The 72,089-nt window shown below is 42.9% G+C and overlaps 1 protein-coding gene and 1 pseudogene across 1 annotated transcript in view; both read left to right on the top strand.

Moving 5' to 3' along the window:
• The window catches only part of LOC141108410 (myosin-4-like), a gene marked incomplete at its 5' end in the record, with an annotated part of 13,304 nt that extends 1,673 nt beyond the window's left edge, over window positions 1-11,631 (top strand). Inside the window, 34 exon segments of the mRNA XM_073600002.1 lie at window positions 1-12; window positions 95-158; window positions 244-342; window positions 625-728; window positions 809-947; window positions 1,061-1,179; window positions 1,268-1,417; window positions 1,496-1,666; window positions 1,928-2,234; window positions 2,328-2,398; window positions 2,482-2,569; window positions 2,651-2,768; window positions 2,864-2,987; window positions 3,268-3,404; window positions 3,576-3,831; window positions 3,953-4,195; window positions 4,281-4,457; window positions 4,546-4,691; window positions 4,771-4,861; window positions 4,946-5,335; window positions 6,430-6,556; window positions 6,752-6,870; window positions 7,737-7,933; window positions 8,019-8,202; window positions 8,318-8,483; window positions 8,582-8,706; window positions 9,559-9,867; window positions 10,033-10,236; window positions 10,325-10,450; window positions 10,533-10,703; window positions 10,785-10,889; window positions 10,996-11,091; window positions 11,184-11,318; window positions 11,522-11,631. The exon segment at window positions 1-12 is cut by the window's left edge and continues 81 nt beyond it. Coding sequence (XP_073456103.1) covers window positions 1-12; window positions 95-158; window positions 244-342; window positions 625-728; window positions 809-947; window positions 1,061-1,179; window positions 1,268-1,417; window positions 1,496-1,666; window positions 1,928-2,234; window positions 2,328-2,398; window positions 2,482-2,569; window positions 2,651-2,768; window positions 2,864-2,987; window positions 3,268-3,404; window positions 3,576-3,831; window positions 3,953-4,195; window positions 4,281-4,457; window positions 4,546-4,691; window positions 4,771-4,861; window positions 4,946-5,335; window positions 6,430-6,556; window positions 6,752-6,870; window positions 7,737-7,933; window positions 8,019-8,202; window positions 8,318-8,483; window positions 8,582-8,706; window positions 9,559-9,867; window positions 10,033-10,236; window positions 10,325-10,450; window positions 10,533-10,703; window positions 10,785-10,889; window positions 10,996-11,091; window positions 11,184-11,318; window positions 11,522-11,542 — 5,091 coding nt within the window. The 3' untranslated portion in view covers window positions 11,543-11,631.
• A 15,052-nt stretch (window positions 11,632-26,683) lies between these two features.
• On the top strand, window positions 26,684-35,960 carry LOC141109012 (myosin-4-like; annotated as a pseudogene).
• The last annotated feature ends 36,129 nt before the right edge of the window (window positions 35,961-72,089 follow it).

The following is a 72,089-nucleotide window of genomic DNA, read 5'->3' as shown; positions in this document are numbered from 1 at the left end:
TCCTCCCGTTTTGTAAGTAATAACATTTATATTATTCTAATTAGGATTATTATTTTCTATTTTATACTATCAATATTGTTTTCGAAATCCCCAGGGTAAATTTATCAGAATCCACTTCGGAACCACAGGAAAACTATCTTCTGCAGATATCGAAACCTGTAAGACTTGCTGAAAACTTTTCATACATACTTCTTTTGACACTTATTTGTTCCTTCAGTAATAGCTGTAACCTTTTCTTTATAGACTTGCTAGAGAAGTCCAGAGTCACATTCCAGCTTTCAGCTGAAAGAAGCTACCACATCTTCTACCAGATCCTGACCAACAAGAAACCAGAACTGATTGGTAACTTCAATTAAACTTCCATATAAATCTTCTGCAAAAGTAGTAAGAATATAGAGAATAGTCATTTACTTTCAAATATATTTATGTTGTTAGAATATGAGCAGCTTAGTTATGTTTACTTTGATTAAATATATATTGTATTTGTTGTATGCTTACAAATATGTGTGTACATATTTGTATGCTGTACAAATAGCAAGTGAGTTTATCTGTGGCAATAATGGTGATAATTTAATATAAGTTATTAGAGAATGTCACTTTTATAATAATCTTCATATCTTTTAGAAATGCTTCTTCTGACAACAAACCCATACGACTACTCCTTCATCAGCCAGGGTGAGATTGCTGTCAAGAGTATCGATGACACGGAGGAATTGATGGCTACAGATGTAAGTAGCGTAACTGTAGGTTCTTTAGCAATAACCAGAGACAATTGTGCAAAACATGACACACATACATATATTTGCAGAGTGCCATTGACATCCTGGGCTTCTCCCCAGATGAAAAAAATGGCATCTACAAGTCGACTGGTGCTGTTATGCACCATGGTAACATGAGATTCAAGCAGAAACAAAGAGAGGAGCAGGCTGAGCCTGATGGCACAGAAGGTAAGTAAAAATATATTTATACTTAACAGGAAATTAAACAAAGGCACATAAACTCTGTACACGCTCTAGACAAGCTCTCTTTTTTATTAAAAATGTTACATATTATTTTCTAGTTGCCGATAAAATTGCCTACTTGATGGGACTGAATTCTGCTGACCTGCTAAAGGCTCTCTGCTATCCTAGGGTCAAAGTCGGCAATGAATTTGTCACTAAGGGACAAACTGTCCAACAGGTAATATGCTATATAGAATCATAGAGGTAAATGTTAAGGTTAGTTAGAATATTCTGGTAGGAAATTATTAATGTGTCATTTTTTATAGGTTTATAATGCCATTGGTGCCCTCACCAAATCTGTATATGAGAAGCTCTTCTTGTGGATGGTTGTCCGTATTAACCAACAGCTGGACACTAAACAGCCAAGACAGTACTTCATTGGTGTACTGGATATCGCTGGATTTGAGATATTTGATGTAAGTAGAACTTTAAAATTCTGCAGAAAACCTGGGATACATAGTATTAGTAGTAATATTATCTAAATTCTCACATAGTTCAACAGCTTGGAGCAACTTTGTATTAACTTCACTAATGAGAAGTTGCAGCAGTTCTTTAACCACCACATGTTTGTCCTGGAACAAGAGGAGTACAAAAAAGAAGGAATTGATTGGGAGTTCATTGACTTTGGTATGGATCTTGCAGCCTGTATTGAGCTTATTGAGAAGGTGCGTGCCAGTCTTTTGCATTCTTTCTTTTAAATTATTAGTAGATTTGAGATTTACACATATATATATATATATATATATATATATATATATATATATAATTTTCATTTCCTGGCCTGCCCTCACTTCAGAACAATTTTTCTAATGTGTACTGACGTGTGGCTGGCCAGAAAAAAAAAAAAAAAAAAAATATATATATATATATATATATATATATATATATATATATATATATATTTATTATTATTTGTTTCTTCACAGCCAATGGGCATTTTCTCAATCCTGGAGGAGGAGTGCATGTTCCCCAAGGCTACCGACACTTCCTTCAAGAATAAGCTCTATGATCAACATCTGGGCAAGTGTAAGAACTTTGAGAAGCCCAAGCCTGGTAAGGGAAAAGCGGAAGCTCACTTCTCTCTGGTGCATTATGCTGGCACTGTGGATTACAACATCAGTGGATGGCTTGACAAGAACAAGGACCCACTGAACGAGACTGTTGTTGGCCTTTACCAGAAGTCTTCAGTGAAGCTCCTGGCCCTACTTTACTCTTCATACTCAGCTACTGATAGTAAGTAATCCATTGAAAATATTATAATAATGTAACTCTTCACTTTTCACACATTCCATGGAATAAATTTAAACATTTAAATCTTTTTTTCAGGTGACTCTGGTGGAAAGGGTGGAAAGAAAAAGAAGGGTTCCTCCTTCCAGACTGTGTCTGCCCTGTTCAGAGTAATTAGTTTGAATGGCAAAAATGATACTGTTCTATAACATTTTTATGCAAACATAGTTACTATAAATGTAATGCTTTACAGGAAAATCTAAACAAGCTGATGACCAACCTGAGGAGCACTCACCCTCACTTTGTGCGTTGTCTGATCCCCAATGAGACAAAGACTCCAGGTAGGTGTTTTTTGTACTATAGGGCATAGAACAGTGTAGATTTTGTTCTGTTTTATAACAATGTGTGTCACCCTTCTCCAGGTACTATGGAGAACCATCTGATCATCCACCAGCTGAGGTGTAACGGTGTACTGGAAGGTATCAGAATCTGCAGAAAGGGCTTCCCCAGCAGAATCCTTTATGGTGACTTTAAACAACGGTAATGTTTTTGCTTTATCCTCCAGTTGCTAACTTTTTCAGCATTTTCACAAACTGATAAAAACTAATATTTGAATGGTGTTTGGCTGACTTCAGATACAAGATCCTGAATGCTAGCGCAATTCCAGAAGGACAATTCATTGACAGCAAAAAGGCTTCTGAAAAACTCCTTGGCTCAATTGACGTTGACCACACTCAGTACAAGTTTGGACATACTAAGGTATAAAATGGCTTTTTTTAAGTTAGTGCAGAAACACTGTGGGTTTTTAAAAGTGGTTTAATTAAGATTTGTTTTCTAGACTTGTGCACAACGGAAAATTTCGTTTAGTTTCGGTTCGTTGTCATTCATAAAATACATAATTTCGTTCTGTTATATTTGTTATGTTACGTTAATACGTTTTTGGATAATTCATTATTATTCGTAGAGTGACGAGATTCGTTATACTGAATCTCGAATCATGTAGAATTAATTCGTTATATGCGCTATATTTTCCCCACAGGTGTTCTTCAAAGCTGGTCTTCTGGGTACCCTGGAAGAAATGAGAGATGATAAGTTGGCCCAGCTGATCACTCGCACTCAAGCTCGTTGCAGAGGTTTCTTGATGAGAGTAGAATTTAAGAAGATGATAGAAAGAAGGTATTTATAACATTGCACTGTATTACACCTGGCCTCTGATCCAGGAATTAAACCACTACGTTTCCCAAAAACCTTGTAGTAGAATACTTTATTTTTATATTATACAAAATAAAGATAAGCTGATTGACTTGTATTCACATAACAATGACTATTATGCATTCTTTAAAATAGGGATGCAATCTTTGTCATCCAGTACAATGTCAGATCTTTTATGAATGTAAAGCACTGGCCATGGATGAAACTGTACTTTAAGATTAAGCCTCTTTTGAAGAGTGCTGAGACAGAGAAGGAGATGGCTAATATGAAAGAAGAATTTGAAAAGACCAAGGATGCACTTACTAAATCAGAAGCAAAGAGGAAAGTACTAGAAGAGAAGATGGTTGTCCTTCTGCAGGAGAAGAATGACCTCCAACTTCAAGTGCAGTCTGTAAGATGCTCTAAAAAAAACATGCACAGAATTGTTTTAAAAACTTTTTTTTGACATTAACCACATTACTTCCTTTTATCTGGGTTACTTACATTACTTATATTACATTCTATGCATGTAGGAAGGTGAGAGCTTAAATGATGCAGAGGAAAGGTGTGATGGTCTTATTAAGAACAAGATTCAACTGGAGGCCAAAGTCAAAGAGCTCAACGAAAGGCTTGAAGATGAGGAGGAAAGCAATGCAGAACTTACAGCCAAGAAGAGGAAATTGGAAGATGAATGCTCTGAACTCAAGAAGGACATTGATGACTTAGAGCTGACATTGGCCAAAGTTGAAAAAGAGAAACATGCAACAGAAAACAAGGTTAGACACATTATAATAGTCATGTAAATACCATGTTTCTAATCAGTATAGCAGAGGTTGTGTATCATTCTTCCACTTTTCATAGGTTAAAAACCTTACTGAAGAACTTAAATCTCTGGATGAGAGCATCTCTAAGCTCACCAAGGAGAAGAAAGCTCTTCAAGAGGCTCATCAACAAACTCTTGATGATCTGCAGGCAGAGGAGGACAAAGTTAGCTCACTCACTAAAGCAAAAACTAAGCTTGAACAGCAAGTGGATGATGTGAGCACTTTTAGTTTAATTTGTGCCTAATTTTTGCTCGATAACTGACCTGGTGACATATTCATAAAAATTTTTTTTACCCAATCAGCTGGAAGGTTCTTTGGAGCAAGAGAAGAAACTTCGTCTTGACCTTGAGAGAGCCAAGAGGAAGCTTGAAGGTGACTTGAAACTGTCTCAGGAAACACTCATGGATCTGGAAAATGAAAAACAACAAACTGAAGAAAAGCTCAAGAAGTTAGTAAGATTAAAACTTTTTAGAAACATATGTGCATTGAAAAGAAGTCTCTAACAACTACTAATTTTGCCACCATAGGAAGGACTTTGAAATAAGCCAGCTACAAGGAAGGATTGAAGATGAGCAATCCCTGGGATTTCAGCTGCAAAAAAAGATCAAGGAGCTACAAGTAAGTTTACAGAGGTAAAATGCAGCCATATTTGTTTTGATGATCAGTAAAGCTGTATATAATAACGGAATGTCCCTTTAAAAGGCCCGTATTGAAGAACTTGAGGAAGAGATAGAAGCTGAGCGTGCTGCTCGTGCCAAGGTTGAGAAACAGAGAGCTGACTTGTCTAGAGAACTTGAGGAGATCAGCGAGAGGCTTGAAGAAGCTGGTGGTGCCACTTCTGTTCAGATTGAACTGAACAAAAAACGTGAGGCTGAGTTCCAGAAACTGAGACGTGATCTGGAAGAGTCCACACTTCAGCATGAAGCTACCTCTGCAGCCCTGCGCAAGAAGCATGCTGACAGTGTAGCTGAACTTGGAGAACAGATCGACAATCTCCAGAGGGTTAAGCAGAAGCTGGAGAAGGAGAAGAGTGAACTGAAAATGGAAGTTGATGACCTTGCCAGTAACTTGGAGAATGTCTCCAAAGCAAAAGTAAGGCTAACTTCGATAATAAATGGAATATGTTTTAGAGTAATACTTATATGAGAGTGGTATGAACCTCTAAAACAAAAATGTTATATATTGCATTTTACCAATCCTTAAATGTGGTGATCTGGCCAGTAACACACATCCTGTCTTAGGGTGTCTCCACCTGGATGGAAGAGCAAAGGAGACATACTTGGACTGCAGCACTGACAATTTGGGGAGAGGGTAGTGTTAGATGCAAATGGACTTGACTAACAAATTAAAGTAATTGTAAAGCTTTGTTTATTTAAAAAAACAAAAACAAACATGTCATATTTACCTCCACTGTGCAGCTCGTTTTTCATAGAGTTGCCCCGAACACTGTCTTCTGGGGTCCCTCGGCGGCTCTCGCGGCTCCTCCCCACATCAGATAACCCCCTAGGAGAAGCGCTCTCCCAGGGGGTTACCTTGCGGGCGCGCTCCCAAGTCCATCATTCGGCGTCCATAGATGTCGAATGTATGACTCGGCCCCGCCCCCCGGGGCCCGCAACTTTGGATTTGATTGACAGCAGCGGGAGCCAATGGCTGCCCTGCTATCAATCTATCCAATCAAGAGCCGAGAACCCCGGGCAGAGGAAGAGTGCGTCCCCGCCGGCTGAAGTTCCAGGGCTCAGGTAAGTAAAATGGGGGGGGGGAGGGGCTGGGGGGCCAGTCACTGCCAGGTGTTTTTTTACCTTAATGCATAGGATGCATTAAGGTGAAAAAACACAAGGGTTTACAACCCCTTTAAAGCTGAACACTTGCTAGCTAAGCAGTTACAGCAACAATTTGTTTTTTCTTTTAGGATAAAGGTTTTACATAAATGAATAAATGCTGATCATTGTAAGCACTTCTGTCAGTGTTAAATGGTTTGTCTCAATACTCTTAACTGCCACTTTTTCCTGGACAGCTTGGTCTGTTAAAGTTGAAAAATAAAACATTTACTGGCGAAAATCAGATGAAAATAAAGAAACAAAATCCTTAAAAAAGAAACAAATGCAGCCACCGCAAATAAGTATCGGTAAGCTGCAATATAATAATTTTTGGTTTTTAAATTGATATTGTTACATTTGCTTTTGCAGGCCAACCTTGAGAAAGTGAATCGTGTTTTTGAGGATCAGCTCAGTGAACTCAAGACTAAAGATGATGAGCACATTCGTGTTATCAATGATTTGACTGCACAAAGAGCTCGCTTCCAGACCGAGAATGGTACATTTTTTTAATCAATGTCAATAATTGTTAACGAGTTTCAGTACATTTTATACAATAAAAATAGCAATATACTTTATTATAGGTGGTACACTATATGTATAAAATACTAATATTGCTTTGGCAGTTTTTGGTAATAAATTAAAAACCATTCCTTCATATAATTTGTTCTAAATAAATATTTTCTCTTATTAGGTGAATTTTCTCGACAATTAGAGGAGAAAGAAGCTCTGATTTCTCAGCTGACCAGAGGAAAACAAGGCTTTACTCAGCAAGTTGAGGAACTTAAGAGGCAGCTTGAGGAGGAAAACAAGGTACATGAAAAAGAGAGAAAAAGGCATATTCTTCTGTTTGTATTGGCATGATTCAAATTGATTCAAATTTTTTTTGCTTTTGCCTTGTTCCTGTAGTGAGAAAAAAAACTCTTATTAACCTTCATGATTGGGTCTGTTTTTCTCTGTAACTCTGGAGTTATTCCCCAGGCTGGTGATTCTAGTCCTGATGCTTTAAAGCCACCGAAAGAAAGGGGGAGTAACAATTAATAAAGAGGATGGGATGAATCTCTCATAAAATTGAAGGCTGTTTTCTTGCACCTGTTATTGCAAATATCACAAATAGTCGGTAAACTGCTGCCAATATTCCTCAAAAAATAACGTAGCTGATAGGCCTTCTTCACTGGGAATGAGGGACACCTATCAGCAAAAGTATGTAGGCATAGGACACACCCCTTGCCATGTCCACTTAAAGGAGAATTGTACAAAAAAAACAAGTTTGGTTAAACCAAAAAGTGCTTTTTTTTTACCATTACTATTCCTTTATATTGGCTTTTGGAATTTACAAATGCAGCAATTTAGAAATCAGATAAAAGGTTTAGCACTGGAAAACACTTTAGGATAGATAAAAGTGCATTTTATATACATCTATATAGATAAGACCAAAATGAGGGACAAATGAGGAGGACTGAGGGACAGAGGGACATTGCTCCAAATCAAGGACAGTCCCTCAAAATCAGGGACAGTTGGGAGCTATGGTATTTGCAGCATTTTTACAGATATCAAACATGATGGAAATGTGCTTGCATTCCAGAAAGGCATACTTTAATATACAGTAACTATAGGGTAGAAATTGTTTTACACTGATACCTTAGTGTTTTAATTTTATTGCTGAATATTGTTTACAGGCCAAAAATGCCCTTGCCCATGCCCTGCAATCATCCCGCCATGACTGCGACTTGCTCCGTGAGCAATTTGTAGAGGAACAGGAGGCAAAGGCTGAGCTTCAGAGGTCTCTCTCCAAGGCAAATGGTGAAGTTTCCCAATGGAGAACCAAGTATGAGACTGATGCCATCCAGCGCACAGAAGAACTGGAAGAAGCCAAGTATGCCAGTGAAAAAAAAATAATCAAGTCTAAAATGGAGAGGTGTGTGCAATACCTAACACCCTTTTTGATTATTTAAATACAGAAAGAAGCTTGCTCAACGTCTCCAGGAAGCCGAGGAACAAGTTGAGGCAGTGAACTCCAAATGTGGCTCCCTAGAAAAGACCAAACAGAGGCTTCAGGCTGAAGTTGAGGATCTGATGGTCGATGTAGAGAGAGCAAACAGTGCAGCTGCAGCTCTGGATAAGAAACAGAGGAACTTTGACAAGGTAATGTCAAGATACATACAGAGTAACAAAAGCTGATTTCATGCTAGTAAGGAAAAAACTGTACTTTGAGCCATCATCAACAGATATACAATAACTCTTTTCTGATCTTTTTCAGGTACTTGTTGAATGGAAACAGAAGTATGAAGAAGGCCAGGCTGAGCTAGAGTATGTTCAGAAGGAAGCTAGGGGACTAAGCACAGAAATCTTTAAGATGAAGAACGCTTATGAGGAGTCTTTAGAACACGTTGAAACCCTAAAACGTGAAAACAAGAATTTGCAGCGTAAGAATGAAATGAACCTTATGCATATGAATTGCATCACCTAGTGCAATACATGAGATTAAATATCAGTTACATGATACTGTTAAATTTGATTGCAGAGGAGATTTCAGATCTCACTGAACAGATTGGGGAATCAGTTAAATCAATTAATGAGCTTGAGAAGTCCAGGAAGCAAGTGGAGCAGGAAAAGAGCGACCTACAATCTGCTTTGGAAGAGGCTGAGGTATTACAGCATGTTAAACTAAACCAGTTGGTTAAAGAAGGTTTTACCCCCTTCCTGACCAGGCCATTTTTTTGCGATACTGCACAATTGCTGACAATTGCGAGTTCGTGTGACACTGTACCCAAATAAAATTTGTTTTCTTTTTTTCCCCACAAATAGAGCTTTCTTTTGGTGGTATTTGATCACCTCTGTGGTTTTTATTTTTTGCGCTATTAACAAAAAAAGACCAACAATTTTGAAAAAAAAAACAAACAATATTTTTTACTTTCTGCTATAAAACATATCCAATAAAAAAATGTAAAAAATCTAATTTTATCATCAATTTAGGCCAATTTGTATTCTGCTATATATTTTGATAAAAAAAAAATCCCAAAAAGCGTATATTGATTGGTTTGCTCAAAAGTTACAGCGTCTACAAACTATGGGATAGATTTATAGACTTTTTATTTGTTTTTTTGTTTTTACTAGTAATGGCTAGTAATGGTGGCGTTCAGCGATTTTTAGCAGGACTGCAACATTGCGGTGGACAAATCTGACACTAAGTGACACTTTTTGGGGACCAGTGATACCAGTACCGTGATCAGTGCTAAAAAAAATGCACTGACACTGTATAAATGACATTGGCAGGGAAGGGGTTAATATCAGGGGCAATCAAAGGGTTAACTGTGTTCCCTGGATGTGCTTTCTTACTGTGTAAGAGCCAACCATGAAAATCACGTACAGGTATGTGATTTTGAGCTTAAGGGTCTTCCTGCCGCACTAAATGTACGTGGGGCGGTCCTTAAGTGGTTAAAAAACAGCGTCTTTTTGTTAAAATTTGTCAAGCTTCTAATGTTTTTGGTTATTTGACAGGGATCTCTGGAGCATGAGGAAGCCAAGATTCTCCGCATCCAGCTTGAGCTGAATCAGGTGAAATCTGAGGTGGACAGGAAGATTGCAGAGAAAGAGGAGGAGATCGAGCAACTGAAGAGAAACAGCCAGAGAGTTATTGACACCATGCAGAGCACACTGGATTCTGAAATTAGAAGCAGGAATGATGCTTTGAGACTGAAGAAAAAGATGGAAGGAGACTTGAATGAGATGGAGATCCAGCTGAGCCATGCCAACCGCCAAGCTGCTGAGACTCAGAAACAACTTAGGAATGTGCAAGGTCAACTTAAGGTACTTTCTTCCTCTCCAATTGAACTATATCAGTTTACAAAAATGGTTATTTTTCTGCATCTGGAAACTTTGCTGGTTAAATTTTAAACTCTATTGCAACAGTTTTAATGACATCATTCACTTCAATATTACTATTTACTGTTTGTCTGTCTGTCTGTCCCAAAGGATGTCCAGCTTCATCTTGATGATTCCTTGAGGAGCCAGGAAAACCTGACAGAACAAGTGGCTGTAGTGGAGCGTAGGAATAACCTTCAACAGGCTGAAATTGAGGAAATTAGGGCTTCACTAGAACAGACAGAGAGATCTCGCAAGTTGGCTGAGCAGGAACTTTTGGATGCAAGTGAACGTGTTCAGCTTTTGCACACCCAGGTAAAAGGATAATGTTAGAAAAAGAGACAGGTAAAATATAAAATGGTCTGAAAGGAAAAAGGTCTATAATGTGCTGTCTTGTTTGCAGAACACAAGCCTCATCAACGCCAAAAAGAAGTTAGACAATGACATGAGCCAGCTGCAGAATGAAGTTGAGGAAGCTGTCCAAGTGGCCAGAAATGCTGAGGAGAAAGCCAAGAAAGCCATCACTGATGTGTGTATTCAACTCTCTCTCCATACAAATAATTTATCCAAGAAAGGAAATCTGATTTCAAAGTTTCTTCTCCTACTCAAAGGCTGCATTGATGGCAGAGGAGCTGAAGAAGGAGCAGGACACCAGTGCCCACTTAGAAAGAATGAAGAAGAACCTTGAACAGTCAGTGAAGGACCTGCAGCATCGATTGGATGAAGCAGAACAATTGGCTATGAAGGGTGGCAAGAAACAGATTCAGAAACTGGAGGCTAGGGTAAGCAATTTAATATAGCAGTTTTCTTTCTTAACTGTACTCCAAGAGTGATAACAAATCACATAAAAATTGTTCTTTCAGGTGCGTGAATTGGAGAACGAATTGGAAAATGAACAGAAACGTGGAACAGAGGCAATAAAGGGTGTCCGCAAGTATGAGAGGAGAGTGAAAGAACTGACCTATCAGGTAACTTAACAATGATTTATTTAATCTTTTGGCAAGCAGTACATTAAACTAAATCTTAAAAAATTATAAATGTTATAAACTATAAAATCAATCATTTAATTTCTAGACTGAGGAGGATAGGAAGAATATCGTGAGACTCCAGGATTTGGTAGACAAACTACAGTTGAAAGTAAAAGCCTACAAGAGACAGGCTGAGGAATCTGTAAGTCGGGGATAAAATCTCATTAATTTTCTATGTATATTAAAACCATACATGGAATTCTTGGCTAACAATTGGTCTATTTCCTTCTCCAGGAGGAACAAGCCAATGCTCACCTGTCCCGCTTCAAAAAGGTCCAGCATGAATTAGAAGAAGCTGAGGAGCGAGCTGACATTGCAGAGTCCCAGGTCAACAAATTCAGAGCAAAGAGTCGTGACATTGGTGGAAAGGTACAGACTACTAAATGTTCACTAATATTGCTTTAAGGGGGATAATATACTGTAGAATTAACAATTATTATATATTGTTTGGTAACCTGTTATGATTTTCAAAATCTAAATTTAAAATCAGAAAAAAAAAAACTCTAGTTCCATATTACATAAATTGATTTAGTTTGTCAGAGCATATTGTAAAACCTGTTTTTCTTTTACAGAAACCTGAGAGCGAAGAGTGAATAACTCTCTCCAATACCCACCAGAGGAGGAAGAAATTTGCAGAATGTGAATTTCTGCTTTCTCTAAAACTTGTCTCCTATATGTGTACAAATAAATAATTTTTAATCTTGTAACCATGGTGTTTAATCTAGATCTGATTCCCTTTTCTTTCATGCACCAGAGTAGTGGTTGTAAACTCACATTAGGGCCACACATAATTCTCGGTGTATGTAATGCTAAGGAGGTCTTCCATAGACCGCAGACATACTTATAGAGATACTGGTCAAAGACTGCAGAAATACAATAGGGCATGATGGCCAGACACTGCAGACATATTACAGGTAATGATGGTTACATGACTCTACAGCAGTGGACATCATAGCAGTACTGGAAACATACTGCAAAAGACAAACTGGCTGAGTTCACTGATATTGCTCCTTTTCAAATCAATGACTGCATTCCAAGGGCATCACATCATATATCAAAAGGCCGCATAGGGGCCTCCGGCCACAGGTTGGACATCCGGTCTTTAGATCACTATCCTTCAGCCAGTGATGGGACAAGATCATCCACTACCCATGGCAAAAATACCAATCAATGTCAGTGTAAATGCTCTCGATTGTCTTCTGCAGCTAGGGTCCCACTCCAAGCTGCCACCACGCTTGTCTCAGCCTCCCATCACCGCTTTGGTTTTGCCAGTTGGGTTTCATGTGGAATCAGAAGCATATAGTGATGTCACCTTTGGGCAATCCAAGGAGAACAATAATGCAGTGCACATAGAACTCTGCAGGGAGCAGTGAGTGTCACACTGTGCTAACAGATGGGGCTTAAAGGGGCATTACATATGCTTTTTTGCACACAGACTATAGGCATAGAGCTAAACCTTTTACTGAGCCTACCTTAAAGATCCACTCTATTAAAATGGTTTAGGGGTACATAACAACCAGCAACTGCTGAGACAACACTTTGGTTAAAAATGTGTAATAAAAATATAGCATAAATAGTGCGGGTGTCAGGAGTATATTATGTACAGCCCAGTGTACAGAATGCAGAACTTAGGAATGTGTAGTGTACACTCCATTGTACAGCACTCAGGAGTTCAGCAGTAGGGATGCAATACTTCATATTCCCATCGCACACTTTCCTGGATGAGCTCATGAAATATGGGTGCTGCAGCAACAACCAGCTGGATACTTATTCAAGTCAAAATGAAAATATTTGCCAGCACACCATGGAACGGCATAGATAGCGTCCAAATGTGTAATTTATTGCATGATCACAACACAAGGAGAGTGCGGGCAGCAGTAGGGATGAGCTCGATGTTCGGGCCAAACATAAGTTTGACTCGATATTGGTTTATTTGCCCGTTCGCCAAACAGCAAACCTTATTGGGCATTTGTAGGAAATTTGAGCGCTGTGGAACGCCACATAATGCACTGCGAGATTGCAGTGCATTGCTGTATGATGATTGGCCAAAGCATGCACCTTACATCTGATGAAAATGCAGAAGCATTGAAACGCGTCATCTGATACGCCCAACATCACTTCCGGTTCCAGACTGCACCGAGTGTGCTCCAAGCTGACACGCATGCCGTCGCCGAGTCACACTCAGACCAGCAGGACTTACTGCAGACTTTAGGATACGCTCGCTCCTGCTCAGCAAACCCAGAATCGGCTGACGACATCTTCTGGATCCCCTCATTTCATACAGTACCTTCTTAGGACTACAAGACCACACCGAGGATGCATCCCCAGATAGCAGATTGACCAGACACTCCACATCATGATAAACCCATGCCTATCTCTTACAACTGTCATGTGAGTAGCCATATGGCTGATTAATTATCATTAAACGATCCTTTCAAACGTATTGCACTTAGAGGTGCCCCTTTTTGTTCTTTATCTTGTCTTTCAGAGTTTGCTTCACTCTTAAGGGAGCTGCCATTTGTGCCCTTGTTTTATTGCTTTATCATCTAATAGACATTTAGCTTTGCTTTATAATCAGGACTTTACTTTTATAAGCTGATTTATTTTATTTTATTATATTTTACAGATAGCCCTTTGCTTAAATACATGTTCCTCTATGTAAATGTTACTTGCCCCCTAACGTAGTGCTTGTACTTGTCTTTGAGCCATTCCTTCCTTTTTATTTACTTTGGTGTCACCTCCTTGCCAACAGTCTGTTTTTTTTTATCATTTTCAAACAATTAATATTAGGATATTCAAACTTTACTTTTAAACAACTTTAAAAGAACTACTATATTTTATATCTATATTCCGCAAAACAATTCTTTTTTTTACGAATTGACAATTTGTGTTTTTATTTTAAAAAATATGTTCCATCACCTGCCTGCAGACAGCTCATTAGAAGATGAAATAGCAAGTCATCAAATCTGCTCTATCCTTCTGTCAACATGTTACTTGTCAGTACATGTGCAGTCCTAATTGGCCCTTAGTGATGCCCCATCCTCTCAAAGTCTGGGTGTTGCTGTGCAGGGGAGTATAGGACACCTATATCATAATGTTAAAGCAGAACTCTGGGCAAAACCTTTTTTATCGTAACCTTGTTGCTGATCTCCACCAAACATGCCATTCATCTTCTTGCTGCTTCAGTAGTTCCTCTGTAATAGTCTGATGATTTCTAAATAAAACTGTTAGTTCACAGGGGTTTCCTGTTTGTAAGACCACTGGCTACTATTCCTCCTGTACCCTCAGCTACCGGTCTTGGCACTTCCCAGTTGTAGTTCTATCTAGAGCAAGAAGGGATGTATTTCCGTCCCTGCTTGCTGTAGTGGGCAGAGGGGTCTCACAGCCCCCGGTCTGTACCACCCACGGAGGTAGAATTTGAATTCTACATAGAGTCCGCCCAGCCGCCACTGTCAGAAACTGTACTGCCCACTCACTGTCAGTCCCCTCTACCGCACCAGTGCACAGACCATCCTGTCATTGCCCCAATGTCCCGTGAGCAGGCTTCTCTCCCTTACCACTGGCTTTGGGCACTGCAGGGGAGCCACAGGGGATTTAACAGTAAAAAATAGATCTACGATTCCCCTCACTGCTCCGACCCTCGTACTGCCCCCCCCCTCACCAATGCCCCATGCCAGCTCTCTGCAGCGCTGCTGGTCGGCTTCCCTCCGGCCAGCTTCAGCTACTGCAGAGCAGCTTAGTGGCGGGGAATCCAAAGCTACCTCTTCATTCCACGGTGCTCCCGCGCTTCCTATACCTGGCTCTGACCCGCACTCACCTCCCTTCAGCTGCAGGCCAGCTTCTCCCCGCCCCCTCCTGCAGGCTGTAGCTGCTTCTAGGACAGGAGATTGATGCAGCTGACGGTGTTCAGGATAGAGAGGAAGGGTATCACCATGCCCTAGTGCCAGTGCTGTTTTTTGGCCTAGGCTGACAAGGCCCAGGCCTAGGGCGGCACTTTGGTGTCAAAAATGCCTCCCCCCACACGAAAAAAGCCCCCCACTCCTTCTCCTGAGTCAGTTCATTCACTGCCGACTCTGCCGAGGTTGCTGGCTGCAGTGTCTCTTTCACGGAGCAGAGCATGTGCTCACAGTTCCCCTCTCTCCCTCCCCACAGACAGGAGAGCAGAGAGAGAGAGCTTGTCAGCTTCTCCGTCAGTTTTGTGATTGCAGGCGCACATAGAGTCTCCAGGGCCGGTCGGGTTGTGGCTTCAGCTGGCTGACCCAGCTGCATTCTGCATATCCTGGAGGGGTGAGAGTAAAATACAGATCCTCACTGTCTCTCTTTACAAAGCTCACATACATAGACAATATAGGGGTCCCTAGAGGGGTCCCAGATGAGTTCAAAGCAAGAGACCCAGTAGCAGCAGGATTTGAATCTTTGATCCCCATCATCACTGTAAATAAAAATGTAGACTGGATAAATTACATCTACTATAACCAACAAAGGTTTGTTAATTACACCAGAGATGCACTCCAAGGTTTAGCCGAACAACTAGAAGCCGTGTCACACATAACTTTCCAAAAAACCGCATGGCCTTAGATATGGTCCTAGCTGAAAAGGGGTGTGTGTGTGAAATGGTGCCTAAAACAGGTACATGTTGTACTTACATCCCAGACAACACTGGTCCAAACAGTAAGTGTGTGATGGAAAAATCTGGACAGCCGCACTCCGGATTGGAAAAGTGAAAAATAAAATCCTCTTTATTGAAAATTTTTTTACATGATTAAAATCCTTACATGGCTTTGTTGGAATGATGCAGCATAACCGCTAACGCGTTTCACGCTCCCATAGAGCGCTTACTCATAGCTGGTTTGTATAAAGGTGATCACCACTTATATACACATCATATATCTACCACATGACTACATATTGATTATCTGATTCTAAACAGCTGATCGTTGGTCTGTGTGGGGTTTTTTGGCATTGATGTGATTGGATGTGCGCCCTATAGTGGAATCACTAATGAAGACATGGATGCATAAATGAAATGTATTCATATTGACAATGTCAACATATATAAATGATAAAAAATTCTTTTAAAGGTTTTCGAAAAAACATATTAGTTGTCTTCCAAAACCACAAGAATGAGATGGGTGCTGGTCCAAAACGGTAAGGTGACTTTGGCCATCAGGAAACTTGAGGATTTGTCAGAAGAATTAAAAAAAGGAATTCAGGGCTCACCAACCCTTGAGATCAATACTTCACCTGGGTTAGGGGAGGGTGGCAGGGATTACTAACACAGATAGGAATAACCATCCTAATAATCTTGGTGACCTTGGCTGTCATAGTTTGCTGTATTCTCCCCTATTTTAAAAAGTGTGTAGAGAAAGTTATTAACCAATGTTCTTTTGCTTTTGTGAATCAGGAAATACCAGATGAAAATTATGAAATGCACTCCATTATAGTCACCTCCCCTCGAGATGCAACACCGTAGGGCTATAGGGATAGATAGCACCTGGCCACATTTCGCCAGTTGTATCGAGGGGGGTGGTGAGCTAGTCACTGCCCCTTCTCTACAAACAGCTTAAAAGAGTTGCAGAGGTAAATGGGCCGGGTGGGGTAGGTTTTTTTTAGTGTGAGGGACAGATTCTTAAATAGACATTTTCAAGGGGGGAACTGTAATGGATGTGAATAATAATGATATCAGGTGTTACTAGGTGAGGTATATTAAAATGTCTATTCCAAATGCTTTATATCTGTATCAGAAACATTTAATGTTAAAAAACTTAATACTTTCCAGATATTTTGCTACTTCCTCTTTTTCTGTCTGGAGCCAGACCGCATTGAGGTATCATTAGACTGTAGCTTTCTGTTGCTTCCTCATTCATCTCCCAGAAATTGCATCAAGACCAGACTTGACGTCAACATATAATAATAGCTTTGATTCATTGTTAAGTTTGTTGAAATTATTGCTAAATTTACAAAAACTGCTGAATCGTCATAATGACATGCTTTGTATATACTGTACTGTTTTGCGAGGGTATAAAAACCAACTAAAAAAACGGAAATAAACTAGAAGTTTTTTATTCTGAACTAAGTGTCAGAGCGTGATCACTTCTTAACGGCATGCATGCTTTAATTTGATAAAGGGGTAGATATAATAATTTCAGAACTTTTATTCTGAATCCAAAACACCACAGCCTGCAAAGTGCCTCTTCTGCAGCCCCAGTGTGAAAGTCAGAGTGCTTTCACACTGGGGCAGTGTGCTGTCAGGACAGGAAAAAAAAGTCCTGCAAGCAGCAACTTTGGGGCGGTGGGGCAGCGGTGTATACACTGCTCCTCCACCGCTCCTGCCTATTGGAATGAATGGGCACCACTCTCAAAGTGCCTTAAACATGCTCTGAAAACAGCTCTAAGGAGGCGCTTTTAACATCTTTTTAAACTGGGGGGTTAAAAGCGCCCCACACTAGCGGCGCCGAAGCGGCACTATAACAGTGGTAAAGAGCCGCTAAAACTAGCAGCGCTTTAAAGCTAATAGACCCGTTGCTTCAGTGTGAAAATGGTCAAATGGTTAACTCTTTACAGCTCAATATCTGCAGGCTGGTGCTTCTGGAATCAATGGCCTTTAACACCTGGTGTCTGCTTGTATATGTGGTAACCTTTCATAGCTACCTGTATGGCTAATGCTGCCTTCTGTAATTGTAATTTTTGATCATAGATCAGTCTGGATTTTATTACCTATCCTGCTGACTACATTAAACCCATGTTCATGCTGATGCCTTTTAGAAATCGTACGAGTTCAGCTGAACTCGCACGATTTCAAACTGGCAATGCAATCCGACTTTGGGGGCGATTTGATAGACATCTGTGCAGGTTCCTGCACAGATGTCTATTCAAATTACCCCCGAAGTTGCCAAAAGTAGTACAGGAACTACTTTTGGGAATCGGTGCCGCGCCGCAAAGTTGACTTTGCACCAGTTCAGACAGTACCATTGCCGGCAATAGCCGCCGATTTGGCATGCAATTTGACATCGCATTTGTGACATGCCAAATCAGCCTGATGTGAATGGGTGATTAAAGAGGAACTGCAGTCTGCTCACATAATTTGGTATGATTAGAATGCAATTGGAGACCCTTATTGGGCACTGATGAGGCTGCACTGATGGGCACTGGTGAGCCTGCATTGATGGGCACTGGTGAAGCTGCATTGATGGGCACTGGTGAAGCTGCATTGATGGGTACTGATGAGGCTGCGCTGATGGGCACTGGTGAGACTGAATTGATGGGCACTGGTGAAGCTGCATTGATGGGCACTGGTGAGGCTGCATTAATGGGCACTGGTGATGCTGCATTGTTGGGTACTGATGAGGCTGCACTGATGGGTACTGGTGATGCTGCATTGATGGGTGCTGGTGAAGCTGCACTGATGGGCACTGGTGAGGCTGAATTGATGGGCACTGGTGAGGCTGCATTGATGGGTACTGGTGAAGCTGCATTGATGGGTACTGGTGAAGCTGCATTGATTAGCACTGGTGAAGCTGCATTGATAGGCACTGGTGAGGCTGCATTGATGGGCACTGGTGAAGCTGCATTGATGGGTACTGATGAGGCTGTTCTGATGGGCACTGGTGAGACTACGTTGATGGGCACTGGTAAAGCTGCATTGATAGGCACCGGTGAGGCTGCATTGATGGGCACTGGTGAGACTGCATTGATGGGCACTGGTGAGGCTGCATTGATGGGCACTGATGAGACTGCAATGATGGACATTGGTGAGGCTGCATTGATGGGCATTGGTGAGGCTGCATTGATGGGCACTCTTGAGGCTGCACTGATGGGCACTGGTGATGCTGCATTGATGGGCACTGATGATGCTGCACTGATGTGCACTAATGAGGCTGCTTTGTAGGACACTGATGAGGCTGCATTTATGGGCACTGATGAGGCTGCACTGATGGGCACTGGTGAGGCTGCATTGATGGGCACTGGTGAAGCTGCATTGATGGGCACTTGTGAAGCTGCACTGAAGGGCACTGGTGATGCTGCATTAATGGTACTGATGAGGCTGCACTGATGGGCACTGGTGATGCTGCATTAATGGTACTGATGAGGCTGCGCTGATGGGCACTGGTGAGGCTGCATTGATGGGCACCGGTGAGGCTGCATTGATGGGCACCGGTGAGGCTACATTGATGGGCACTCGTGATGCTGCATTGATGGGTACTGATGAGGCTGCGCTGATGGGCACTGGTGAAGCTGCATTGATGGGCACTGGTGAAGCTGCATTGATGGGCCCGGTGAGGCTGCATTGATGGGCACTGGTGAAGCTGCAATGATGGGCACTGGTGAGGCTGCATTGATGGGTACTGGTGAGGCTGTGCTGATAGGCACTGGTGAGACTGCATTGATGGGCACTGGTGAAGCTGCATTGATGGGCACTGGTGAAGCTGCATTGATGGGCACTGGTGAGGCTGCATTGATGGGACTGGTGAGGCTGCATTGATGGGCACTGGTGAAGCGGCATTGATGGGCACTGGTGAGGCTGCGCTGATGGGCACTGGTGAGATTGCATTGATGGGCACTGGTGAAGCTGCATTGATGGGCACTGGTGAGGCTGCATTGATGGTCACTGGATGAAGCTTCATTGATATGTATCGGTGATGCTGCATTGATGGGTACTGATGAGGCTGCTCTGATGGGCACTGGTGAGACTACATTGATGGGCACTGGTAAAGCTGCATTGATAGGCACCGGTGAGGCTGCATTGATGGACACTGGTGAGGCTGCATTGATGGGCACCGGTGAGGCTGCGTTGATGGGCAACGGTGAGGCTACATTGATGGGCACTCGTGATGCTGCATTGATGGGTACTGATGAGGCTGCGCTGATGGGCACTGGTGAAGGTGCATTGATGGGCACTGGTGAAGCTGCATTTATGGGAACTGGTGAGGCTGCATTGATAGGCACTGGTGATGCTGCATTGATGGGCGCTGGTGAAGCTGCAATGATGGGCACTGGTGAGGCTGCATTGATGGGTACTGGTGAGGCTGCATTGATGGGCACTGGTGAAGCGGCATTGATGGGCACTGGTGAGGCTGTGCTGATAGGCACTGGTGAGACTGCATTGATGGGCACTGGTGAAGCTGCATTGATGGGCACTGGTGAAGCTGCATTGATGGGCACTGGTGAGGCTGCATTGATGGGTACTGGTGAGGCTGCATTGATGGGCACTGGTGAAGCGGCATTGATGGGCACTGGTGAGGCTGCGCTGATGGGCACTGGTGAGACTGCATTGATGGGCACTGGTGAAGCTGCATTGATGGGCACTGGTGAGGCTGCATTGATGGTCACTGGGTGAAGCTTCATTGATATGTATCGGTGATGCTGCATTGATGGGTACTGATGAGGCTGCTCTGATGGGCACTGGTGAGACTACATTGATGGGCACTGGTAAAGCTGCATTGATAGGCACCGGTGAGGCTGCATTGATGGACACTGGTGAGGCTGCATTGATGGGCACCGGTGAGGCTGCTTGATGGGCACCGGTGAGGCTACATTGATGGGCACTCGTGATGCTGCATTGATGGGTACTGATGAGGCTGCGCTGATGGGCACTAGTGAAGCCGCATTGATGGGCACTGGTGAAGCTGCATTTATGGGAACTGGTGAGGCTGCATTGATGGGCACTGGTGATGCTGCATTGATGGGCGCTGGTGAAGCTGCAATGATGGGCACTGGTGAGGCTGCATTGATGGGTACTGGTGAGACTGCATTGATGGGCACTGGTGAAGCGGCATTGATGGGCACTGGTGAGGCTGTGCTGATAGGCACTGGTGAGACTGCATTGATGGGCACTGGTGAAGCTGCATTGATGGGCACTGGTGAAGCTGCATTGATGGGCACTGGTGAGGCTGCATTGATGGGTACTGGTGAGGCTGCATTGATGGGCACTGGTGAAGCGGCATTGATGGGCACTGGTTGAGGCTGCGCTGATGGGCACTGGTGAGACTGCATTGATGGGCACTGGTGAAGCTGCATTGATGGGCACTGGTGAGGCTGCATTGATGGTCACTGGATGAAGCTTCATTGATATGTATCGGTGATGCTGCATTGATGGGTACTGATGATGCTGCGCTGATGGGCACTAATGAGGCTGCTTTGATGGACACTGATGAGGCTGCACTTGGTACCCACTTTTAATGTACAGAGAGGAAGAGGTGGAGCTCTAAGAGGAAAAGTTGTAGCCTAAAGAGGAAGGGGTGTGTTACAGATGACAGGGCGGGTCTTAATCAGGAAGGGGCGTGTCACATTTAAATTAGGGGGTGCATAAGTTTAGTCAGGCCTAGGGCAGCACAAAAACTAAATACACCACTGCCCAGTGCCCATCAGTGCAGCTCTGTCAGTGCCCATCAGTGCAGCTTCGTCAGTGCAGCTCCCATCAGTGCAACTCTGTCAATGCCCATCAGTACAGCTCCATTAGTGCAGCTCCGTTAGTGCCCATCAGTGCAGCACTTGCAGTGCCCATCAGTGCAGCTCTGTCAATGCCCATCAGTGCCCATCAGTGCAGCTCCATCAGTGCAGCTCCGTCAATGCCCATCAGTGCACATCAGCGCAGCTATGTCAATGCCCATCAGTGCAGCTCCATCAGTGCCCATCAGTGCCGCTCTGTCAATGCCCATCAGTGACGCTCCATCAGTGCAGCTCCGTCAATGCCCATCAGTGCCCATCAGTGCCCATCAGTGCATGAAAAAAGTGTATGAAAAAAGAAATACATAACCGTCGTAAATGTTTTTATAACTGCCCAGAGCATCAACAACGTATGTACAAACATGATTATTGTTCACCTTAAAATCCATAATTGTATACAACAAAGAAAATTTAAAAAAGTAACTCCCAGAAAAATAAATAATGTGATAATAACACAGGAACCCAAGAAAGAGAAAAAGTCCCCCCACTGAGATACCCAGATCTGTGCCTTCTTCACAGCAAATGGTCAATACCTCAGTAATTAGTGACACCATAATGCATAAGTAACAATAAAAAGGTGCTGACCATATGTAACACCATTCCAAAAATACCCAACAAATGGTTACTGAGATATCCTCTAATTGTGTGTGTGTGTAGATGTCAACTTGTGCCTGATGTTTTATTTCTCTGATTAATAAAATAACTTGGTTTTGATGCTTATAGGAGGTCTTACAAAATGTATAGGTATTTTCAATACTTTCAGATATTGCACTGGCAGGTCTAATCCCTTGCCCCAGTTCTGAAACATATTTATCCAGGTGTGGTGCTTATAGCGAGGGGGGTTCCAAATTATCAGCAGTGACCACCTGACTCACTAATGTGCCTGATCTATGCTCCCTGATGGCTCCATGTTATACATATATTGCAGCATCAGCTGTGAGTCTGCCCCGACCTTCATAGGACTCCACAACCTCCTATGTTCAAGGAGATGGTGGAACAGGATAACAGCAGTGCTTGTACTCGGACATTACAAAGGCCTCTATTGCATTTTAAATATACTCTTGATCTAACTAATGCTGAAACATATCTTATATACTAAACTTTAATGCCGCGTACACGCGGTCAGACTTTTCGTCTACAAAAGTTCGACGGACGCCGACAGACTAAAGCTGGCTGACAATCCGATCGTGTGTGGGCTTCCCCGGACTTTCAGCGGACTTTTCCAGCCGCAAATCTGACGGACTTTAGATTTGAAACATGCTTCAAATCTTTACGTCGTAACTACGCTCGACCCAGAAATCCGCTCGTCTGTGTGCTAGTCCAAAGGAACAAAAACCCACGCTAGGGCAGCTATTGGCTACTGGCTATCAACTTCCTTATTTAAGTCCGGTGTACGTCATCACGTACGAATCCGTCGGACTTTTGTGTGATCGTATGTAGGCAAGTCCGTTCGTTAGAAAGTCTGCCGCAAGTCCGCCAAAAGTCCGTCGAAAGTCTGTCGGACAGGCTGTCGGACTTTTGTAGCCGAAAAGTCCAACCGTATGTACGCGGCATAAGGCCTGATTCACACCTATGCAGGTTGCAGTTTGCATATTCCAGGTGCATTTTTTGTTTTTGATCCATTCAAATCTATGGAACCAAAAACCAGAAAAAAGTCCCTGGCCCTTTCCATAAGACACATAGATGTGAACGTGAGCCATAGAAAACCATGTAAAATGGACTGTAGTGTGTTTCTGCAAACGCACTAAAAAATGCATTGGTGTGAACCAGGCCTAAGGGACCTGTCTGCTGGAAAAGTCCATATGATAATGTTGAAGCTCTACCAAAAACATAATGGCAGGTAGATTGAGCATTATCCTCACCCAGCCCCCTAGGATGTTTGTGGGGCTGCTTTCTCATATTGATAGAAAATAAATGAGGGGATCAAGTGCAAGGAAAATAAGAAAACAGCATTTTGATTGCCCATGATTGGCTATTGAAAGTCAGAAGAGCTTCACCGCATTTACTAAGCTCTGGGGAACAGTATTTTTGCCTTTAGTAAACAAACCCCACTGACTGAGAATGATCAGGTGGTGGTCTGACTTCACCTGATGCTGGGCGCTTGGAATCAAACTGATAAAAGAAGAAATAAAAACACTCACAATTAGAGGTGGAACAGCGAAAGAACAATACCAATGGTCACATCTGTCAAACTATGTGCCTGCCTTCGTACGTCTATGAACTTGGGGACTCATCACAGTCCTGATTTTTTCACCTTAGTCTGCTGGAATGTTCAAAATGTTCTCATATTAATAATTAATGATACTCTTTTTTACTGAACCAGTACAACAGACTCTTTTTAGATTTACTTCACCTGATGCTTATTTGTTTTGTATCAGAAGATCATAAGGATCAATAGATGGATAGAAAGAACAGTGTATTGTAGTTGTCACAGCAGTCACAACTGAGCCCTTTCCCCCCTCCATAAAAATAGAAGACTTAGAGAAAAACAAACGATTTTCCACTGCTATGAACTATCTATCACTTCAGGACAGTATAAGTGTTAATGCAGCCTTCAGCAGCTGTGCGGTGGCCATGGTGGAGTCTGGATGGAGAATGACAGTAGGGTGGCAATGATTCTGCCTGAGGTGGGGTAGACCAGGATGAGACCACAGGAAATCTGCATACATGTGATGCCATGATGTGATGTGATGCCATCCTTTATGAGCCCACAAAAGACATGGGATTATTTACACCTCTCACTTATTTTTATGGCCAAGGCATTTGCCTGTCTGCCGAAGACAATCTGCAATATTTTAATTCCATTAAAAGGCAAATATATTGAATTTAAAGTGAAACAAAATAAATCCATTTGGCTTTAAATGTATCCACATATACTTTCATAGCAGTTGATGGGGACATGGGTGAAACAGATTTATTAATGGGGTAATTACTATATAATATATAGCTTTGTCTCCATATGGTACATAACTCCACTCGCTAGTCAATGGAAAGAAAGAAAGAGAGAAAGAAAGAGAGAAAGAAAGAAAGAAAGAAAGAAAGAAAGAAAGAAAGAAAGAAAGAAAGAAAGAAAGAAAGAAAGAAAGAAAGAAAGAAAGAAAGAAAGAAAGAAAGAAAGAAAGAAAGAAAATAGCATGATATATAGATAGATAAGACAGATAGACAGACAGATAGCATTTATAATTCACATACAATTTTACGAGAAGACGCCAACTGTTATCCCTGTAAAACTAGCAGCCTCTCGTGCATGTTCTCTGGGTATGGTGCTCAGTTAACACAGTGACAACTAGACCTGTCAAAGCCAGCAATAGGTAATGCAGAGGGACAGACTAATGCCTCAGAATTGTTATGTTATTTTTACTGAAAGTGTTGGGTTTGTGTACAGTTAAGTTAATGAAATCATTGATTGATGGAAGTTCAGTTATGCTGAGAGAGTATAAAAACCCCTATATAAGCTCTCCAGTCCATCCTTTATAAGTAACCTCTTGGTAAGTTGTATTCTGTATACACTGATTGCATGATGCTAAGCTGGATGGAGATATTGGATGGCTGTACAATACATGCCTCTCAATTTAACTTAATCTTCTATTTTTTTTTCTTTTAAAGGGGGAATAGAAGATATTCAGCAGCATTAGAAGGTGAGTATACATCACAGAGGATTTGGTTTCGTATAGCCAACACATGATTGATCTTATGCTCACCATACAGATACAATCTCACTATACAATTGCCTTTAGATTTAGCAAACTATGTAATATAAGGACCTACCTACACTATCCAAATTTTATCCAATCAGGCAGGCCTGATTGTTGGTAGATCTAAAGGCTTTACAGCTAACACACTGCCATGAAGATCCTGCCAGTATCAGGCGCTCCAGTTCCCGTGGTTCGCGATCGCGGGTGCCGTTGCGCGAGCGCACGCGCGTGCGCACCCCTGTTGGTGCCAGACGGGTTATTTAAACCTGCCTGTTGCAGATGGTCCCCGCTGTCTGCTCTACAGCGTTGTGTGCCTAAAACCTGATCTTAGACTGTTTACCTGTGATAAGACCCGGCTTACCTGTGACCATCCTGTTATCTACCTGCATCTGACCTCGGTCTGCTGAGCTGATCCAGTCTGCTGCACTGATCCTGTCTGCTAAGCTGATCCAGTCTGCTGCAATGATCCTGTTTGCTGAGCTGATCCAGTCTGTTGAACTGACCCAGTTGGCTAATCTGATCCAGTCTGTTGATCCTGCCAGGCACCCGTGCCACTACTCACTCCTGTGTCTTATGTTACCTTACCAGGGGGCTGAGAGTGGGAGTCGTAAGGGAGGCCTTCCTCTGCAATTCGGGCTCAAATCATCAGGTACGTGACACACACATATGATTGGGAAGACACATAAATATACTGAAAAGCTCTGACTACTAACTTTATGTTGCACCCACACTCAATACAAAAAATAGAACACACAAATTAAATTTTACCATACAAAAAATATTTTAAATGTTTCTTGTTTTAGTTCATAAGCCTAATAGGCTAAATAGTTCTTTTAACAAAGGTTAATTAGAGTCCAAATTGATATTTCATCTTTGGGTAGGTGCTGGAGAATTAAACATCTTAACAGTCTCTGAGCTGAGTTTCCAGGTCCGCACATCTGCTGTGTCCATTATGAGGAGCACCCACTCTGCCTCTTGGTTTTTTATGTATTCTAAATTATGGAAATTACAGCATGAGGAGCTACAACACACAGGTAGGCAGACACACCAGAAACTCCCCGGTGGAGAGAACCCAGTGCAGAATAATGGCAGGGAGATCTCCGTTGGGAATTATGGCAGGGAGATCTCTGTTGGGAATTATAGCAAAGAGATCTCAGTTGGGAATTGTGACAGGGAGATCTCCGTAGGGAATTATGGCAGGGAGATCTCAGTTGGGAATTGTGACAGGGACATCTCAGTGTTAGGGTACTCAAGACATAAAAGACATAAAAAGGCCAGGAGCCAATTCAGCTGGTCAAACTCCACCTGTAACAAAGAAATTACATTCAGCTTAAAACAGTTCCACAAAAATATTCACCTCTTACCTTCCCCTCACATCCTGCAATATAAAGTGCCACACCTTCTAATAGACAGGAGCATGGTATGGGGAAACATATCAGATTCTAAATGTTTTAGTAAATTAAACTTTATTCCACCATGCCCTAAACACACTGCTTTAGCTAGAAGCCTAGATATGGATGCTGCTACAAGTCAAACATTACATGTTTATTGTCACTATTTCTCTTATTTCCTCTTACACAGACTGCCTCAACCATGTCTTCAGAGGCAGAAATGTCGATTTTTGGACCGACTGCTTCCTTTCTGCGAAAAACTGAGAAGGAGAGAGTGGAGGCACAGAACAAACCATTCAACGCCAAGAACAGTTGCTTTGTGGATGACACCAAAGAGCTCTATGTGAAGGGTTTTTTATCACTTCTTGTGATAGTGGCAAAGTCACTGTTAAGACAGATGATGGAAGGGTAACCACTGAAATAGCATTCACACATTTACTATGTAACAAGTTACCGCTAGTCAGCTCAACCAAACATTTTGTATTGTTTGCAGGAAGTAACTGTCAAAGAAGGACAGGTATACCCACAGAACCCTCCCAAGTACGATAAGATTGAAGACATGGCCATGATGACCCACCTGAATGAGGCATCTGTGCTGTTTAACCTCAAAGAGCGTTATGCAGCCTTTATGATCTATGTAAGCTGGATTTATATTTTTCTCATATATTTATTGCAAAGGCAAAAGCCCCTGAAGCTCAACTCTCTTTAGCAATATCACTGAATTCAAATCTCTCATAATAAAAAAAAACTGCAGTTTTTTTGTCAATTTAAATGTTAGCAAGCCTGCAATGAAAATGTCTTCTGATGTATAATCTGTATTACTTCTGCAACTTTCAGACCTACTCTGGCCTGTTTTGTGTCACTGTAAACCCCTACAAGTGGCTGCCAGTGTACAACCCTGAAGTTGTTGCCGGCTACAGAGGAAAAAAGCGTCAGGAGGCCCCACCACACATATTCTCTATCTCTGATAATGCCTATGAGTTTATGTTAACTGGTTATGTACCTTTCATAAATAACTTGTGTTATTGAAACATCCACTTAGTTATTTCTGCACAACAACTCACATGTGTATTTAATCTCTTTTAGACCAAGAAAACCAGTCTATCCTGATTACGTGAGTAAAATATGAGATTGCGCTTAGCTGTTGCAAATGTACAGTTAAATTATAGTTGTGGATATTTACTGACATTTGTAAAATCTGTAACCAGTGGAGAATCTGGAGCTGGAAAGACTGTGAACACCAAGCTTGTCATTCAGTACTTTGCAACAATTGCAGCCCTCGGTGATGCAGGAAAGAAGACAGGACCAAGTAACAGCTTGCAGGTGAGATCAATGGAACTTCTATAACAAAATATACATACCATAGTTACATAGTTAGTCAGGTCGAAAAAAGACACAAGTCCATCTAGTTCAACCATAAAATAAATAAATAAAATCAAAAATATCATACAATCCCATATACCCAATCCAATACCCACAGTTGATCCGGAGGAAGGCGAAAAAAACCCCCAGAAAAGCAGGATCCAATTTGCTATAGCAGGGGAAAAAATTCCTTCCTGATCCCAGAGAGGCAATCAGATTTTTCCCTGGATCAACTTTACCTATAAATGTTAGTACCCAGTTATATTATGTACATTTAGGAATGAATCAAGGCCTTTCTTAAAGAAATCTACTGAGCTGGCCAGAACCACCTCTGGAGCGAGTCTATTCCACATTTTCACAGCTCTTACTGTGAAGAAACCTTTACGTATTTGGAGATGAAATCTCTTTTCCTCAGTGTTGACCATAAAGTGAATAACTCAACACCAAGTTCACTATATGGAACCCTTATATATTTATACATGGTGATCATATCCCCCTTTAATCTCCTCCTCTCAAGAGTGAATAAATTCAGTTCCTTTTATCTTTCCTCATAGCTGAGCTCCTCCATGCCTCTTATCAGTTTGGTTGTCCTTCTCTGCACTTTCTCCAGTTCCCCGATATCTTTTTTGAGAACTGGTGCCCAAAACTGAACTGCATATTCCAGATGAGGTCTTACTAATGATTTGTACAGGGGCAAAATGATATCATTCTCTCTTAATACAAGAAAGGACTTTGCTCGCTTTGGAAACCGCAGCTTGGCATTGCATGCTATTATTGAGCTTATAATCTACCAAAACCCCCAGATCCTTCTCCACCATTGATTCCCCCAGTTGTACTCCCCCTAGTATGTATGATGCATGCATATTCTTAGCCCCAAGTGAATAACTTTACATTTATCAACATTAAACCTCATCTGCCACATAGTCGCCCAATTATACAGTGCACTGAGGTCGGCTTGTAAATTGGAGACATCCTGTAAGGATGTTATTCCACTGCATTGCTTAGTGTCATCTGCAAAGTCAGAAATTTTACTTTTAATCCCAGACCCAATATCATTTATAAAGATATGAAAAAGTAAGGGTCCCAGCACTGAACCTTGGGATACACCACTGATAACCTTAGACCATTCAGAGTAAGAATCATTACACACTACTCTCTGAATTCTGTCTTTTAACCAGTTTTCTATCCATTTACAAACTGATATTTCCAAGCCTGTAGACTTTACCTTACACATGAGCCGTGTGTGGGGAACTGTGTCAAACACTTTTGCAATATCAAAGGAAACCATGTCCACCGCCACCCCTCTGTCCAAGGTTTTACTTACCTCCTCATAAAAAGAAATCAGATTTGTGTGACAACTTCTGTCTTTCATGAATCCATGCTGTCTGTTGCTTAAAATATTTTTTTCTAGCAAGAACTCGTCTATGTGGTCTTTTATTAAACTCTCCAGTATCTTCCAGACTATAGAAGTTAAACTAACAGATCTATAGTTACTTGGTAAAGACTTTGTTCCCTTTTTAAATATAGGCACCACATTGGCCCTACGCCAATCCAGTGGTACTATTCCCGTCATTAATGAGTCCCTAAAAATTAGATACAATGCCTTTGAAATTACAGAGCGCAATCCTTTTAGGATCTGTGGGTGGATGCCATCTGGTCCAGGTGCTTTATCCACCTTTATTCTATCTAAATATTTCTGGATCATTTCCCTTTTGAGCCATTGTAGATTATTTGAGGCTGTGTCACTAACACCCCCATTATGGACATGAGCTCCCCCATGCTCCTTTGTATACACAGAGCTGAAGAAAGTATTTAATACATTTGCTTTCTCTTTGTCATCAGTCACCCACTCTATATTATTTTGTAAAGGGTCTACATGCTCAGACCTGACCTTTTTACTATTAATATATTTGAAGATATTTTGGGGGTTTGTCCTACTACCTTTTGCAGTCTGTCGTTCGTTTTGAGTTTTTGCATCCTTGATTTTATTTTTACATATTCTGTTATATTCTTTGTAACATTTAAACAACACTAGTGTTCCTTCATTTTTATATTTTTTAAAAGCTCTTTTCTTATTGTTTATAGCTTTTTTTAACTTTAGCCGTGAGCCACATAGGTTTTATTTTAGCATTTTAAACTTATTGCCCATGGGAATATACTTTGCAGTGAGTTCACAGTCATTTTGAAGAATTCCCATTTCTGTTCTGGGCCCATTGATGCCAATATTCCCTCCCAATCCAAGTCCTGGAGAGCAGCCCTCATCCTTGGAAAAATTTCTCTCTTGAAATTAAGTGTTTTTATCTTTCCCATATGTGTTTTTTGCTTACAGCTAACATCAAATGAAATCTTGTTATGGTCACTGCTACCAAGATGTTCCTTTATATGAACATTAGTAATAAGCTCTGCATTGTTTGAGATTACCAGGTCCAACAGAGCATCATTCCTAGTTGGGGCCTCAATAAACTGGACCATAAAATTGTCCTGCAATAGGTTTATAAATTTTAGCCCTTTAACTGCAGTGCCATTACTCCAGTCAATTTCTGGGTAGTTAAAATCCCCCATTATTATCACCATCCCAGCCCTTGCAGCCCTTTCCATCTGTGCAAGGAGCTGAGTCTCCACCTCTTTATTAACAATGGGTGGTCTATAACAAACTCCAATGATTAAGTTTGAACTACGCACATCTATATGCAGTTCCACCCATAATGCTTCAGACTCATCACACTCGCCATCAACCAGGTCCTCTTTCACACTCGGTTTGAGATCACTTCTCACATAGAGACAGACCCTGCCACCTTTCCTTTTTACCCTGTCTCTCCGAAAGAGTGCATAGCCAGGAATATTAATAGCCCAGTCATGTAAGGAATGAAGCCAAGTTTCAGCAATACCGATTACATCATAGTTCTCCCCGTGCATCAGAGCTTCCAACTCACCTATTTTGCTTGGCAGATTTCTGGCATTTGTGAACAAATACTTTAATGCATTATTACATTTTGCTCTGGTGTTTTTCATATCTTGTTTAGTAGTACAAATGGCACTATAATTTCCAATGGTTGTTTGCAACATGCAAACTTTCTTGTCACCGGCCATACACCTCCCCCCATCTATCCCCATTCCACCCACCATTAATGTCTGACCCTTAACTGACCTGTCTGCCTGATGGAATTCTAGTTCACCCTCCCCCTTAATCCTAGTTTAAATACCGCTCTTGATAAGATTGTACATACGATTAAAACAAACTCATTTAGACTCATAATAACCTCTTATTCCATATAAGAGCACCTTTGAAGTATTACTTTAACAATTTACAGGGCACACTGGAAGATCAAATCATCCAAGTAAACCCTCTGCTGGAAGCCTTTGGTAATGCGAAAACCGTGAGAAATGACAACTCCTCCTGTTTTGTAAGTAACACCATTATTAAGGCCACACAAGGATTCTGCTCAACATAACTTGTGTTGACGTGGTTTCTTCACCATCTCCAGGGTAAATTCATCAGAATCCACTTTGGAACCACAGGAAAACTGTCTTCTGCAGATATTGAGACCTGTAAGAATTGCTTGATACTTTCAAACTAATTTCTTAGGGTACTACATATGTTTCGTCAGTAAAAGGTGATCTTTTTCTTTACAGACTTGCTGGACAAGTCCAGAGTCACATTCCAGCTTTGACCTGAAAGAAGCTACCATATCTTCTATCAGATCTTGACTAATAAAAGGCCAGAGCTGATTGGTAATTTCCATAACTTTTCTGCAAAGGATTACAAAACTAGAGAATTAGTCAAGTTATATTTTATCTAGATACATACTGTATTGTTTTACAGATGTGCTATTAATAGATTGTTACACTATGTCACTTTAATCAATAATATTTCTATCTTTCAGAAATGCTTCTGCTGACCACAAACTCATACAACTACCCTTTCATCAGCCAGGGTGAAGTTGCTGTCAAAAGTATTGATGATGAAGAGGAATTGATGGCTACAGATGTATGTAATGATACTAGATGTTCTTTAGGCATTTTGGGATACAACTGTGAAACATGACACATATTCATATATTTGCAGAGTGCCATAGACATTCTGGGTTTCTCACCAGATGAAAAAAATGGCATCTACAAGTTGACTGGTGCTGTTATGCACCATGGTAACATGAAATTCAAGCAGAAGCAAAGAGAGGAGCGGGTTGAGCCCGATGGCAAGGAAGGTAAGGTTTAAGACTTGTCTTTAAAACCCAGCAAAGGAATATGTTGGTGATTGATCTGGACAATCCTATTAATTGAGCTTTAATAAATCCACAAAATCTTCTAGTTGCTGATAAAATTGCCTACTTGATGGGACTGAACTCTGCTGATTTGCTGAAGGCTCTCTGCTACCCCAGGGTCAAAGTCGGCAATGAGTTTGTCACTAAGGGACAAACTGTCCAACAGGTAGCATATCATAATGTAAAATATTTTGTTTTGTTTGAATATTTTGTTGGGAAAATAGGCTAATTCGCAGTCATTATTTGTAGGTAAACAATGCCGTTGGTGCCTTCGGCAAGTCTGTTTATGAGAAACTCTTCTTGTGGATGGCCATCCATATTAACCAACAGCTGGACACCAAAATGCCAAGACAATGCTTTATTGGTGTACTAGATATTGCTGGATTTGAGATCTTTGATGTAAGTGTAAACATACATTTTATAGAGAATATTACATTGGCTATGTTAGCAAAATTCAGACACTTATCTATACATCATAATCTGTAGTTCAACAGCTTGGAGCAACTTTGCATTAACTTCACCAACGAGAAGCTGCAACAGTTCTTTAACCACCACATGTTTGTTCTGGAACAAGAGGAGTACAAGAAAGAAGGAATTGATTGGGAGTTTATTGACTTTGGTATGGATCTGGCTGCCTACATTGAGCTTATTGAGAAGGTGAGCGTCTACATTCTACATATTAGCAACTCAAAGTTATAAGCTGATGTGAATTTGTAACTTGTCCTTTTCTCTGAACAGCCAATGGGCATCTTCTCAACCCTGGAAGAGGAGTGCATGTTCCCCAAGGCTAATGACACTTCCTTCAAGAATAAGCTCTATGATCAACATCTGGGCAAGTGTAAGAACTTCGAGAAGCCCAAGCCTGGCAAGGGAAAAACGGAAGCTCACTTCTCTCTGGTGCATTATGCTGGCACTGTGGATTACAACATCAGTGGCTGGCTTGACAAGAACAAGGACCTACTGAATAAGACTGTTATCGGCCTCTACAAGAAATCTTCAGTGAAGCTATTGTCCTTACTTTACTCTTCCTACGCAGGTGTTGAGGGTAAGTAATCCATTGAAAATATAATGTAACACTGCAATTTTCAGACACTTTATGGAATAGATTTAAACATTTACATTCTTTTTCAGGTGACTCTGGTGGAAAGGGTGGAAAGAAAAAGAAGGGTTCCTCTTTTCAGACAGTATCTGTCCTGTTCAGAGTAAGTGGTTTAAATAGAAACAATTGCTTTTTCTAGAACTTTTTAAGGCAGTGACAATTATTCTAAATGCAATCTTCCACAGGAAAATCTGAACAAGCTGATGACCAATCTGAAGAGTACTCACCCTCACTTTGTACATTGTCTGATCCCCAATGAGACAAAAACTCCAGGTAACTGAGAGTTATAATATAGTGTAAGATGTAGTTTAAAAGTGGATCCTTGTTTTGAATTATGTGTGTCACTCTCTGAGAGGTACCATGGAGAATCATCTGATCATCCACCAGCTGAGGTGTAACGGTGTGCTGGAGGGTATCAGAATCTGCCGAAAGGGCTTCCCTAGCAGAATCCTCTATGGTGATTTCAAACAATGGTAAGCATTTTGCTTACTTTCTCTTTTTTAATTCCAAACTGTTCCAGCATTTTTATAAAATTTGGCCAAACTAATATTTGAACTCTACTTGGCCAACTTCAGGTAAAAGGTCCTGAATGCTAGTGCAATTCCAGATGGACAATTCATTGACAGTAAGAAGGCTTCTGAAAAACTTCTTGGCTCAATTGATGTGGACCACACCCAGTGTAAGTTTGGGCATACTAAGGTATAAAACAGTCTTGTGGGTGGATGAATTAATCTAGCTTTTTAAAGTTGGTTTGAATGAGCTTTATTTTCCCACAGGTGTTCTTCAAAGCTGGTCTCTTGGGTACTCTGGAAGAAATGAGAGATGATAAGTTGGCCCAGCTGATCATTCGCACTCAGGCTCTGTGCAGAGGCTTCTTGATGAGAGTAGAATTCAAGAGGATGATGGATAGAAGGTATTGATGACACTGCATGGTGTAACACACTGCCTCTGATCTAGGAATTAAACAACACATTTGCTTACATTTTATTTAAATATACCTATAGCTAAGATAAAATAGTTTTATAACCCTAAATTCAATCTATTAATTTACATTTATGCAAAACTGTGTACATGCAGCAAGATACAGATAAACAGTTTAGCATTGCTATTGTGTTTTACTATTTTATAACCCCATAATAGGCTGTGTGACCTATCTGAACAAGCCTATTACTATTATACATTCTTTAAAAAAGGAAAGCGATCTACACCATCCAGTACAATGTGAGATCATTCATGAATGTCAAGCAGTGGCCATGGATCAAACTGTACTTTAAGATTAAGCCTCTCCTGAAGAGTGCTGAGACTGAGAAGGAGATGGCTAATATGAAGGAAGAGTTTGCAAAGACAAAGGAAGCACTGGCTAAATCAGAAGTGAAATGGAAAGAGCTGGAAGAGAAGATGGTTGCCCTTCTGCAGGAAAAGAATGACCTCCAGTTTCAAGTGCAGTCGGTAAAATGCTTAAAAGATACACGGAGATGTTATACAATGTAGTCGTTATAAAATGTTGTCTTAACACTTAAAATTACTTTACATCGTTTGCATGTAGGAAGGGGAGAGCTTAACTGATGCAGAGGAAAGATGTGATGGCCTCATTAAGAACAAAATTCAACTGGAAGCCAGAATCAAAGAGATCACAGAAAGGCTTGAAGATGAGGAGGAAAGCAATGCAGAGCTGACAGCCAAGAAGATGAAATTGGAGGATGAATCCTCTGAACTGAAGAAGGACATTAATGACTTAGAGCTGACATTGGCCAAAGTTGAGAAAGAGAAACATGCAACAGAAAACAAGGTTGGGCACATTATAATATGCCTTAAATGCCATGTTTCTAAATTGCACAGTAGACGTATTTTGAATGTTTTCACTATTCTTAGGTAAAAAACCTTACAGAAGAACTGGCAACTCTGGAAGACAACATCTCTAAGCTCTCAAAGGAGAAAAAAGCTCTCCAAGAGGCTCATCAACAAACTCTTGATGATCTACAAACAGAGGAGGATAAAGTCAGCTCCCTTACTAAAGCAAAAACCAAGTTTGCACAACAAGTGGATGATGTAAGTACTTTTAGTTTAATTTGTACTTGATTTTTGCTGTATAACTGAACTGCAGACATATTCAATAAACTGTAAATATTTATTTTATTTCTTTACCCATCAGCTGGAAGGCTCTTTGGAGCACGAAAAAAAACTTCGTCTTGATCTTGAGAGAGCTAGGAGGAAGCTTGAAGGTGACCTAAAACTAATTCAGGAAACAGTCATGGATCTGGAAAATGAAAAACAGCAAGCCGAGGAAAAACTCAAGAGGTTAGTAAGATTTAAAAAAAAATTGCTGTAGTTTTAAAATATGTCACAAACAACTACTTATTTTGCCAACACAGGAAATACTTTGAAATAAGCCAGCTGCAAAGTAGGATTGAAGATGAGCAATCCCTGGGATCTCAGCTGCAGAAGAAGATCAAGGAGCTCCAGATAAGATTACAGAGCTAAAATGCAGACATATTGCTTCTAATAATCATTAAAACTGCATATAATAACTGAAAGTCCCTTCTTAGGCCCGTATTGAAGAACTTGAGGAAGAGATAGAAGCTGAGCGTGCTGCTCGTGCCAAAATTGAGAAACAGAGAGCTGACTTGCCCAGAGAACTTGAAGAGATCAGTGAGAGCCTTGAAGAAGCTGGTGGTGCCACTTCTGCTCAGATTAAGCTAAACAAAAAACGTGAGGCTTGTGGAACATCCCGCAGTTGCAGGATGTTACCGGCCTGAACAGCTACTTGATCCGATTCAGTCTCATGTCATCTATCAATAGATACACCTATGAACATCAACTTTTGAGCCACCTTCAGGATTTGCCTCTCGGCCTCAGTGGAGCCTCAAGCATTTAGTTTACGCCCATATTTCTTGGGCTTTTCTTTTCTTTTTGAAGAGAACAACATATATATACTCTTGGTGGAGTAAAAAAAAATCTACTTCTACCTGTTTACATCATCTCCAACACATAGATGTTTGTTCATATTGGAATCAAGAGCATACTGGGCAGACAGACTTTGTCACTGTCGCTGCTTTTAATCGCAAATTTTATGGAAATTCAAATCAGCCAATACAGTGTTTAATAACCAATTAAAGCACATACTACCCCTGAGGAAGGAGTTTAATTGACTCCGAAACGCGTCCGGTGAAAAAGTACTGCTTCAAAACTTTGTATATACACGATTGTAATACTGATGGATTTACATTCCTAACAATAGATGTTACAGTTGTTGTCATATTTTATTATGTTAATTCAATAAATTATATTTGTACCAAGTATACCTCTTTTATGATTGCTACATGTGCCTGAAAAGTCCACCACTAGGGGACTCCCTTTGCTGTTATGTATTTTTCAAACTATGAACTCTAAAAATTCCAGCTTATTGATCTACTAGAAATCATTTCTTCAAAAAAAACAAAAAAAAAACTTTTCATTGGTGGTTATTGTGGTCAAAAATTCACTTCATAACAGATCTGAACGAAGCAATATATAAAAAAACTGTAAAGTATAACTAAAGACAAAACTTGTTTACCATTATCATTGAAAGTGAAAGTAAAAGAAAATCCCAAATTTTGGGTTGTCCCCAGAAAAGTAATAGAGGGGAAATCTTCCAATGGGGACATTGGACATTCCCTCTCACTTCCTGTTTTGGCTATGGGACAGGAAGTGAAGGTAAATCTTACTAATGGGGCAAAGATGGCAAAAATAAACCTTACAGGGGTTTAACCCTCCCTAACTCTATCCAAAATTTAAAAAAAGTTTTGATTATAGTTCTACTTTAAAGTCTATGTGTTACTGTTATGTAGTAGAATTAATTAGGTGCATAGCTAAACTCATCTAGGACAGTCTGATCATTGGTGACAATTACGATGCATACAAATGCCTGAAACACTCACAAAAAAGTCTTACCTGGCTAATAAGTTATTTTAGGGTGACCATACACTACTATACAATCTGATGGTAAATCTAAATGGGATTGTACAAACAACTATGCAGCATAAAAGTCTGCTTGATTTGATAAAAATTGATTGCATTGTAAAGATTTGTCCTCATATTATAATGTATAATTTTTGACATTGTACTGGGATTGTACAATCAGATTACAGTGTTTATGGCCATACTTAATCTTTGAAATAAGAGGAAAGAGATAAGCTTGCTTAATTCTTTGAAGCGAAGTATGTATAGACCAGTGGCGGCTGGTGCTTAAAATATTTGGGGGGCGCAAACAAACTGAAAAAAAAAACATCAATTGCAGCCACTGTGCCATCAAACGCAGCTACTCTGCCCATCAATTGCCGCCACTGTGCCCATCAAACGCAGCCGCTGTGCCCATCAAGTGCTGCCACTGTGCCCATCAAACTCAGCCACTGTGCCCATCAAATGCAGCCACTCTGCCATCAAACGCAGCCACTGTGCCCATAAAATGCAGCCACTGTGCCCAAGAAACGCAGCCACTGTGCCCATCAAACGCAGCCACTGTGCCCATCAAACGCAGCCACTGTGCTCATCAAATGCAGCCACTGTGCCCATCAAGCGCAGCCACTGTGCCATCAAACGCAGCTACTGTACCCGTCAATTGCTGCCAGCGTGCCCATCAATTGCTGCCAGTGTGCCCATCAATTGCCGCTACTGTGCCCCCTCAAATGCTGCCAGTGTGCCCATAAATTGCCGCTACTGTGTTCCATCAAATGCTGCCAGTGTGCATCGCCCAGCACTTACCTGTCTCTCAGTGGGTCAGTCGCGGTGTCCTGCACGCTCCTCAATGTCTTATTCCGTCCTCTCTATCATGCGTCCAATAACAGCACCTGATGTTTCAGCCAATCAGGTGACAAGTAACAGACCCCAGCACCTGATTGGCTGAGAAGCGGTTCAATGTTAGCAAAGCGAATTCTTTGGCTTTGCTAACACACAGCTGAGTGAACAGTGAATGCACAGCATTGCGCCCGCTGTTCACCTTTTTGGTCGCCTATTAGAGCCTATGGCTCTAATCAGGTGCTTCCAAAAAACACCCCCCGCCACTATAATTCAGGTGTCCGGTACTCGAAAAGGGGCCGGACACTTGAATAGGAGGTGTCAGCGGCAACCATAGATAGATTCATGCGATGCATGAATCTATCTATGGTGATAGAGCGGGACCAGGAGAGAGGGGGTGGTGCTCCTGCACCCTTTATAGTTACACCACCACTGGTACAGACCCTTCAAGCAGAACTCCATGAATTTTAAAACTTTTGCTGCTGCCTTCTAAGGAGTTAAGTCCATTGATGTGTCTCATTGGACTTTTATATATCAATCACTTTTATTTTCCTATTTATATTTTTACCAAGCATTGGGAATGCAGCTATCTCTATACTTCCGGCACCCTGATACGGAACCTTCAAGTCTCAAATACAGCAGCTGCAGAGTCCTTTGCTGACACTTTACCCTCTGCCTGTGTAAAATCTACATAAAAACAGAATGCAATGATTTGCAAATCTCATAAACCCATATTTTGTTCTCAATAGAAAATAGAAAACATATCAAATGTTTAAACTGAGAAAATTTGAAATTGGTGGCAGCAATACGTCTCAAAAAAGCTGGGATATGGCCATGTTTCCCACAGTGTAGCATCCCCTCTTCATTTACCAACACTCTTTAAGCGTCTGGGAACTGAGGAGACCAGTTGCTGGAGTTTTTGGAGAGGACTGTAGTCACATTCTTGCCTGACCATATACTGCTCTAAAACACGGATATACAGTATCCTTGAGCATTGATGGTGCCTTTCCAGATGTACAAGCTGCCCATTCTATACGCATGAATGCGCCCCCATACCACCAGATGCAGGCTTTTGAACTGACCACTGATAACAAGCTGGAAGGTCCCTCTCCTCGTTAGTCTGGAGGACTCGGCACCCATGGTTGCGAAAAAGAATGTCAAATTTCAATTTGTCTGACCACAGAACAGTTTTCCACTTTGCAACAGACCATTTTGAATGAGCTTTGGCCCAGAGAAGATGGTGGCATTTCTGGCTCATGTTCAGATATGGCTTCTTCTTTGCATGATAGAGCTTTACGCATTTTTGGATGGCATAGCGAACTATGTTCACAGACAGTGATTTTTGGAAGTATTCCTGAGTCCATGCAGCGATATCTATCACAAAACCATGCCTGTTTTTAATGTAATACTGTCTGAAGGCCCAAAGATCACGGGCATCCAATATTGTGTTTTGGCCTTGTCCTTTGTGCACAGAGATTTCTTCAGATTCTAATGCCCCGTACACATGAGCAGAATTTCCAGCGGAAAAATCTTGGTTTGTTTTTCCGACGGAATTCCGCTCAAGCTTGCATTGCATACACACGGTCACACAAAAGTTCTCTGAACTTTTGACCATCAAGAACGCGGTGATGTACAACACTACGATGAGCCAAGAAAATGAAGTTCAATGCTTCCGAGCATGCGTCGAATTGTTTCCAAGCATGTGTAGGAATTTTGCGCGTCGGAATTGCTACAGACGATCGGAATTTCCGATAGTAACTTTTTCTGTCGGAAAAATAGAGAACCTGCTCTCAATCTTTTGCGAATTTCCGATTGTGTGTTGTACGGGGCATCAGAATTGTTTGATATTTTGTACTGTGGATAATGATATACACTGAGCAAAATTATAAACGCAACACTTTTGTGAATGCCCCTATTTATCATGAGCTGAACGCAAAGATCTATTACTTTTCCTATGTACACAAAAGGCCTATTTCTCTCAAATATTGTTCACAAATCTGTATAAATCCGTGTTAGTGAGCACTTCTCCTTTGCCGAGATAATCCATCCACCTCAGAGGTGTTGGCATATCAAGATGCTGATTAGACAGCATGATTATTGCACAGGTGTGCCTTAGGCTGGCCACAATAAAAGGCACTCTAAAATGTGCAGTTTTGCTGTATTGGGTGGGGGGGGGGGTCCGAAAACCAGTCAGTATCTGGTGTGACCACCAATTGCCTCACGCAGTGCAGTACATCTCGTTCGCATGGAGTTGATCAGGTTGATTGTGCTGTGTGATAAAACTGCACATTTTAGAGTGGCCTTTTATTGTGGCCAGCCTAAGGCACAACTGTGCAATAATCATGCTGTCTAATCAGCATCTGGATATGCCACACTTGCAAGGTGGATGGATTATCTCGACAAAGGAGAAGTGCTCACTAACACAGATTTAGACAGATTTGTGAACAATATTTGAGAGAAATAGACCTTTTGTGTACATAGAAAAAGTCATAGATCTTTGAGTTCAGCTCATGATAAATAGGGGCAAACACAAAAGGGTTGCGTTTATAATTTTGCTCAGTGTATTTAAAATGTCTTTGCAATTTTATGTTCAGGAACATTATTCTGAAATTGTTTGACTTTTTCTAGATGCAGCTTTTCACAGATTGGTAATCCTCTGCCCATCTTTATTTCTGAGACACTCTGACTCTCTAAGATGCTATTTTTATACCCAATCATGTTATTGACTTGTTGCCAAATAACCTAATTAGTTGCAAAATGTTCTACCAGCTATTCTTTGTTAGTACCACTTACTTTGCCAGCTTTTTTGTTGCCCTATCCAAACTTTTTTGAGACGTGTTGCTGCCATCAATTTTAAAATGACCTAATTTTTTTCTTAAAATAGTACAGTCTCTCGGTTTAAACATTTGATATGTTTTCTATTTTCTATTGTGAATAAAATATGGGTTTATGAGATTTGCAAATCATTGCATTCTTTTTTTTATGTAGATTTTACACAGCGTTACAATGATTTTGGAATGGGGGTTGTACAAAGTACTCTGTGAATGGACAGCGGAGAGGAGGGGTGGGCAGAGCGGTTGCTGTGTAGCAAAGTGCTTCTCTCTTGCCAGAGAGACCTGTATACCCTGAAATGGTGGTTTGTTTTCTAGAGTCTCTAACCTATGGGTGCTGCAGGCAGGCAACCTATTGAAGTTTATTAGGATGCAGTGGCTGCATTATATACCATTCACCTTATCTGAGCCCCATGTGAACAAGACCTAAAGAGGAACTGCAGTCTGCTCACATAATTTGTAATAAAAACATCTTTGCTATTCTGAACCTTCCCTCCAACTACTTTGCATATTATTTTATATATACTGCAATTCTGTACTTTCCAAATATGCTGCAGAAATCTCCCTTCACTGAGTCTGGCTGCAGCCATTTTAACTGTGGGCAGCTGAAGCTGCTGCCTGTTCAATTCCTGGATGTATACAGACACACAGAGGCACACCTCCAGCTCTGCAGCTCTCATTGGCCCTCTTATGACTCATCCCCCCTCCCTTCCTGGCAAACTCTCACAAGAGTAAGAGAGAGAGAGCTGTGCATGATGTCATAAGCCTAGGCTAATGACCAGACAAGAAACAGGAAGTGGGCTGTATAAGGTATTTACTGGCAGAAAAAATAAGTTTTACTGTCCAAAGTTAAAACAATAAAGGCAGAAGATTTAATAGATGGAAAGATGAAAAAAAGTCTGAAGGTCAAGGAAGGTCAAGGAAGAGATTTATATGCTTCCCACAAAAAAAAATACTTGACTTCACTCTGGGGGTCCAGCAAGTGAACGTGGAGGAGTAAATGAGAAAAAGCATACTCGTTACTAGTCCTGATTGACACCTAAAACAACTTATTTTATCTGCTTGCGGACCACCCTATGCACATATACTTTGGCAGGGTGGCTGCTCTGTGCCAGATCACGTACCTAGTACACGATCTGACACTTCCGGGTCCGGGGCGCGCGCACCACCAGTGACCTGCTCCAGCTGTGATTGGACACAGCAGGGGCCAATCTGTGGGTCCGGCGGACTCAATTGTTCGAGACACAGGCAGAACGGCAGTTTGCCTATGTAAACAAGGCAGACCGCCATTCTGAGAGAGAGGAATGTACTGATCCTGTGTTTCTGCTAAGCAGGAACATGAGTTTTTTTCCTTGCCCCAGTCAAAACACCTCCCCCACAGTTAGTAAGCGCTCCCTAGAAACACATTTAACCCTTTGGTCGCCCCTGATGTTAACCCCCTTCTCTGCCAGTGTCATTAGTATAGTGACAGTGCATATTTTTTAGTATTAGTGTCACTGGTCCCCAAAAAGTGTCAAAAGTGTCAGTTAGATGTCCGAATTGTCCACCGCAATATCGCAGTCGCCGATCGCTGCCATTACTAGTAAAAATAAAAATAAATAGAATTATCCCATAGTTTGTAGATGCTATAACTTTTACCAAAAATATGTAGCAGATAGCAGAATATATATTGGCCTAAATTGATGAAGAAATTTGATTTTTAATTTTTTTTTATTGGATAGTTTCTATAGCAGTCTAGTTAGTTTCAAAATTGTCAGTCTTTTTTTGTTTATAGCGCAAAAAATAAAAAAACGCAGAGGTGATCAAATACCACCAAAAGAAAGCTCTATTAGTGGGAAAAAAAGGACAAACATTTAATTTGGGTACAGAGTCGCACCACCGGGCAATTATCAGATTAAGTAACGCAGTGTGTATCGCAAAAAATGGTCTGGTCATGAAGTGTGGGGTGGGGGAGTAAACATTCGAGCTGAAGTGGTTAAACAGGAAACGCTTCTATGTTTAGTACTATGCAGAACTCATATTGAGCTCACATGGCTGTCTACCAGTGTGACTGATATTTTGTCAGATCGTCTATTATAAATCTAGGTATCAAGAAGACATCCCCGGTGAAAAGCGAGCCGCTAATATACTGCATCCTCATGAGATTCAGTCACCAGGGATTGCCTCACGAAGCCGCTCTGCCAATTACTGTTACTATTTTCTTAACAAGGACAAATCATACGCACGGTTATCTATTTTCGCCATATATTCTGCACCTGAGTTTAGTTTGATGGGACAGATTTGCCTGACAAACTTTCATGGGTTCCCTCAGAAGAATGGAAGATAGTTCCTGCAACAACCCTGCAATTATTTTGACAAAATGACTTTTTTTTTTTTAAATGAGCATTTTGACATTTGACAGTATGGGAAAGCAGCCAAAAAATATACAGTTGGAAAAAAAGAAAATTCAGCACTATTTAGCATGCTGTCATGGCACTGACTAAAAATTTTAGGCCTTGGGCACCATTGTCATGGTGGGGGGGGGGGGGTGGCTGTTATGAAAAACAAGAAAATACAGCCAGGGGCATCAACTTAACTTGACTGATCACTATACATATACGGCCGGTCCACTCCCCTATTGTTTTGGGAGGTCGTAATAATGCATCCTATGGCAACTGAGCTCCTGTACATACAGACAGGTGATCACCAATAGGACTGGCTCTGTACCACATGATCGCTGTGACCAATCACAAAGTCAAAGAATGTAAACACAGGCTGCCGCTAGCTGCTGTGTGTCAGTTATTGGTCGGTGGTCAGTTTGCTCTCACACACAGATTGGTATGTAAGAGGAATGAAAGACATCTGCCTACCAGCCAGCACTAGTGCAATCCAGTACAATGTAATGCCGCGTACACACGAGCGGACGTACAAAGGGACTAGAATAAGGAAGTTCATAGCCAGTAGCCAATAGCTGCCCTTGCGTCCTTTTTTGTCCGTCGGACTAGCAGATGAACGGATTTTTCAAACGGACTCAAAACCGTCGGAAAGATTTCCAAAGTTCCAAATCTAAAGTCCGTCTGATTTTCAACAGAAAAAGTCCGCTGAAGCCCACACAAGGTCGGATTGTCTGACGGATTCGTTCCGTCGGACCAGTCCGGACGGAAAGTCCGGTTGTGTGAACACGGCATAAGATTCACCCCTGTAATGTCATTCATCCCTCTAGAGTATATGTCAGCCCCATCCTGCATACCTCCCAACTTTTTGAGATGGGAATGAGGGACACCTATCAGCAAAAGTATGCAGGCATAGGACACACCCCCTGTCACGCCCCATTAAAGAAGAATTGTAATAAAAAAACAAGATTGGCTAAACCCACAAGCGCTTTTTTACCCCTTCTATTCCTTTATATTGGCTTTTGGAATTTACAAATACAGCAATTTAGAAATCAGATGAAAGGTTTAGCACTGGAAAACACTTTTTGATAGATACAAAGTGTATTTTATATACATCTATATAGATCAGACTAAAATGAGGGACAAATGAGGAGGAAAGAGGGACAGAGGGACATTGCTCCCAATCAGGGACAGTCCCTCGAAATCAGGGACAGTTGGGAGTTATGCATCCTGTCTCTGATTTGACCTGTATATTAACCTGTATATTAACAGCTTACAGTGGCAGGCTGTGCATTTCACACCTAGGCCTTCAGTGATGTCTTACCTGAATGAATCCAGCAATTGTTGTCTGTAACCCTACAAATCCAACATTGTACGCCCTGCTAGATGGCCCCAGTATCACCAACTCAAAATCTGGTTCGTTAAAGCTACAGGCGCCTGCATTGTTGATTCTGAAGACCTCAAGGCAAATTTCTTTGACCATGGCAACACATGATGGCTACCATGGCTGAAATAGAATTGGATAAAAGCTCTAACATAAACATATACTATCGGCAGCAGCGAAACCAAGAGAAAAGCTATGAAAATAAGAAAAAATTCTATTATATAACACATTAATGAAAAAAAAATATTAAAATGTAAGTCAGTGATTCTAATAGTTTAGGCCAGTGTTTAGGGTTAGGGTTAAGTTTTGCTGGCCCTGATGGCCCACCACTGACCACTCACTTCCTGTACACCACATCTATACCTTAACCCCTTCATCTAGTGCATCATTTCAAAACTCCATGTTTTAACCCCCTCAATACCAGCTTGTTTCTTCATGTCCCAAAAAAATTGTGGCAAAAAAAAAAGATTGCCTTGAGGTGTCTACTCTCCAAAAAGGGCTTATTTTAGGGGGGTTTCATATTGTCCTGCATTTTTTATTCTGCTCCGTTTTAAAACAAAAGAGGGTGAAATAGTTATTTTTACATTTTCAGTCTTTTTTCCTTATATAGTAAAATAATCCCAATGTTTATGAAAAGAGAAGTGTGGGATTGGAAACAGTCATACTCACCTAGATGGCTGCAGCATCGATCCAATGCTGCAGCTGTCCCACCACCAGCTCTAAGACCGAGAACTGGGAGATCACATGACCACTGATCCCTGAGTTATCAATCTTCACTGAGCACAGAGCTGTGACTGTCGGTCATCGGCTCTCTGCTCTGCCCCTCCAAAACCTACTGGAGCGCCAGGCCGTAGACTGGGTGGAAGCGGCTTGCTCAGGCTCTCAGTGGTGCGCTGAGAGAGGATGATCCAGCTGCTGGTCAGGTATTTGGGTGGATCCCGACATTATTGTTGGATTCCTTGCAGAGCCTAGACCAGCTCTGTGATGTCAGCTGATAGCGGGCTAAAACTGAATTTGGGTCACAGAAGTGCAGAAATACAGTAAGCGCACACTTGTGACCCAAAAAACAAGTATGGTCAAAAAAACTTTGGCCACACTATTCTTTTAAATGCCACTCAAGGAAAGCTCTATCTTAAAAGTGATATAAAATTCATTTGGGTTCAGTGTTGTGATTGTCAGTCAACGTGTCACATCTCTGTAAACGGGAAAAAGTCCTAGTAATGAAGGGGGTGAAACATATCGGTACTGGGGTGGTTAAAGAAAAAATACGCCATGAGCAATATAGAGGCAGCCCTGATTCATCAGCAGCTCTGGCCAAGCTGGCAAGGGACATCTCCCATCTTCTCCATGTTTAGGATCTGAGGCAGGGTACGCACACCCACAGGTGGGTCCTCCACTTTAATCTGTACGGACCTACCTCGAAGGGTCCTCTCCCTTAGGCTACAGGCTTACAGGTTGTATACCAGGGGTAGCAACCAGGGGAGGGACCTCACTAAAAGGGGTACTAACTCCTGCCTACAAGTCATTTCTGACCTCCTGGAAATTCTAGTTTCCTGGCTATCTCTGATAGCAATACTTTTACCATAATTGACCAGAAAAATGCAAAGTGAGAGTAAAGTCAGAACTTGTGTTCATCTGTTCTAGGTAAGTGAATGAGAAAAAAAATAAAGCCTTTTTTATCAGCATGACAGCCAGGCAACTAGTGTTTTCAATAGAAGACATCAATGCAACCTACAATGGTTGCATTTAAAGCAGAGTAAGCCAAGCCTGTGAGAGTGTGGAGAGGGGTGAAGAGCTGTTGCAGATGTGCATAGCACTGGACCAAGATCAGGCTCAGGTCAGTATTTAGTGGGGGGCAGGAAGGGGGGGGGGTTTATAGCCACTTTAAGGTGGTGACAAGGTCTTTTTTAAGCCAGCAGATAGGGCAAAAAAGATGAATGGTGTTTATTTTAACATAGGCTCTGTTGACAACTATTTTTATGCATTGCTATGATTTGTGTGAAGACAGCTCATTCATTTTGAATTAGCCCTAAAGGAGCCTCAACAGAAAACAACATAACTGCATTTCCTTTGGGTGTTGCATTGCTGTGTATTCCCATTTGTGCCCTCCATTGTGTTGAAGGGCACAAAGTTTGCTTTGTTTACACTGTATATGTGTGTTGGGATTATGTGTATGTGCCTGAATCCAGCCTTAAAGTGATAGTAAATTATATATATATATATATATATATAATTTTTTTTAATAGCTTAGCGCTTACCCCCGAAGGAGCCACTTGATGTCCTCTGTTCCTGCGCATACAGCTCTGTACTCTCTGACACACCTGGCTGGGTTGAGGATATCAGTTCCAGATACCTATGCATATATGCCCCCAAAAACACAGTGACACATACAGAGCCGTCTTAACAGCATCTGGGGCCTACCTACCAGCCTGGCCCAATTTATGCACCTACACAGAAGAGTAAAAACAGACATCTCAAGTCTCCCGCGAATCGCGGGATACTCCCACATTTGACGGCGGGCTCAAAACACCCGTGAGTGTGGCATGATCTCCCGGCTGAGCTTGCACTGCCACTCAGCCTGAAGCAGGGCTGGACTGGCCTATCAGGATAACAAGAAATTTCCCAGTAGGCCGCCTGCCCTGGGGCCGATTTGAGCTGTGGCTGCAGCGGCGCCCAGGGCCGATCCAAATGCAGAGTTCTCCTCTCCCTCCCTCTGTTTGTGTAATCACAAACAGCGGGTGTCTCCCGCTGTGTCATGCAGATGGAGTCTTAACTGTTCGACGGCCGTCCACTGTAACAAAGCCCCAGCTCCTCATCCATGATAGACGGAACACAGATTCAATTTCCCAGCATTGTTTCGTTGTTCAGTTGACTGTCTATCACGGACGAGGAGGCAGGGCTTTGTTACAGTGGATGGCCATGGAACAGTTAAGACTGCAGCTGCATGACACAGCGGGAGACACCTGCTGTGTGTAATCAAAGTACTGGCGAGGCTGTAGATGGGCACTGATGAGGATACAGATGGACACAGTGAGGCTGCATTGTTGGCACAGAGAGGCTGCAGATGGGCACTGATGAGGATACAGATGGGCACAGTGAGACTGCATTGTTGACACTAATGAGGCTGCATTGATGGCTCAGTGAAGCTGCATTGATGGGCACTGACGAGGCTGCATTGTTGGCACTGATGAAGCTGCAAATGGGCACAGTGAGGCTGCATTGATGGCACTGATGAGGCTGCAGATGGGCACAGTGAGGGTGCAGATTGGCACAGTGAGGCTGCAGATTGGCACAGTGAGGCTGCATTGTTGGCACTGATGAGGCTGCAAATGGGCACAGTGAGGCTGCATTGTTTGCACTGATGTAGCTGCAGATTGGCACAGCGAGGCTGCATTTTTTGCACTGATTAGGCTGCAAATGGGTACAGTGAGGCTGCATTGTTGGCACTGATGAGGCTGCAGATGGGCACAGTGAGGCTGCATTGATGGGCACTGACAAGGCTGCACATGGGCACAGTGAGGCTGCATTGTTGTCACAGTTTGGCTGCATTGATGGGCACAGTGAGGCTGCAATAATGAGCACAGTGAGACTGCACTGATCTCTTGTATCATGTCTGCAATCTATGACCATCTCTTGTATCATGTTCTCAGTCTCAAATCCCACAACCCCCCCCCCCCCCCCCAATCTCCATTTCACAAATTCCTGCTCCTAACACAAATCCCAACTCCAAACAAAAATCCCCCCTCCAAAATCCCCTCTTCTCACACATGCCCCCCCCCAATCCCTGCTTCTAGCACAAATCCCCCCTCCTGACACAACCCCCCCAAAAATCCCCCCTTTTAGCATAAATGTGGGGTGGGTAATCAAACCCTGTATGGTCCAATGTGGGTGTGTTCTGTCCTAACTCTTGTATATAGACAGGAGGGAGAGAGCACAGCCTGCACCTCCTACCTGCTCATAACTGTACTCCTATCAGTAGCCCAGAAAGCTGTGTTGGCACCTGACATGTTCTTAGCAACTGATGACGTCATCGGTTGGTAGGACACGGGTGGGCAGCTGGCTCAGCTTTCTGGGTTGCCGATAGGAGTACAGATAGGAGCAGGGAGGAGGAGAGAGCTAGGAGGAGGTGCAGGCTGTGCTCTCTTCCTTTTTTCTGTATACAAGAGTTAAGACAGAGCACACTCATATCAGACTGTAGAGGCCGATTTTTGTCCTTTTGACATGGCACCCCTGAGGACTCTTTGAGGCATCCCAGTTGACAAACAATACAATAAACAGTATAGTTAACTGGCTTTTTAATTGACAGCAAGCTCTCTGCAGTCCAGGGCAGGTAGTGGAGCATTTAGAATGAATCAAAGTAAAATACATTTTTACTTTAAAACCACTTTAAACTGGCCATACACAGTTAGATTTTTGTTCTAATTCATCAGAACATTCTTTCTTGACATCATTGAATCAACTAATTTTGTTTGAAAGTCTTTGAAAGTCTTATTTGAATGGAATCCCAGATGTATTTTTGTTACAAACCGTGGAGGCTGGTGCTCCATCGGCCGGCGGGGCGTCAAACAAACCTGCGACATCTACCACCCTGGTCGCTCCAGACTGCCACCCCCCCGGTCACTGGCTAGTTTGCTCGCTGATCAATCGGCACTTACCCCATCCAGGTCGTGGCTGCGGCTTCCCCCTCTGTCTCCTCCGTGTCCCGGCGGTCACCGCTTCTCTTCCCGGCCAATCGGGTCTTTGGACTCACAGCCAATGGGGTCTCAGGACCTGCTTCCTTATTGGCCTGGAGGAGAAACAGGATGACATTAGCTAATATTAATTCACTAATGTCACAAAACTGGGTGGGCCCAGGGCGCAGTGCTCTGCACCCCGAGCCCACCCTTCTTTGAAGCCAATTACAGCCTCGGGATCTAATCATGTGCTTCAAAAAGAAAAAACCCCATTGAAATCCATACATACGGCACCCTGCATGTAGATTAGGGGCCGGGCGCATTTGATTGGGGGGTGGCACCCTGCGCCCCTTATGGACGGGCCGCCACTGATTACATGTACAATTTTTCCCAAATGGAAACTCATTCATCCAGAATGTGCACGGCTTCTGAGTGGGACTACGACCGCTTGCCAACTATTCTTGACAGCACTGTAGTCATGTCTGTGTGTTGGCAAGTATGTTGATTGAAGATTGAAAGCCTCTCTTAAGACTTTTATACATGATGGCCTATGGGATTAAATCAAAATGTGAGGAACTTTAATACCGCTCTACGTATTAACAAATGTTCCCAAACATCCCTAGTGGAAGCATTACAATGAAATAATATGATATAGATATGTTACCACGCTGATCCATTTACATTCTTCTTAGATGGCAGCTGTGACCTTCTGTTCCATTCAGAGAATGGACAGAAATATCTGACATAGAAGGAATTTCTATTTCTTTATACAAGAAGCTGAAAAATGCCGATAAATACCAGTAAATTAAGACTCTAAAAAGGGGAATTGTGTAAGCTGCCATTGCTGACTTCTTATTCAGAAAATGCAGATTCTCTTGTTGCCATGTTGATCCTATGGCTACAGGACTTTTTTGGTCACTTACTTAAAATGTGCGCACTTCAGATATTTTTCAGCCAATGCACCAACTGGTGTACGGGCCGGGCCTGTGGGAAAGGGGCCTCAGCTTTTAAAGATGAGTGGTCATGGTAAACACTGAATTTTGCAGTAAGTGATGGGCCAATGATATGTACTGTATGTACAAAGTTAAACTTGGTTGGTTTTTCACTGCTGGTTACTTGGCAAAGACAAACTAAATTTAAAAAGTACATCTATGCATTTTCCCAGCCTACACTACTCTGCTATGATCTTGCCTGACACTTGACATACAGTTTTTACTTTAAGACGTAGCCCTTTGTGTTTTGGAATAAGGATAAAATTAAGGTTTGGTCTGAACAAAAGTTGGCCACTCTGGTGTTGCGTATAACCGGAGGATTAACTGTTCTGCGGTAGCCAAACATCATGTATAATAGAGCTATTACTTTTGCTATTTTACATGTCAGCTTCCTGCCAATCAGTCAGTTTCTTAAGGAGGCCGGTGGGAGCAGGTGTTTCTTCAGATTCGGCGACTCATGAGAATGTGTAACGGAAGTGACATTCCGTCGCCTCCATCTTGCTACACCCCGCACTCCTCCACAGTAAGGATACAGTGAGAAGGGGGAAAGCGGACATCTTGTTACACCCACCAGAGTTTTGCATTTTACACTTATTTTTTACAGTAAAGTGAGTTCATATAGTGAAATACAGTACTTAGAACTCTGTCTGATTGGTTATATGTTGAATTTTAAAAGCAGCAAACTTCTGTCAGATTAGCAAACCTGTGAGATGAGCAGGCTTGCCGCTGCTTTTAAAATTCAACATCTAATTAGTCAGACAGAGTTCTAAGTACTGTATTTCACTATATAAACTCACTTTTCTGTTATAAATACGTGTATAATGCAAAACTCTGGTGGGTGTAACAAGATGCCCGCTTGCCCCCTTCTCACTGTATCCTTACTGTGGACGAGTGTGGGGAGCAGCATGATGGCGGTGATGAAACGTCACTTCCCTTACACATTCTGGCGGGTCGCCTAATCTGATGAAACATTTCTGTTTCTGATATCAACTTTAAGGGGGGTTGTAACGGTGGTACTTGAGGGGGGGTTTAACGTTGGCACTGGAGGGGGGGAGGCGGCAGTGGTATTGGAGGGGGGTGGCGGCGGTGGTATTGGAGGGGGGGTGGTGGCAGTGGTACTGGAGGGGGGGTGGTAGCGTTTGTACTGGAGGGGGGGATGGTAGTGTTTGTACTGGAAGGGAGGTGATGGCGGTGGTACTCGAGGGGGGGTGGCAGCAGTGGCAGTGCCATCCTCTCCCACCACCACCTCTGCCTCTTACTGATCCCACACCCCCACCACCACCACTGATCTCATCCCTATCCCCCCCACATCATCACCTCTGTTGTAGTAGTGATGGATGGGGCAGGGGGATAGGGATGAGATCAGTGGTGGTGGTGGGGGGATGGGATCAGTAAGAAGCAGAGGTGGTGGAGGTTGGGATCGATTGCAGTGCAAAATGTCACGACTTACCGTCAATCAATCGATTCCCCTCCGTCACAAATGATCCTTCACCGGGCTTCCTCCAGGAATGACTTGTCTCATGGGTAGACGGACCGTAGACGGGACAGCAGGTACTCCACGCAGTCGCAGAGGGGAGAGCTCCTCCCCACTCAATTGGTCTGCTGACTTTTTTTCAGTGTCTGCCCCGCCTCCCTACATTCTCTCTGTCTCTGGATAGGCGGGGGCGGTCCACACACAGTCTGTCTCAGCGCTGCACTGCCTTTGCCTTCTCTCTCCTCAGCGGGTGAAAGCCCCTCTCCCCATAACATGGACCGACAGATGACGAATGGACACCGACACACATTCACACACTGGACAGTCAGGTGGGCCCCTCACGCGGCGGGCGGGCCCCTCACAGTCACACTGACGAATGGGTGGTTGGCGGGCCCCCCTGAAGTGGCGGAGAACTACAGGGCCCAGTCACAAGTGCGGCTGGGCCCTTATGTGGCCATAAATCCCCAGTCAGGTAAGCAATTGAGCTAGGATAGTTCTAAAACAAATAGCATGCAGATATGGGGATTCCTCTATAATTTATACAATACCCTTTAGGTATGGTATGAGCTTTAAGGGGGACCCTGCACTAAAAAAAAAAAAAAAAAAAAAAGGGTGTAGGGTCTACCAAAACTCTATATCAGACCCTTTGGGCCTGGTATGAATTTTAAGCGGGAACCTCTTGCAAAAATCATGAGAGCATAAGAGTCCCCCCAAAAATTCATACCAGGCCGGGAAAAGGGGGGGGAACAAGTGTCCACCCCCTCCTCTCCTGAACCATACAAGGCCCCCTGGCAACGCAACTTGTCCCCATGTTGATGAGGACAAAGGTCTCTTCACCACAATCAGGGCCCGGTCGTTATGTATTAACTGGTTCATTGGTATACCTTGTATATTTTAATGTTACTGTTCATGTTTATAAAATGTATTACATATTGTGTACTCAATAAAAGTGGTGCTCTGTTGCCTTTTAACTGCTCCACTATTCCCATTTCTGCCTTAAAAGTCCAAGGGGGCGGCTCCTTCTGCACTTGTTGCATGTCTCTTCTCTTTATGTTTTAAGGATTTTGGCAGTCCCATACACTCAATTCCCATTACTAATCTCTTTCTCGTTGTAAAACAGTGAAGACATTATAAACTTAAAAATAAATTCAATCTCCCTGTACATTTGTGCCCCTGTCCATTTTTGTCCCCATCAGAGCCTCCCTGTTCATTTGTATCCATTTATCCATGTATCCATTTGTGTCCCCAGCAGTCTCTCAGTCCATTTGTGCCCCCACCAGAGTCTCCCAGTCCATTAGGGTCCCCAGCAGATTCTCCCCATGCATTTGTGTCCCCATCAGAGTTTCCTTATCCATTTCTGTTCCCATCATATTTGTCCTCATCAGAGTTTCCCTGTCCACTAGTGGCCCCATAATAGTTCCCCTGTACATTTGTGTCCCCATCAAAGTCACCCTATCCATTTCTGTTCCCATCATATTTGTCCACATCAGAGTCTCCCTGTCCATTTGGGTCCCCATCAGAGTCTTTCTGCCCATTTGGGTCCCCATCATAGTTTTCCTGTCCATTTGTGTTCCCATTAAAGTTTCCCTGTGCATTTGTGTCCCCATCATAGTTCCCCAGTGTATTTGTGTCTCTATTAGAGTCTCCCTGTCCATTTGTGTCTCCACCAGAGTCTCCCTGTCCATTTGTGTCTCCACCAGAGTCTCCCTGTCCATTTGTGTCTCCACCAGAGTCTCCCTGTCCATTTGTGTCTCCACCAGAGTCTCCCTGTCCATTTGTGCCTCCATCAGAATTTCCCCATGCATTTGTGTCCCCATCAGAGATCACCTGTTCATTTGTCTTCCCATCAGAGTCACCCTTTCTATTTGTGTTTCCACCAGAGTCTCCCTGTCCATTTGTGTGCCCATCAGAATTTCCCTGTCCATTTTTGTCCCCATCAGAGTCTCCCTGTCCATTTTTGTCCGCATCATATTGTTCTTGTGCATTTGTGCCCCCATCAAAGTCACTCTATCCATTTCTGTCCCCATCATTGTTTCCCTGCGCATATTTATCCCTATCAGAGTCTCCCTGTCCATTTGTGTCTCCATCAGAGCATCCCTGTTCATTTGTGTCCCCATCAGATTTGTTGTCCTGTCCATTTGTGTCCCCATCAGAGTCTCCCTGTCCATTTGTGTCCCCCATCAGAGCATCCCCGTTCATTTATGTCCCCATCATTGTCTCCCTGTCCATTTGGGTCCTCATTACAATTACCCTGTCTATTTGTTTCCCTATCAGAGTCTCCCTGTCCATTCGTGTCCCCATCAGAGTCTCCCTGTCCATTTGTGCCCCCATCAGAGTCTCCCTGTCCATTCGTGTCCTCATCAGAGCTGGTCTCCTGGAAAATGGCAACGGAGACCATCGCCAGTGCCGGCCCCGAACCTCTAGCGGCAGCTCTGGCGATTCTCCAGGAGAATGACAATTTCCCGTGATTTTTCCCAGGACAGCGCAAAAAACGGGACAAGGGTCTAAATCCCATGAATGTCCCGGGAAAAATCGGGACTGTTGGCATGTATGCTAGTATTCCATTGTTTCTCTTCTTCCTCAGTTTCTTTCCCTCACTCAGCTAATGTGACCCCAATACTGATGGAGAGGGGCAGGGAAGGGTCAAACAAGGATGCTGTGCAGTTGCGCACTGTTCTCCTTATCAACCGATGATGTCATTGGTTATTAAGAAGCCGGAAGCTAGAAGGTTGTAATAGTGAACAATGAAAACCCGCTGCTTTGAGTAACTAAAACCTAAAGGCAGGCTTTATCCACCCGCTGGCTTGTATACGGTTTTTGGCCAATTTTTAGGCATTTTGCAACGGCACCCCTGAAGAAACCTGAAGGCACCCAGGGTGTCTGGGCACTCTGGTTGAAAAAAATCTGCTCTAGAAGGGAGAAAGGAAAGGAAATCTTTCTAGTGGCACACAGACAAAACACCAAATTCTAACCATTCCCCCACTCTATCCAAAAATTATGAAAAACAAAAACTGGCAAATACAGAGAAGCTGGTGCCAGACCATTCATTTTAACAAAAACATTCCTATAAGATTATATGTGCCTTTTTACCGTTTTTTATTTATTTTTTTATGCATGGGATTCATCTGTAATTGCCGCCCTTGTGTAGACATCCAGAAGCCCTAAGACTACAGCTGGGTGCTGCCATTTTGGAAGGGATGTCAGCAGCTCCAGCAGACCAGGGCTGTCACTTAAAGCGGAGCTCCACCCAAAAGTTGAAGCTCTGCTTGTTTGCACCCGCCCCCCCCCATTGGCAGTTTTTGGGGAGGAGGGGGGAGCGGGTACCTCTCAAAACCAGGTACCCACTCCAGTGGCTGCCCGTCCATTAGGGGTGCCCGGGCGCTGCCCCCTCTATCCAGCCACCCCCCTATATGCAGTGGATAGATTCATGCATAGCAACACACCCAGGTGTGTTGCAACAGTGAATGAAAATTTGCTGTTGCAACACTGACCCTCCTCCTGGCCAATCGGGAAGCAGGTGTGAAACCTGTTTCTCGATTGGCCAAAATGTCAGACGATGCTATTGGATGCCTAGTGCCGTGAGGAGCAGAGAGGAGACACCGCGGAAGCTGCTCCAGGAGAGGACACCGGAGCAGCTTTACCCGAGCCCACCGTGCTGGAAGATGGCCATATCTGACCGCTGCTCTCACATCCCAGGGTAAGGATATCGGGTGGTGGTGGGGTGTTGTGTTAGTGTCATGCTGCGTGGGGGGGTAGGTTTTAGTTGTGCTAGTGGCGCTCCACCGACGGTCAGGGGGGTTGTTTGCCGCCCCCCCCCCAAAAAGAAACACCAGCCGCCACTGACCCACTTCTGGGTAACATTGCCCGTGCGATTGCCATGATCTACGGAATTTACAGCCCCTCCTCTGTCCACCCCAAGCTCCAAGGCTTCACTTCCTGTTTCCCTTAGTAAAGATGCTGATGCCTGCACCCGAAGATGATGGACGACATTGCGGGATAACTGGACAGGTAAGTGTCCTTATATTAAAAGTCAGCAGCTACAGTATTTGTAGCTGTTCACTTTTATTTTTTTTTAATACAGGCTCGAACTCCGCTTTAAGTGACACTCACAAATATAGCCTCACTTTTTTGGACAATAAAATCATTAAAGAATGGGATAGCTCTGTTTCTCATGCCCTATACCGAAAGCCAACAGCAGGCAACAATATTTTGCATGCTGCTAGTCTTCATCCTCCCAGTCCTCAAATCAGGCATTCCATTGGCACAGTACATGAGAGAGTATCACAAAAACTGTTCCAATGATGATATCTTTCATAATAGATTTAGACAAAGAGATTATAAAGATAGATATCTGTGACACATCTCGGAGCTAAAGAAATATCAGGCAAGAAAGATCAGGATCTGGGATCCAAAACCGAAATGGATCAGTGTAAAAATAATATTAGATTTACTACTACAACCAACAATCAAGTCGGTCAAGAAAACTCTTCAGTGATCCTGGCACTGACTCTTGAAATATTCAACTATCTGCAAGTTCATTACACTTTCACCTTTCTGTTATATATAGACGTGCAAAGTCAATTGGAGACTATTTCATTCACAACGATCGATATGCTGCAAAACAAGAGGCTCATATAAGTGTACCTCTTGTTCTATGTGCAAATATCTTTGGCAATATGGTTCAATTATCTTAAGGTAAGATACTTTATTTTAGACATTTTACTAACTATAACACTTAAGGTGTAGTCTATTTGCTATTATGCGATTGCCAATGATATTGTGGGCAAGATGAAACAAACCTTTAAGGTTAGGATCTCAGATCATATCTTCATCAGGTATCATATGACCCCTAAGGTTCTGGATCTAGATTGCATCCATAAATAAGTAGACGGAAGTGACACCATGCATGCCACATACCGGAAATGACGCAGTAGACATTGGCATGTCACAACCTGACTACTTAAAGTAGAACTATAGACAAAACTTGTTTTCATATTTGCTAGAGTAAAGGAATATTATAACCCCTGTCAGAATTTTTTTCACCATCTGTGTCCCATTGGGGAGATTTCCCTTCACTTCCTGTCCCATAGCAAAACAGGAAGTGAGAAGAAATCCCTGAAAATGAAAGAAAATCCCTTGGGTCCCCCCTAGGTCACCAGAACTAGTGTCCCCATTGGAAGATTTCCCCTCTATTACTTGTCTGGGGACAACCCAAAATTTGGGATTTTCTTTACTTTCACTTTCAATAATAATGGTAGACAGGAAAAATTTGAGAGGGTGAATCTCCTTAACTACTTGCCGAACAGCCTTCGCAGGTTGGCATGGCTGCGTGAATTGCCGTCATTGTACGTCGGCCGCTTTAAGAAGCTACGGGGGGAGGGCCAGAACGCGGATCTGTCAGTGTAAACAAACAGATCCCCGTTCTGACAGGGGAGTAGAGAGAAATCTGTTCTAGTGCTCAGGAACAGCAAGATCTCTCTCTCCCTCCTCCTCTAGTCAGTACACTCCCCCCACAGTTAGAAACACCTCCCTAGGGAACACTTAACCCCTTGTGTTAACCCCTTCCCTTCCATTGACATTTATACATAAATCAGTGGCTATTTTTAGCTCTGATCGCTGTATGAATGTCACTGGTCCCAAAAAAGTGTCAAGTGTCCGATCTGTCCACCACAATGTCGCAGTCCCGCTAAAATCCACAGATCGCCTCCATTACTAGTAAAAAAATAAATAAATAATAAAAATGCCATAAATCTATCCCTATTTTGTAGACGTCATAACTTTTGCACAAACCAATCAATATACGCTTATTGCATTTTTTTTTTTTTTTTTTACCAAAAATATGTAGAAGAATACAGTTTTGCTCATAAGTTTACTTTATACAGTTCAACTACCCTTTCCTGTAGATCCTTTGACAATTCTTTTTCTTTACCCATGGCTCAGAATCCAGAAACGTCAGTGCAGCACTGGATGAAGGATGCAAGGATCTGTCAGGAGTCCAGAAACTTATTGACCTTTTATACACACATACCAATTACAAGCAAACAGATCACAGGTGAGGATGGTTACCTTTAATAGCCATTCAAACCTCTTTGTGTCAACTTGTGTGCATGTTATCAGGCCAAAATCACCAGGGTATGTAAACTTTTGATCAGGGTAATTTGGGTAGTTTCTATTGTGATTTAAAAAGAATAAACACAGTTGATTGGTAATAAATGGCTTCAGCCAAACACTAACCATGAGTGTAAGAAATGTTTTTGTGTTATCATTCATAGTCTCTGAAAAATGGCCAAAAAAATCATAAATTCTGCCAGGGTATGTAAACTTATGAGCACAACTGTACATATTGGCCTAAACTGATATAGATTTTTTTTTTTTTGGGGGGGGGGGGGATATTTATTACAGCAAAAAGTAAAAATTATTTTTTTTCCATAATTGTCGCTCTTTTTTTTTATAGCGCAAAAAATAAAAAACGCAGAGGTGATCAAATACCACCAAAAGAAAGCTCTATTTGTGGGAAAAAAGGACATAAATTATGTTTGGGTACAACGTTGCACGACCGCGCAATTGTCAGTTAAAGCGATGCAGTGCCATATCGCAAAAAATGGCCTGACCATTAAGGGGACAAATTCTTCTGGTACTTAAGTACCAGACAGGGGTTCTAATCCCTCTCCACTCTATCCAAAAAAAAGTTCTATTTTTATCTCTGTTTTAGGCCAAGGTTTTTAGGAACCAAGTCTTGCTTGAGAAAGTCACTTTTGTTTAGGGACACCTACTAGCAAACGTATGTAGGCATAGGACATGCCCCCTGCCACGCCCCTTAAAGGGGACATAAAAAAAAAAAAAAGGTTAATTAAAACTACAAGTGCTTTTTTTTACCACTACTATTCCTTCATATTGGCTTTTAAAATTGACAAATGCAGAAATTTAGAATTTGGATGAAAAATTTAGCACTGGGAAAAACTTTTTGAAAGATAAAAAGTGCATTTTATATACAACTATATAGATCAGACCAAAATGAGGGACAAATGAGGGGGGAAGAGGGACAGAGGGACATTGCCCCAAATCAGGGACAGTCCCTCGAAATCAGGGACAGCTGGGAGGTATGCAGACCCCAACCAAACAGTCAACTCTTTTAGCACAAAGGTCATGATGTAACGTCTGCTAGCACCACCAGCTATGTCACTCTTGTACATTTTAAGCTTGGAAACATATGGTGCGGTCTGGCTTGTGGTTTGAGAGTTGTGTTTCAGGCCAGCTGGGAGGTTGACTTCCGAAAAAAAAAGAAAAGCTTAAACTTAGTAACAGCAATTTCTGCTGGTCAGGGAGATTGAATCGCAGGGTCTGGAATCAAGATGTATATGGATCAATGACATACACAACCCGTCAAGAGACCATTCCAACTTTTTCAAGAACAGTGACTTCTAGCTCTGACAACCAGCTGCACTTATAGCTGCTGTCACATAAACTAGTCTCTACATTGAGACAAGAAATCTAAAGATACATGCAGGCTACAACTACAGAAAGCAGAAAAGTATATTGTACAACCTGTGTATATTGTATGCTTATGAACAAAAGAACACTGACATAGTAAATGCATAGGTTTACTTTGACCATTTTTAGGCCTCATGCTGCACACTGGACACTTTAGCCATCTTTCCTAGACCTTTCCTCCTGGCAGCAGCATTTTGGCAGAAAAAAATGCCAGACGCTTGTAAATGCGTGTAATGTGTTAGTGCTAGGGCATTAATAAATTTCATTGGCCAGAATAATCCTTTATCCTAGCCATTGAAATGAATGGACGCTCAAGCTCTAAATGTCTCTAGTGTTAATACGCATTCATTGGTTTTTCTGCCAAAATGCAGCTGCTCCTGAATTCACTGGCAGTGGGGTTTTTTTCTACCTCTAAATACAGTGGGTATAAAAAAGAATCACCCCCCTTTAAAATTACATTTTGTTGCTTTGCAGCCTGAAATGAAGACAGAAACAGTTTTTGTTTTATCCAGTTGTATTTACTAGTACAACTTATAACATCAAAGTGAAACATATTACACCAACATGTCAGAAAAAAATTAAAAAATTCAAAAACAGAATCAATGAGTTGAAAAAAGAATCAGCCCCCCCTTATGTCAGTATTTTGATGAACTGCCTTTTGCTTTAATTACAGCCTTTAGTCGATTGGGGTATGTCTCTACTAACTTTTCACATCTAGACTTTGCAATATTTGCCCACTCTTCTTTGCAGAACTGCTCAAGTTCAGTTATATTTGATGGTGACCATTTGTGGACTGTAATCTTCAAATCATTCCACAGATTATCAATGGGGTTTAATTCTGGGCTCTGACTAGGCCATGCAAGGACATTCACCTTTTTCTCCTTCGACCAATCTGTGGTCATTTTTGCTGTGTGCTTTGGGTCATTGTCATGTTGGAAGGTAAACCTTCTACAACTTTCTGGCAGAGGGCAGCAGATTTTCCTCTAGAATTTGATGGTATTTTGCTCCATCCATGTTTCCTTCTAGCGTGACAAGTGCTCCAGCCCCTGCTGCAGAGAATAAGGATATAACCACCTCCATGCTTTACTGTAGGAATGGTGTTATGTGGATGGTGAGCTGTATTGGATTTCCGCCAGACATATCGTTTGGTGCTGAAGCCAAATAATTAAGTTTTAGTCTCATCTGACCATAACACCTTTTTCCATGTGGCCTCAGAATCTTCAAGGTATGTTTAAGGCGGTCACATGAGACTAAAATTGAATTAATTGGACTCAACACCAAAACTATATGTCTGGCAGAAATCCAATACAGCTCACCATCTAAATAATACCATTCCTACAGTAAAGCATGGAGGTGGTAATATCCTGTTATGGGGGTGTTTCTTTGCAGCAGGGACTGGAGCACTTGTCAAGATAGAAGAAAAATGCTTCCTGCTCTCTGTTCGGGGCTCAGTGGTGTCAGCTGCAATGACATCCACACCCACGATCAAGCGGCAACTCCGGGCTCAATAGTGGCATTCCCACAAACCATGAGACGTTCGCTACTCAGTCTTCCTGTGTCCCTGACCCTGCAGCAAACCAACCCGACAGCAGCCTCTTACACAACATGAGGTTGATTTACTAAAACTGGAGAAGGCAAAATCTGGTGGAGCTCTGCAATAAAAACAATCAGCTTTCATTGTCAAAGCTTAACTGAACAAGCTGAAGTTAGAAGCTCATTGGCTACCATGCACAGCTGCACCATATTCTGAGTGCTCCAGTTTTAGTAAATTTCCCCCTGTGTGTCTTTCTACCACACCCTTTCTGCAACTCCCCCTACCCCAGCAACATCCATCCTTGTGGAGAAGACACAGGAGATGGCCAGAGAAGTGGACTAAGTGGACTTGGAGATGGTCAGACTGCATACATTATATAAAAAGACTGTCATAAACTGTGGAAATGATACAAAGGATGGTCAGAGTCTGTGAACATGCTGCTGGGGTTGTTATAGACTGGGAACATGAGACAGTCATTGATTGGAGGCATGTTGCCTGAGACTGCTAGAAATCACTGTTATAAACAGGGCAATAGGGAAAAACAGATTAGTGTCTGAAGGGGGCCCAAGGGCCATACAAAATCTGCACCAGGGGTTTAGACCAGGGCTGCGGAAATTAACGATTAATTCCTCGATTAATCGTTAATATTTTTGATCGATCAAAATTCTTTTGATCGGTACTCACTTCTCCGCCGGCTTCCGGGTCTTCAGGGAGTTCCATCGGAGATCCGGTGACGTCACTTACAGCGACGTCACTGGACTCCTCCCCCCTTCCCCAGTCATTGATGGTGCCCATGCTGGACAATGGTAAAGTAATGGAATACAGCAGGCGCCTGACAGATCCAGTCATGGCCTGAAAAGCTTCGACTGAGTGGGCGTGTCCACGAATTGCAGAGGTGTGGCTGCGAGCCAGTTTTGTGATTGGCCAGACACGCCCCATGCTAATGATACGTGACCCTTGCTGGGAATAAACAAGCATTGGAAGGCATTATGAAGTGAGTGTGTTGTCTGTACTGGACAGGTCAATTGTGGAGGAGGAATCGTGGTGATTTAAAGTATATATACAGCTTGAATCTGTATTTTAGTTTTAGATTAGGTCATGCAGAGAGAAAACACCTCTCAGTTTAGGCTTTGCCTTGTGCATCCCAGTGTGGAGCTTTCATTTCACTTCCTGTCCCAGAGATACAACGGGAAGTGAAATGGCATTCCCATTTTAGATGGTTGTCAACAGGACTGGTATACCCATTGGAGGCATGACCCAGATAGCAAGCAATTGAGCTGCAAGTTTGAAAATGTCTTGTTAAAGTGGAGGTCCACCCTAAACACAAATTTAACATTAAAAGACTCCTTAAAATTTTTTTTTAAAGATTTTTTTTTTTAAAAGTGTTACGTTATGGATTGTGGAAACTAACTAGTGTCGGCTGATTGTATATAGTGTATACCACATTTACCACTGACTAATGCAGAGTTGCAATGCAAGGAGATCAGCTAAAAGTAGTTGGATCTGTATGTGCGTTATAATTAATCGAACTTAGTCGATTAATCGATTAAAAGAAAAATCGATTAATCGAACACGAAAATTTTAATCAGTAACAGCCCTAGTTTAGACTGTACTGGCATTTTGTTTAAGGTGCAGATGACAATATTTATAATGCTTGAATATTGGACAGACAGCCACAATCACGAAGGCCCCTTTCAAACATATACCATCTGATCCAAACAGCAGAGGGGATCCATGTACAAATTCCCTGCTGAATTAAAAAGGAATGGGGCAGATGTCACTTTTCTTCAGTTTTGTTCTGGACTCTCAACCCATGTTGGATCTATAGGTGCCCGGATGAAAAAGGACTTGTCTGTTTCCATCAGGCTACCTCCATTCCGTCATGTTTAGGACCAGAAAAACAGAAAAGGTAACAGACCTTTTCCAATCTTTGTCTTATGCCCAGAGGGACTCAGAGGTAAATGGATTCATGTTCGTTTCCATCTGCCTGCTCATGGACGGCCAACCTCTTATGTTCAGAATGCAGCTGCTTAGCATGTGACCGGAAGCAAGTGGAGTTTACTGAAGTAGTGGTGTCTACTTCAGTGATTTCTAGCTTCCAGCAGCATCAGCCAGGTATGGTATATCCGTAGTTAGTCCAAGCTGGACCAACATACTGTACCTATACGTATATGAAATATCCATACCTGCAATTCATCTTTAACAATTTAACAATAATAGTGCTATGTTCCCAATCTGAGGTATTTGGGATTGTCAGGGGATAGAAGCTGCTTCCATGAGGTAGATCATCATTCCCTTCCTTTGATTGTGACATCAGAGAACTGGTGCAAAGGTCTTATTTTAACTGATAGATAGTGTTCTCCATAGTACGATATATAATAAACACTGTTTATTTTGAATGCTAACCTTGCTTTTGCCATTTCCCATCCCAGAGCACAAGTAAAGGGTAATTCCCTATTAGCTGTCACTGAAACAGGTTTTGCCATGAGAAGATTACTCCTCCCCTCCTGTTTTGGTGAAAACTGTAATATTTTGCATTTCTCGTCACTTTCTGCCCCAATGCCAATGGTCAATATAACATACAGGGTAAATCCTGAGCGAGGACAAAGACATAAATAAATATCTGATGAAGATTCTAACCCTTCCTTTCTTTCTCCAAAACTGAAAAAAACGGCTTTAAATACACTTTTTTGTTTCAGGCTTGAATAGACAAGTAACATATAGGATGCTTCTTGGATAGGACTCCTTTAGCATAGAGCTGAATCATATCCTCCTCCAGTCTCCGTCCGTGCTCCGATCCCCCTCCGTGCTCCTCCGCCCCCTCTGTCCTTCATCTGTCAGTAATTTACCAGCTTCTTCCTTTTCTGAATTCACTGACTCTGTCCATTCATAACTGTCACTGAGCATCGTAAACTGTGTTTACAATGCTTTAGTTTATGAAAAGAGAGGAGCCTCTGTCTCCTCTCCATTCATGTTCAGTGCAGCCGAGGCTACAGAGAAAGGGACTGGGGAATCTCTGTCCTCAGTCCCTTTCTCAAAAGTGAGATGCCAGGGGTCTGTTAAGACCCCTGATATCTCACCAAAGCCACCCCCCAACAGGGCTAAATAAATAAATAATAATAATTAAAAAAAATTGTAAAAAATAAAATTGAAAAAAAAAAAAAAAAACTACTGATACAGTCCACGCGTCATCAGTGCTGCATATTACTGCCACTGTCACATGACATTAAAATAAAGTATCGGTAATCGGTATCGGCGAGTACTTGAAAAAAAGTATCGGTAATCGGTATCGGCGAGTACTTGAAAAAAAAAGTATCGGTGTTTGTACAGGCCTTCCCTGGGTTACAAACAAGATGGGGTCTGTAGGTTTGTTCTTAAGTTGAATGTTTGTAATTCGGAACAGGTACATTTTTTTAGTGTAGCTCCAGCCAAAAAAACAATTTTTAAGCTTTTTGGATAGCATAGGCAAGGGTTAACACCCCTGTAACGTTTGTTTTGCTGTCTGTGCCCCTGTTCAGGAGATTTTACTTCATTTTCTGTCCCAATGACAACTGGATTTTGGGTTGTTGTGGAAACAAGCCTTGGTGATAAAGCTTCAGTGGAGACACCTTCTTCCCATAATAACTCTTACAGGAGGGAATTTTGCTTCCTAGTAGTAGATTTCCTCTCAATTCCTGTTATCTCCCTCTGTTTGTAAGTAGGAGTCGTTTGTAAGTCAGATGTTTGTAACTAGGGGACCGCCTGTACTCGGTCTTTCTGGATAGTGATATCGGTGCAACCCAATATACAAGGCATGCCACTCACTTTTTCCCAGGGAAGCACAGCAACATGTTTTAAACAAGACCAAGGATAAATCCAAGAGAAAAAAAAAACAAGCTTAACTTACCGCAACATGCCTGGTACTTTCACGTATGGAGAAACATGTGACATTGTGCTCCACATTGCTGTCACAGTACGTAAAAGAGTTCTCAGCACTGTGTCATAGCTTCTTGTCTGCACTTCCAGGTTAACAGAGCAGATGAGGAGTAAAAGAAGATAAATAAAAATCCAATTCTGGAAGCTGGATTTAAAGTGAACCTGTTGCTTGCCCTGCACATGCGACCCTGGTAGTTCACCACTGGTGTCAGTAGTTTTTTATTTTATTTTTTTACATTTCATTTTTCTACAATATCATTTTTTTTTTGTAATTCTTTTTTATTTCCTTTAAAGACATCACATGTTAATTATCAAAGAAAAATATAACAAATGACAGCATATACAGGGGTGATTGAATCAGAAACATGTCACATAGAGGGTTAGATACCATATCAGAAGTAACAAACAGACATGCCCCTCAGTTATGTGTTCAGCGAAGAGCATGTAAGGTTTAAACCGTGCGGTGGAGCAGTCTAAGAACTCAACCAGAAAAGCTTCCTAAGTGTCATCTCAATAACCCATTTGGATCTGTATAGCTACCGAGACTAACCAGTGAAATTAAAATGAAAACTTCCCAGTTGGCTGGGAGGGAAGCCCCCCAAGAGACCAGCTGAGTCCAGTCGTGGGATGCACAGACAGGTAATATATATCAGGATATTCTCAGTATCTGACTAAACTTCCCCCACAACTGGAGGGGATTGAAGGGGAGACAGAAGAGGGGAGGCGGAGAGAGGAGGAGGAAAGGGAGACAAAAGAAAGGAAAAAGCAGCAGTGGTGCCCCCCGGCCGGGCAGGCAACCCGGGCACCGGAATCATTCAGCCTGGGCCATCTCCTGGAGATACGGTTCAGAATAGATATAGTGTTGCCATGGTCGCCAAGTCTCCCGAAAGGCCTCCTCCCTGCCGTATAGTGTGGCAGTTAGATCCTCCATGTTTCGAATTTCGTTCACCTTGGCATACCACTGTGTTTTTGTTGGTGGGGACTCCGATCTCCAGCACATGGGTATACATGCCTTGGCGGCATTCAGTAATTGGATGGTAAGAGATGCTTTATATTTCTTGATTGGTCGTCTAGAGAGATGCAGCAAGCAGGCCCCAGGGTCTAATTTTGGGACAGTCCCAGAAAATATGGAGCATCGTTCCCTCTCCCACCCCACATCGCCAACAAACACTAGAAACTTGTGGGAAAAAACGGTGTAGAGTAGAAGGCACTCTGTACCAGCGAGTCACAATTTTATAGCATGTCTCTTGAACCCTAGTGGCTAGGGATGATTTCTGGGCAAAATGTAGAATCTTTTCCCTTTGTGGTTCAGAGAATTGTACACCTAGTTCTTCTTCCCACTTAGAGAGGAAGGGGGGCACAAATCCTTCTGTTGGTGATATCAAAGAGGAGTATATCAGCGATAAACAATGGCGGGTTGGTTCTTTGCGGTGGCAGATTTGTTCCAGCTCTGTAACCTGGCGCGATATACCCGGAGTCCGTGCACATCGGCGTAGAAAGTTGCGAAGTTGGAGGCCACTCAAGAAATCCAATGGAGGATCGGAACCCACCATCCCAGCGTCCGCCGTGAGCTGACCAGTCGGGCCTAGGAAGTCGTGGAGGTGTGGCCACCTGCCCTCCGTCGTCAGATGACGGAATACAGGACCCTGGCAACCCGGTAAAAAATCAGGGTTGCCCGGAATTGGCACCATAGGTGAAGGTATTGGAGATACCGAGGAATGTCGGAAGGCGTCTCTCGCCACCTGAATTGTGCTTCCTAGTGTGGGGTGAGTGATGATGGCCTTCGGTATGGGAGTGGCGATCCATGGCCAGCTCTTGGCCGTGCCCTCAGAGTCTTCCAACTCCATTGCCACCCACTGTTTTGCCTCCGCATGGCAGTGCCAGTCAACTACCCTGGTGAGGTGTGTTGCCCTATAGTAAGCTTTCACATCGGGAAGGCCAACCCCACCTTTGTGTTTTGCCATGTGGAGGAGTTGCAGTTTAATTCGTGGTTTTCGGTGTGACCAGACAAAGTCGCAGAACATCGAGTGGATTCGTTTGAAGAAAGGAGGGGGGAGGCGAATGGGGAGGGCCTGTAGCAGATAAAGCACCCTTGGCAAGGCGGTCATCTTGATGGCATTACATCGACCAAACCATGTTAGGGTTAAGGAGTGCCAGTGATGCAGATCCGTTCTGAGAAGAAGTAGAGGAGCGAAATTCGCCTGGTATAGATTAGCAGGGTCAGGGGTAATGTCAACTCCCAGATAAGGGATAGTATCGGTTGCCCAATGTAACTGGTATTCCGTGCGCAAACGGCGTACTATATCCGTGCCCACCGTAATGTTAAGTAAAGAGGATTTTGTTAAATTAATTTGGAACAGGGAGAGAGCCCCATAGACACGGAGGGAGTGAAGTAGGGTAGGAAGTGAGGCAAGTGGGTCTGCCAAGAAAAAGATGAGGTCGTCCGCGAAAGCGGCTACTTTATGGGCCCCGGAAGATTTGTGGTAACCGATAATGCCCGAGTTCGCCCTTATCTTGCAAAGAAAGGGCTCCAATGTGAGTATAAACATTAGCGGAGTCAGGGGATATCCCGGTCGGGTACCATTACGAATGGTAAAGTAGCACGACCTTGTCTCATTGACCTTAACTGCAGCCGTAGGATGGGAGTAGAGTAATAAAATCCAGCTGAGCATTGATGAGCGAAGACCGATGTGTTCCAGGGTGGCCTGTATAAAGGACCAATCTACACGGTCGAAAGCCTTCTCCGCGTCTGTAGACAGCAGGAGAAGGGGTCCCCGTGATGTCCTGGCTGCATGGATTAAGTTTATTACCCTAATGGTGTTATCACGGGGTTCTCGCTGCGGCACAAAACCTGCTTGGTCCTTATGGATCAGGCTTGGTATATGCAGAATTATCCTATTGGCCAGTATCTTGGTAAACAGTTTCAGGTCAGTGTTCAGGAGAGCTATCGGCCGATAGCTTCCGCACCGCAATGGATCCTTCCCCTCTTTGGGAATAAGGGAAATGTATGCTCTTAAAGTGTCAATGGGAAAAGAATTGCCTTCTGTGATCGAATTAAGTGCAGATATCAAGGGTTTAGAAAGTGTCTCAAAGAATGTCTTATAGTACGCTGGAGTAAAACCATCCGGGCCTGGGGCTTTCCTGGGCTTCGAGTTTGCCAGTGCCACACCCAGCTCCGCTAAAGTAATAGGTTCCTCTAATTTTTCCTGAACTGAAGTCGGAAGTGAGGGCATACCCGACGAGGCTATATAGGATCGGGGGGTGAATCCCCCGGCAGAATTGGGATCCTCAGGTGGTGGCCTGTCAAGGTTGTAGAGGCCTTCGTAAAAGGATCGGAATTCTGCTGCGATATCAGACGATGCGGTCATCTTCCGACCAGAGGATGACAGGATGTGGGAAATGTAGGTTTTGGTACGGGGACCACGCAGTGCTCTGGCTAGCAGCGAACCAGGTTTATTGGAGTACTCGTACATCGTTCGGCGTGCCCATGCCAGTTTTTGTTTCGTTTTATGAAACAGAAGTGCACGAAGCTCCTCGCGCACTTTAAGGAGTTCATGGTCGGTGGAATGGGCAAGACTGGCCTTATGGGCGCACTCCAGGTTACGGATCTGAATGAAGAGTTCATCTATGCGGCGTGTTCTTTCCCGCTTAAGGCGGGCACCTATGCTAATTAAAATACCCCTTACAACTGTCTTGTGGGCCTCCCAGACCGTTAAGGGGTTAGGAACTGAGGCTTCATTGACAGAGAAGTACTCCCGCAACTTGGCCTGTATTTCTGAGCGGATCTCCTCTGACTGCAGAATGGCTTCATTAAGCCTCCAAGAGGGTGGAGTCCGAGTCACCGGCCCCAGCCGAAGTATCAGATGAATCGGTGCATGATCCGAAAAGGAAATGACATCTATGGAGGTATTCACCACCCTAGCTAGGTCTTTATGTGATATCAACAAATAGTCCAATCTCGAGTAAGAGTGGTGGACTGGGGAAAAATATGTATAGTCCCTATCCTGAGGGCGTGACAGACGCCAAGGATCTATCAAGCGCAGAGCATGGAGGTCCGCTTTAATTCGCTTGAGGCGGGCGTAGGAAAGATGGGACGAGCCGCGTGAGGCATCTAGTAAGGCATCCATCGTGAAGTTAAGGTCCCCCCCAAAGACGAGCACCCCCTCCGAAAACTCCAGTAACTGAGGTAGCAGCTTCCGCAGGAATTGTGGGTGGTCAACATTGGGGAAGTAAACATTGGCGAAGGTGAACTGCACATCAGACACCCTTCCCTTCAAAAGAAGAAAACGACCCTGGGGATCTACCCGCTGCGCCTCAAACATCCACGGTACCGATTTTGCTGCAAGGATGCTGACCCCCTTGGATTTGGAGAAGGGCGATATGCTGTGGTATGCCGTCGGGAATGCTCCATTAGTCAATTTAGGTATATGGTCACCATGGAAGTGCGTTTCCTGCAAAAAGGCAATTTGGGTTTTGCCCTTACGCAGATCAGATAGTAGCTGGGAGCGCTTTTCTGGTACATTGAGACCACGTACATTGAGGGAGGTGACCTTTAGGAGACCCATAGCGTCAATTATCGCACTGGCAAGCAAGAGCAATAAAGTGAGGTGGGCAATTGTCTCCAGTCCCAGTCCCCACCCAGCCAAGGGGCAGCACCACCAAAAAAGAAGAAAAAGAGGGCAAAAGAGGGGTAGAGAAGGGGAAAGAGTAAGCAAGGGGAGCGGGGGGGAGGTGGATAGAGGGAAAGGGTTATAGGAAAAGCAATCTAGCAATACAATTACTCTCTGGACCCCCGATTAGCACTAAAACTAGTCTCAACTAGTTAGGACCCACCATACCCAGCTGGAAACAAAAATATTCAGGTCAACTCTTATTGTGATCTAGCAATCTGAAATGCATAATACCCCCCCCCCCCCCGCCAAGATAGTCCCCAAAAATAAAAACAAGCACTCAAGGTGAAAGAAAAAAAAGGGGAAAAACGTCATCTTCTGCTGTAGTCATAACTCGCCAGTTAATTGCAAACAGTGTCAATGAGACACAAAAAAAAAAAAAGGGGGGATTGTAGATGACGTCTCCTGAGTTATCCAAAGGTCTTGGTGGTTGGCGGGGCAGTTTCTGAGGGAGTCATAAGAACAAAACAATAAATGGGTGAAACTGCAGGAGGGGGATACTGCACAACCTTACCAGTCCATACAGTGGGGAAAGCGATCAATCTTCGGATGACGTTGGATGTGGTCTGAAGGCGTCTCGATTTGGTGGCCGGGAACGCAATCGCCTGATCCGTTGCTGCCTGAGCAAGGCTGGACTTGGAGTTTCCTGAGAGAGCAGGTAGTCAAACCAGTTAGGAACACTGACGGCAGGTTTGGCGATGAACTGGAGCAGGTCAGGAAGTTGGTCTGGTGTGCGGAGATGAAACTCTGAGCCTTGCCTCCTGACAATCAAATGAAAGGGATGGCCCCAGCGGTATGTGGCTTCAGCTTCTCGTATCACCTCTAGCAATGGCCTCTCATGACACGGGTCTGTCTAGATATGTCAGGAAAGATCCGTATGGGTGCCCCATCAAAGTCAATCGTGCCCTTCTCCCATGCTAGGCGTAGAATTTCTTCCTTAATTGTGAAGAAGTGCACCCTGCACAGAACATCACGGGGGGATCCTGGTCTGCCGAAGCCCGCTGTACTGTAGGAGGGGTTCTGGGACCCGGTATACGGTGAACCCTGTCCAGCTCCAGGTCTGCAGTAGGTGGCTTACCTAGAACCTGGTTCGGGATCGCTACCACGGTAGAACGGAGATCTGGGCCCATGGTGGCCTCCGGGATACCTCTGAGGCATAGATTGTTTCGCCTGCCCCTATTCTCGCCGTCATCGATCCGCAGGTGGACATCAACAAGATTGCGGCGAAAAACTTTGTGATCCAACTCAAGGGATGTGATGCGTGCATCAGTGGTCGTCTAAAAGGATTCCAAAACAGTTACCTTCTCCTCCACCGTGTCTACCTGCCGTTTCAGGTCGTGCAGTTCGTTTGTGAGAGCATTGACTATGGAGGTTGCCATTGCATTAAGGTCTTGCTTTGTGGGTAAGCCTGAGACTATGTCCTTTAGGGATTCCTCCAGGAGACTGCTCGTTCCCCCTGTGCTCTCAGAGAGCAATTGTGTGTTCAGGAAGGGGTTGGCGGGGGACTGTATGGGTGAATGTGACCTGGAGGGGAGAGGGGGAAAATCCTCCTCCACCGCTGCGGCTTCCATCTGCCCTCCCTTCTTACTTGCTGTTGCGGCGGTACCTCCCGGCGGGACTCGTGGCGGCGCCATCTTGCTTCGTGCGGCCGGTGAAGGAAGCTGGTGTTGCCGCAGAAAGTAGTGAGAGATCTCGGGTCCCCTCCGCTCCTCGATTGCCGGCGGGTGTTTGCGATCCCCTGGCATGAGAGGTTGGCCCGTCTGAGCGGTTCTACGGGTGATTCTCAGCCCGTCTCAGTGCAGAGCTCCTGGATGTGCGTCCTCACGCTTCCATTGTTTAGCCACGCCCCCTACAATATCATTTTTTTATTATTTAAAAAAAAAATTTTTTAGGAGGAGCCCCGTTGAAGGGCTTTTGTGAGACATCAGGGGTTTAAACAGACCTCTGATATTTCCCCTTGGAGACAGAGAAAGGAGATTGAAAATAGCCATCAATCTCCTTCTCTGCAGTCTCAGTTGTACAGAATGAATGGCCAGGAATTTAAACACATTATAATGTTTATCGACAATAAGTGAGTAAACACTAGCAAATTGGAAATGGATGTACCCAATATGAACACAATAAAATGTGTATCAACAATAGGTGAAAGAACACTAGTAAAAATATATACAATGACATAAATAAATGTACCCAATATAGATGCATGTGAGTTAAACATCAGCACAATAAATAAGTATAAGAAAACTAAAGTGCAAAGGGGTTTCAAATATGTTGACCACAAGGAACTGGGCAACAAAAAAACAAGGTGCAATCATGAACACAAGTCCACCAACATCCGTATTGAAGTAAACTCACAACACACTATATAAGTGTGACGGAGTAGGAAAAGAGATGGAAACGATGGTGGACAATCGTCTGGAGAAGAAACACCCAGGACTGTGCATCCATCACCCAAGGGAAGGGTACTCTTACCAAAAAATGTGGACCCACTCACCAGTGGAGGTGAGTCAAGCATGGAATGGGAAGAGGATCTCGAACCACGGTCTCCAGAAATCCAACTTGAACCCACCGAACTCTCATCCGTCAAATGATAGGAAATGGAATCATATAAAAGAGAAAAGCTTCCACATGGTGTAGATCAAAAATGTAAGGGTTTATTTAAAAAATAGTACTGACATCATGATGATGTGAACAATAAAATCAATGTGATCACAAAGAAAATCCAGATAGGCGCAATGTGCAGAGCTGGCTAGCAGTAACCAATGTGTTTCGTTCT

This window comes from Aquarana catesbeiana, linkage group LG09 (genome assembly GCF_042186555.1).
Source record: "Aquarana catesbeiana isolate 2022-GZ linkage group LG09, ASM4218655v1, whole genome shotgun sequence".
Lineage (NCBI taxonomy): Eukaryota > Metazoa > Chordata > Amphibia > Anura > Ranidae > Aquarana > Aquarana catesbeiana.
The sequence above is the reverse complement of the archived record's forward strand: the minus strand, read 5'-3'. Positions and strand labels throughout refer to the sequence as shown.